The sequence below is a fragment of the Pecten maximus genome, chromosome 10 (assembly GCF_902652985.1).
Source record: "Pecten maximus chromosome 10, xPecMax1.1, whole genome shotgun sequence".
In the NCBI taxonomy this organism is placed as follows: domain Eukaryota; kingdom Metazoa; phylum Mollusca; class Bivalvia; order Pectinida; family Pectinidae; genus Pecten; species Pecten maximus.
The window spans coordinates 15,042,453-15,114,541 of NC_047024.1; the positions used below are offsets into that span (position 1 = coordinate 15,042,453).

Consider the following 72,089-nt stretch of genomic DNA (forward strand, 5'->3'; position numbering starts at 1 on the left):
CGAGAGAGTGCTTGGAACGAAACAAGGGCTGAAAAGACACCTGGCGTCTCATTCGGACAAATCAGAGTTTGAATGCCCAAAATGTGGGAAAGTGTTTAAGCACAAGTATTTGTTGAATCGCCATGAGAAAGTACATGGAACACTCGCAAACGTAATGTTATTAATCAAATTGATTAAATTAATTTTCTGCTGTGACATGACATCCGATTTCCAAAAATAGATACTAGAAAACAAGCTTAATACAGGAAAATTCTGGCTTCTCATAGGTGTACAATTCCTGTCATCATTTATACATTGTCAATTGGACATTTTCACTTGTACATACAACATGTCAGTAATTCGTTACATACATGATTAAATCAAAGTTTCACAGAATATCTGACAGTAAATTGTTTTGAAATGTATAATACGACGTTTAAGCGTCCGGGAGAGGCAGTAGCTCCTGGGAGTAGAACAGCGCAACAATGCATCTAACGTATGGAGTAATTGACGAGCACAATTGCAAATTCAAATGATTTCACTTAGCTTACGGAGGAGGTTAGAAACATTTTCTGTTAGATTCGCATGCTCCGTGGAGCTTTATTAATCAAATTGTTGTATACAGTTTTTCAGTTTATTAGCAGTTTCGTCAATTCTGAGCAATATCCTAAGTGAAATTGAGCTTCATAGGATCAAAAGCAACTGGACCAATTCAGTTTTCAGTTAGACTTTTTTGGAAACTGAGCCCTGAACACGCGTGTGGCGCAATACACACACTGTATGATGCTTGACATACTTGTACATGTGTGTGTAAAAGGAGCGGCTTTTCATCTCAAAACGACACCTTTAAAATATTTATACCCAGGTTCGTTGATATTTGGTCCGTCAGGGTCTTACATTCTTGGTCATAATTTGTACGTGAAGTCTGGCAAATAAACACAAACTCAAGATATATTAAGTTCAGGTAGTTTTATTAAGACAACAATATGTAAAGGACAAATTATACAACTCTGCCACACACTCCAACACACATGCTATATGACCTGACAGTAGCGTTTAGTGAAATATCGGCCACATGGCCCTAGTCCTCCGAAATACTAACGGCTACACAGCCAAACACCTATATAATAGACGACGGTATAAAAACTTACAACTAATTCATAGTCTAAATATACTGACTTCTACATGACTGACATGAAACCTACACCTATGACTGTGACTGGTAAACTATTCTATCCTCTATAGCCTAACAGTATCATTTCTAGCAGTACCCTACATAATCTACCTACAGCTATTCCTATCAAGTCCTATAAAGACTTTCTATCTGCCGCACGTGCAATATTTGCGCCAAATTATGTGTACTCGGAACACTTCCACTGTCAAATGACTAAGGAGTTCCGAAAAGTATAAACAGCCGGTATATCGAACAATACAGTGGTAACTTGTAAGTAAACAGTCACCATATAATCTACTCAATAAAGTGTATAATTTCCTCAACTTTTACATATGTATCACAGTCGCGACTTTGTGTATTGATTTTCCCCGTCGGACTCAAGAATTGGAGAGAGATTTTCCCCGTCGGAATTTTTCGTGCCATTTATAATTAGCCAATTAATGTACTTTATAGCTGTAATCCAAACGAATTGTTGATTACTAATAGTTTATTGTAGTCAATGTTTATTACCAAAACTATGTCCATCGTGTTTTGATCGCGATTATTAGGTATTTTTGACAAAAAACATAGTAAATTCGTCGTTTGACAGTAGGGCAGCCGGATATTATTGAGCATCAATCAAACACGGCAAGTTTATGAGATTAACGGATTACTGATGTGTATAAATGAAATAGCGTAGAATTCCGTGGGTATCATCATATTTCCGATAGTAACTTATAATGTCATGTATCACTATAAAACATACCCCAGCCATGTCTTCACGCCCTTCGGGTAGATACTCCCCGTCGGATTTGTATATACTCCCCGTCGGATTCGTAACTTCCGGTATCACCCGGTGTTTGATAAGCTCACCACCCACACCCACTTGTCCCCCCCCCCCCCCCCCCCCCCCCCCCCCCTATAGAAGTATAAACAGTAGACAAATCAAACTTACGGATTTTAAAATCTAATCAAATCTTCTTTCACATTTTGTTTTATTGCTGATCTTGCCCATCTCGATATTTTAAATTTTAATTGAAGGGGAGTGGTTTATCATAGCTTTACAGCTAGTTTCTAAATCCTGTTCAGTCTTGAAGCGATATTTGCTGTATCTTAATTGTCTTGTCTGTATGAAACGAAATACAGTTTTGACAGAAAGTGTGTAGTTTACCAACCAGCTAATTTGTTAACTTAAGAATTGATTAATAAAAATCCATTTATATTTTACTCTTTCTTTTTTTATAAACGAAATGAAGTTTATACTATTCACTTTCTTGAAAAAAAGTTTCACATCGCCGGGTTTTTTTCTTTTTTTGATTTGTTTGTTTTTGTTTCGATTTGTTTGTTTTTGTTTCGATTTGTTTGTTTTCGTTTGTTTATTTGTTTTTGTTTGTTTGTTTTTGTCAGAATGTTGTTCCGTGTATTCAGTGACTCGCTATTCTGTACGTCTTTTTCTTAAACGAAACATGGTAATTAATTTAACTGCCAAGCAGGCAACATCCATTTCAGGGCGTAGTTCCAGGTCTACGATGTCAAATACTGTACGGAAGCCAGTTAAGACATAATATATTTTTTTCGCTGTGACCCTAACTGGCTTCCGTAATACTGCACAACGCTGACTAAACATGGTTTGTATACACCCCATCATTCAATGACATTAATTTTATGTACGTTTCCAAGGACGTTCCACACGACGACATGAAGTTTATTTGAAATACCATATATCACTTGTTAACGCCGTTATTGTGACCAATTGTGTGGTCAGATGTCACAGTGGTAACTGAACACACCTGCTTTTCACCTACCCAGATAGCATGACTGTGTTGGGCCAACGTTGGCAGTCTCGCGGCGTTGTCCAAATGTAATTTTGCTCATCGGCCCTGCGTTGGCCCAACATGTTGGTTCAATCTAGTTAAAATTAGACTTGTAATTTCCACACCTCTACGATACTCTACGATACACTTCAATACAAGATCCCTGTATTGAAGTGTATCGTAAAGTATTGTAGAGGAGCAAACATTACAAGGCTAATTTTAATTAGATTGCATGTTGGTCCAACGTTGTACGTCACATAGCCAATGTTGGCCCTTCGTTGGTTTCAAGTGCGTATTTTCAACTGTTGGTTTTGCCATGGTCGGCCCAACATTGGCCCAACGTTACTTAACTAAATGCGATCTTATTATCGTAGGGCCAATGATGGCCCAACATCCCATAATGTACACCAGACCTGCAACGTGCTCTTTCTGCTGTTCCATCGTGAAATATTGTTATAGTGAGGTTTCCGCCGATTATTTATATGTAGGTAGGATAATCATATTCACTTGTAATCCTGCAAAATGCTTTTGTAAGAAAGGAATCCGTAATGGCAGCAAATATGAACATTATGATCCTTATATATGTGCAAGGTGGCATATTGGAAAGTGCTTTAAAATTTATCTAATATAATGATTATACATTGCATAAATGTATGTTGCTTTCTTTCTAAATGAACAGCTTTTAATATAAGAGAGATATATCATGAATCATTATGAACTTATGTCAAAACTGATATATGACAACCAAATTTTCATTTTCAATCAGCTATACTGAATCCCAAGTCAGTCCTGTTCAGAATTATCAATTATAACACTGCATTGTCAATTGCGGTAGCTGCTTTCTCTGTCCACCTCTCTCCTTCCCTGTCACAATCACGACTGCAAGCAAAGCGAAACTAATATCTGAGAACCAAATTTTTATTTTCAATCAGCTATATTTAATCCTAAGGCAGTCCTGTTCAGAATTATCACTTAACACTGAATTAAATTGTTCACTTCGGCGGCTGCCTTCTCTGTCCTTAGCCGCCCCTCTTTACACACACACACACACACACCCACACACACACACATATATATATAATTAAAATGTAAACACTTTGTTTATTTGTAAGAGACATCATACAATGTAGAGTATGCGATGGTTTGATGTAAAAGAATGAATGATCACCTGCAATCAAAATTATATCAGCCATTTGTAAACTCTGTGATCCACTAGCAAATATACTTGAATTACTTCAGGAAGTGAATAATATTATTACAAATCAAATGATACAGCCTAGTACATTGTCTTTTGATCAAAGCAGTGCTTTCCGTTTCTTCTTTGTAATCCAAAATAACAACCTCCGTGAAGTTGATTACGTATTCCTTATTCCATTATTCCATTATTCGATTCCTCATTACATGTTCGTTACTTATTCCTTATTCCATTGCTTATTCGATTCCTGCATTACTTATTCGTTTTCTCTTTACTAATTAACACTTTAAATGGTTCAAAACTAATTATTAAACATTTCCATCATCCAGTCCACCATTCCATTCATTATCCATACCTTATTACTGATTCAATATTCGATTCAATCATTACATATTCGTTACTCATTCGATTCTCTCATTACTTATTCGATTAAATCATTACATAATTATTCGTTTCCCCTTTACTAATTAGTGTACAAATGTACTACAATAATCCACCGAACAGCTCCAACATGGTCCAGCTTCAACATGGTCCCTGATAAGAATGTAACTAAATGCAGTTTGACCATCTCTAGGTATTAAATGTCACGGTTACCAAGGAAACTGGCCCCTCTCTTGCTGTGAGTAGCACTGGCCCAGTTTTGTGGGCAGTAAACATGCTCTTATCTTAGATACTGGCATCCTTTACACTAAAATATTTACCGATACATTTACAAATGTATACTGTACTTTGTTCCTGTTTTACTACAATTTAAAAGAATTTAATTTATGATAAAAAAGTTCTCACACAAAGGAATAAATTTTATTATATTGTCACCTTGAATAAAAGAAGAAAAAAAACTAAAATAAAAGTTTATTTTTAATAAATCTTATGAATTATTTTCAAAAAAGATTGATTACATATATATAAAAGTTTTGACAACATGTGATATATCACTTTTTTTTGGCATTTGTTGTAAACCTCGTTGGGCTTACAATATCGGGCCAACCATAGACGTGGAATTCAGCTTGCAAAGTACTAGACTGGCCCCCTGTCACTAGAATATTAAAATCATAAATAAAATTAAGCTTTATGATTTTGGTCCCTAGGATATGTCTGATCCTAAGTTTCAAACCAGGGGCAGATAATCTAGTATTAGAATTTAGCTCGGCAATTCTGAAAAAAACCACTTAGGGTCTGGTGGCCAGTCTAGCAAAGTACCAACGAGGGGCCGATGTTGGTAGTGTTCCCAACTTATCTGAAATGGCTGTCGAGTAAAACATGTTGTTGTTGGGCCAACGTTGTATGCCCAACGCCAAACAATTTGCCATCGTTGGCCCAACATAGTCATGCTATCTGGGCGGCCAGGGTTCGATTCCCCGATCGGACATGAAAAAAGGTATGTGGTCATCTGAGCTGCCTGACCATGCACGTGGGTTTACTCCGGTTCCTTCGGTTTCCTCCCACAGTTAGAACCCTTGCGCGCTTCAATCCGGGTTGATATATATGTTTTATATAGCCTGATTCGCAATCGTTGTAAAATAAATAAAGTTTACAATAAACGTTAATTATGGATAAAATGTCGTTTTTACGAGATTAAAAGTCGTAATTGCAAAAGATTTAAAGTCGTTAACAACCAGAAAAAGTCGTTATTATAAGATTAAAAGTACAGTATACCAGTGAAAATATCGATAGTCTGTCATACCCGTGAAATATATGTTGTATTAAACGGGAAACCATTCAATGCCCTCTATATATATTTCATTGGCTAAAATTGTAATAAATAATACTTTCCACTGCAAAATCTTATATTTTCACTACAAAATCTTATATTTTCACTGTTCATCGCTGCAGTGTAAATATAAGTTTTATTAGTTTGATCAGAGACCTATATACTAGTATATAGGTCTCTGGTTTGATAAATTTCTATATTCCACTGGCAAAAATGAAATAAATGTAAATATTTCTGCCATTTCGTTGTTTCGTTCTGGCGCCCCGACAGAACGATAATCTTCGTCTTTTCGCCCCCGATAATTATAGCGTAATGGCGTCCGATAAACAAGGGCGCCAGAACGAAACAACGAAATGGCAGAAATCAGCCACCATAGGAAACCATTCAATATCCCCTACGTAGCCTATAGCTAGTACGCCAACCTCAGGTGAAGTTTGTTTACATCACGTGACGCAGACCGGATATATAGACAACTAGGCCTATGTATAATTAAAGTCGATCGGGTAGGCGGCGATGTCCTACCTGTATCTGTGTATTACGACATATGCGTGCCGCGTTCCAAACTGATAATTTGGACTGATAATATGAGGTTTGTGTATTTTGCAATACACGTTTAGCGACACGTCTGACACATACAACTCAACTAGGCAAACATTGCAACCCACGGCACCATTCCACGGAATTTGAGGAGATTTGAGAATTCATATTTAAAAACAACTGTACTGTAGAGGTTTTCTATAACTGACCTAGGTCAGTGGACTATGGCCATGGCTTCAGCGCCTCGTAGGTAAGCCATATTTGAACTTGATGTTGTCTAAACAGGGTAACATTTCCTTTATGTATATTGTCAGTACCCAAAACAAAATCATACTATTTTAAACATATGACGTAGTCTAGTGTTGGCCTATCTGAATGATAATTTGAGAACATAAATATAATTGGCATGCGCGCTAAGAGTGATGTTTTGATTTTAAACACGTTTACACTTGAGACGATTGAAAAATTTGTTTAATTTAAAGCCTACAATGTTTAAATTGAAAATGTTGTTTATCAAGATTGACTACAATAAAAATCAAAGTACTGAAAGTACTGAAGCACTGAGGCGTTCCAAAAGTTAGGAAGCAATTATTAAGATTTGACAAGTTCTAATGATGATGAACTTGGGTCTCAAGACAACAATGGTCCAGTCTACATCTACACAGACAGCATAATCGATATAGACAAAGACAAATTTCTCATTCTCTCTCCTAACCACAAATACTGTGTGTACTTATCCCTCATTCATCCCCTGACTGCAATCTTTCTTTCCATTTACCATCTGTCTCTGGAACCGTCTATCCCCAGACATCACACCCAGCCCTGATGGAACATCAATCAGATACAAATTGTTGATGTAACTGTAAAGGTTCAAGGAGTTAGTAGTGTGCAGCCAGGCGGGATCAAACCCGCGACCCTCAGCTTACTGGTCCGCTGCTTTACCGACTGAGCTAAAGGGTAATTCCCCCTACCCCGAAGCTAGAAGGCGACCATACAACTATGTACAGTATTTACCATTAAAATCCCGGCCTGCTACACTACTCCCTCCTTCAAACGTGTTCGCCCCCGAACACACCAACCCAGGTTCTATCTCCAAGTAAGCCTATTGCTTTCACTTTGAGTGGTCTGCGGCACCAGTGTAAAAGTTCAAGGAGTAGTAGTGTACAGCCAGCTGGGATCGAACCTGCGACCCTCGGCTTACTGGTCCGCTGCTCTACCGACTGAGCTAAAGGGAAATTCCCCCTAGCCTGAAGCTAGAAGGTGACCATACAACTATGTACAGTATCTAGAATTAAAACCCGGCCTGCTACATAATATTGCCTCTTAGTTTTTAGGTTGTGATCATTTTTGTCAGCTGTTTACTACCTGTGATCTTTTCCACATTTTTAACATCTCTTTCAAAACCTCTGAACCGACTTTGATGAAATTTTGCAGGAAACTTAAAATCTGTGTCATCAGATGAAACAAAAGTGTGACTATATATAAGGTTCATAGGCCCTGACTGAGGGAAGTGCTAAAAAGTGCATGGCCAAATGACTCAGAATGGGGAGGTCTTCAGTAATCTGAAGTTTTCTGATGATTCATAGGCCTTTTAAAATTAAAAATCTGATCTGGGCCAATAAAACATCCGAAACCTTCAGATTAAGTCTTCTTCAGATGCTTTATCAAAATTGGGCATCATGCCATCCTCCCCCTTAATCTGGAAGTATTTATTCAAACTTGGATGATATCATTATGATATTATCATGATTTTATGCAAAATACACCAGTGTGTGTACTGTTGACTTAAACTTTCTGCTGGGAACCTAATTCAGACTACATGTAATTTCATGTCAGTTTTGAAATATGCACAACTATTTCACATATGCATGTATGGTTTGGCTGATAAAATGCAAAGCTGCTATGATGCAAACAAAGAGAAACAAGTAGTGTTGGGAATCGGTTGGGAAATCATAATCGATAATCGGTTGAAGACAACTTACTAATTATCGATTATGTAATCAGTTGGGACGGTTGCTAAATAGTCCAACATAAGTTACAACTTACATGAATGAAAGTTACAACAGTGAACAGTCCTTCTTTCTGTCAACATTCGCTAAAAAATGCATAGCAGAAAAACAACTGAGCTATGTTTCAGACTCAATTCAGAGAACCTGGAGCAAAAGTGAAATTGACTTCAATTTCGCGGAACACCGATTGTAAAACGAAACTAGTTTCGTGCACTTAGTCTAACCTTTGTTGGCATATGACCGCCTGCACAGTTTGCATATCGCCTTCGTCATATCCAGATTTTCTTTGGTTGGCCCCCCCTTCTCTTATTTTATAGAACCCGAAATGGGTCCAAACCTGCGACCGGGCTTTGCCGCCTGGATAGGGATAGATTGGGGCAACCGCGTCCATTTTATTTTACAGCGGAAGTACTTTCGGAAGGTTACACGTTCGGAACATTTTTGTTACTTTCGTTTTCAATGTACCAAATCTACCGCCGATGGACCAAAACCAACTACGTTACAACCGTTTCATAATAAGGAAATCACAATCGTTTTCAACTAAGAAAAACAGTTCTAAAACTGTTAATAACGTATTTCTTTTTGGGATATGATGTGTTATATTCACTTGATAATAATAGTACATGTAGTTATGTATGAGTTACCTCCCGTCCTATATAATCGATTGTTAGCCTTCATAATCGATAGTCGCTACCAGGACAAGAAACAATCAATTATCGATTATAATCGATAATCGTCCCAACACTAGAAACAAGCATTCTTAAATCGTGTGTTTGTTGATGTGGAAGAGGCAGAAAATTTCCATTAGAGCTAAGTACCAGGTAGATGTTTTCGTGCAATTTTTAGAAAACATATCATTTGAACTCCTCCAAACTTCGCATATTCATGCATTCACATGATATACCAAAAGAGCCAGAAAAACACAACTTTATATTAATTTCAAATAGTGTCAGATGGTCAGATTTCGCTACCAACCTACGTTGCATTAACAGTTTAATATTCATCACAACCCTTATATTACCAGGAAACCGTATTCTAAGAATGGTGAAAGGGATTTGTTGTAAATTAAAAATTTTCCATGAATGCATAATACAGCAGGAAATGTTTATTGTTTGATAACCTGACCAATTCTATTGTTTTATAAACTCACCAATTTTATTGTTTGATAACCTGACCAATTTTATTGTTTGATAAACTCACCAATTTTATTGTTTGATAAACTCACCAATTTTATTGTGTGATAAACTCACCAATTTTATTGTTTGATAAACTCACCAATTTTATTGTTTGATAAACTCACCAATTTTATTGTTTGATAATTAACTCACCAATTTTATTGTTTGATAATTGACTCACCAATTTTATTGTTTGATAATTAACTCACCAATTTTATTGTTTTATAACCTCGCCAATTTTATTGTTTGATAATTAACTCACCAATTTCATTATTTGATAATTAGCTCACCAATTTCATTGTTTGATAATAAACTCACCAATTTTATTACGTAAATTAAGACAGGTGAAGAGACAACAATCCAAAGAAGTTTGGAACACGGAACTCCAGCAATTCTTCAGTTGTGTTCGTCGTGGCAAGGTTTCCGAAGTAGAGTAAGTTGTTATAGAGGATGGTGAAGGTGGGGGCCATAAAGGGTGAGAGGGTGCGATGAGTTGTTGGAGATTGGGGAAGGAAGGTGTGTGTGAAGGGTTGGCGGACAGAGGTAGTGGGATGTGGGGATTGGGGAGGGGATGTAGGAGAGGGTGGAGGGGAGGGGATGTCGGAGAGGGTGGAGGGGAGAGGGTGGGGGGGAGGGGATGTCGGAGAGGGTGGGGGGAGGGGATGTGGGAGAGGTTGGAGGGGATGGGGTGGAGGGGAGGGGATATGGGAGAGGGTGGAGGGGAGGGGATGTGGGAGAGGGTGGGGGGGAGGGGATGTGGGAGAGGGTGGAGGGGAGGGGATGTGGGAGAGGGTGGAGGGGAGCTGTGGGAGAGGTTGGAGGGGAGGGGATGTGGGAGAGGTTGGAGGGGAGGGGATGTGGGAGAGGGTGGAAGGGAGGGTGGAGGGGATTCGGGAAATGGTGGATGGGATGTGGGAGAGGGTGGAGGGGAGGGGATGTGGGAGAGGGTGGAGGGGATGTGGGAGAGGGTGGAGGGGAGAGGGTGGAGGGGAGGGGATGTTGGAGAGGGTGGAGGGGAGGGGATATGGGAGAGGGTGGAGGGGAGGGGATGTGGGAGAGGGTGGAAGGGAGGGTGGATGGGATTTGGGAAATGGTGGATGGGATGTGGGAGAGGGTGGAGGGGGGGGATGTGGGAGAGGGTGGAGGGGAGGGGATGTGGGAGAGGGTGGAGGGGGGGGAGGGGATTGGGAAATGGTGGATGGGATGTGGAGAGGGTGGAGGGGGGGGGATGTGGGAGAGGGGGGAGGGGAGGGGATGTGGGAGAGGGTGGAGGGGATGTGGGAGAGGGTGGAGGGGATGTGGGAGAGGGTGGAGGGGATGTGGGAGAGGGTGGAGGGGGGGAATGTGGAGAGGGTGGGGGGGGGGGGAGGGGGGATGTGGGAGAGGGTGGAGGGTAGGGGATGTGGGAGAGGGTGGATGGTAGGGGATGTGGGAGAGGTGGAGGGGAGGGTGTAGGGGAGGGGATGTAGGAGAGGGTGGAGGGGAGGGGATGTGGGAAAGGGTGGAGGGAGGGGATGTGGAAGAGGGTGGAGGGGATGTGGAGGGTGGAGGGGAGGGGATGTGGGAAAGGGTGGAGGGGAGGGGATGTGGGAGAGGGTGGAGGGGAGGGGATATGGGAGAGGGTGGAGGGGAGGGGATGTGGGAAAGGGTGGAGGGGAGGATGGAGGGGATTTGGGAAATGGTGGATGGGATGTGGGGAGAGGGTGGAGGGGAGGGGATGTGGGAGAGGGTGGAGGGGAGGGTGGAGGGGATGTGGGAGAGGGTGATGGGGAGGGTGGAGGGGATGTGGGGGAGAGTGGAGGGGATGTGGGAGAGGGTGGAGGGGATGTGGGAGAGGGTGGAGGGGAGGGGATGTTGGAGCGGGTGGAGGGGAGGGGATGTTGGAGAGGGTTGTTGGGTATGGGGGAGGGGAAGGGAGTGTGGGAAATAGTGTAGGGATGACGGATGTGGTCACGGCTGGTTGGGATTGTGGGATGGGTTGATGGGGGGAGGGTAGGTAGGAGGTTGGTTGTAGATGTGGAAGGGGTTGGTGGGAGGTGAGGGGGAGAGGGAGAAGAGGAATTAGGGAAGGCCCAAGGGCTGGTGGGGAGAAGCAATGGGGAAAGGGGATGTTGAAGGTTTGGTGATGGTGTGGAAAGGCGGATACATGGGAGGGGTTTGGGGAGAAAAGAGAGGTACTGTGAAATATGGTCAATTGAAGGTGAGGAAAATGCCAGGGGGGTAGTAGTATAGGGGCACAGGGAAGTGAACAAATCAATTTTTAACTTACCTGCTTCAAAGGAAGCTATGCCACAGTACGTTAGCATGCAATGTCTGTCGCCCATCAAATGTCTCTAAATTGCTACCAGTTGGGAAAGGCTCGATCTCCTGATGTTCATTTGAAGCATTGTTGGGGAATAGGGACTCATTAGTATTGATTAAATGGGATGTCTTATAAGATTGTTTGGCCCTGATGTCTGAGTTATACTGTGCCTCTGGGCTTCTTAGAAGTTTGTTCACTGATTATTTTCTTTCTGCTGTTCCAGTCATTTTGTGAAGAAAGTCAAAATAGATGTGAACACTACCGATCCCTGGGACAACTGTCCGCTGTAAGTCCTAATTAGCGATTTTATTGAATTTGATGTCAAATTACATGTTTATATAATTATAGGTACAGAAGAGGATCTATTACCCATTTATTTCATTTATGAAACAAAATAAATCACATATCTTTATTGATTTTCACAATTTTATTCTAACATACACAGCAGGTGTATTTTCACAGCAATATGTTTTTCACAAAATGAAATTAACATTATTCACAATGATTGATAATATATGTATTGCTCAGACACACAAACATTAGGAAAATAAACCGCTCACAAATATTTACTGGTTTACAGTATATGATGATATTTGTACAGTAAATGTTTTCTTCAACAGGTACCTGGCTAGTCTCTGTGGACATATTAAAATGGTGAAATATCTACTGAAAGCAGGTAACTATTATACAACTCTTAAAAAAGATTTCAGATTGACAAGTCTTTGGGGTCAAAGGTTAAATGCAGGTAAAATGTCAAAGTTCTGAGTCAGTTTTTGTCTGTGCTTTATAATTACCATCTTCACTCCTTGAGGGACTTGACAGACACGTTCAAGTTTCAGGGTTGTTGGATCAAGGTCAAGGTCACCAATGCTATTTTTCGAAAAATCGTTGGCTGGTCTCTAGCAGCTTCATAACTTGAGGGATTTTGATCAAACTTTACACAAAATTACGAAGGACCATACTATCGTGTTTGTGTTTTAGTGTTGTGGGGTCAAGGTCACCAGTACTATTTTAGGATAGATCCTTCACACCACTCCAGTGGCTTCATTCCTTGAGGAATTTTGATCAAATTTCATACAATTACAAAGGGTATGATATCTCCGACAAGTTTCAGTCTCAGGGCTGTTGGGTCAAGGTTTGTTGTCCGTGCTGTAGAGGCTTCATTCCTTGTTGGATTTTGATGAACATTTCACATTTGACCTGTGACCTTTCAGTGTCTTGTTGCCCCATTTTCACGTTTGACCTTTGTACAGGTGCCCGATATGATGCTCAGAGTATTGAAGGACAGAGATGTTTCCTGTCGGCTCTCACCACAGACATCAGACACATCCTTAAGGAATACCAATCCGGATCTGCTTGTGTTGTCTCGGAGAGGCCCACAGAAAGTCCGAGTATCTCCAACCTCACATCTTTCCTACAAACGTGAGTCATTTTTCATCTTTATTAATTTAAGATGATCTCAAAAATGATGTCTTGACATCTATATTCAGTTCAAATAAAGGAACTTCTGACTTATTTAAACAATGGAATGATTCACATCCTTTAAGGTGTCAAATGAAGGGACCATGACCCGAGGGGAAAGATTCTTAATATAACTGCATAGAGCTTGCTGCATATTTGGTACCATAAGAACCTTACGCTGAGGGTTGCACAAAATGCCTTTATCTTAAGTCCCCTTGGGGGCGAGACAGGGAAATCTCAACCCGAGGGGGCAGATTCTTAAGTTGCCAAACACGAGGCTTGTCAAGGGGGCGAATGATTATTTTTCTCTTACCCTGTTTACCTTCTTATGTATCTAATGTAGACGTTACATAAATTTTAACGCGACGTGATTGAATTGTCAATGTGACGTTATTGTTTTGTCGCTGTGACGAAATGCAATTGTTGCAGCTTGTCTCAAGAAATCTCACACCGGTCAAATTGTGGATTTCCCTGTGCAGGGTAATAGAAATTCTATCGCTCTTCCACCAGAAAAAATCTAGATATACCTGTTAAAATTACAGGAAAAATTTGAATACACCTGTCAAAGATGAGATGTTATAGCAGATACCTTTCTCACTTTTAATAAAGAAGATCTAGAATCCGTACATCTTCGGATTCCTGACTTTGATATATGTAGCATGAGTTAATAATTTAGTTTTCCCCCGCAGGATGTATGAAAGGACTCCAGACTTTGACGTGGAACTTATTGTCGCTGGTCAAACATTTTTAGGACACAAGTGCATCCTTTGTGTCCGGTGTGCTTACTTCCACAAAAGACTAACCGCTCCAGATTCACTACAACTCAAGACCCTGGAGCTTACTGACCCGGTGGTAAGGTTCAAAGGTTAAAAGTCAAAATGCCTCAATCTACATGCAGTTACATGTATGTACTTGTTGTTCTATTTTGGAAGGTCATTATCATACTTGACCTTTTGTCACTCAATAGAAGGTTCAGAGGTTAAAAGGTAAATTATCTCTGAATCTTCCTGTAACCGCTTTTTAGCTCACCTTGTCAAAAGGCCAAATGAGTTTATGCCATGATGCGGCATCTGTCATCCTAAGTCACCTCAAAATTATCCAAAAATACATTTTGTACATTGTCTTAAATACCTGGAACCTGCTCAACAGGTGATTGATTCAGGTCCATTGGACCTCTTACTATTCTAATTTTTTTGTTATCATACTTGACCTTTTGTCAGGTAGTACAAGATCATAAATATTCTTGACCTTTTGCTTTTTTGTCGGACAATTTAAGTTTAACATCTAAACATACTCCACTGTACAATTGTACCACCAAATTTCAAATTTCTCTAATCTATCAACTTCTTTAATTGTAAAAAATGTGTAATTTTAGCCACATAATATTAATAAAATATATAGTACCTATATATAGATAAGATTTAAACTGAAATTAGATGTTCTTAAAGATCCCGTGTAATATACATGTATACTTTTTGATCTTACAGTTTACTCCAGAAAGTATGCGTGGAATTCTTCAGTTCCTCTACACAGGTAGGGATATACCTGAACATTTTATGCATATTGGAAAGTTTGAGGATTGTGTTAACAACCAATGAAAATGTATACGTGACGTTTCGATGACTTGTACATTCTTCAAATTTACCCATAGAAAGGGGCTTATTTGAGGATAAATATAGTTAACTTTTACACTAGGGGAGAGGGCTTATTTGAGGATAAATTCAGTAAACTTTTACACTAGGGGAGGGAGCTTATTTGAGGATAAATTAAGTAAACTTTTATACTAGGCGAGGGGCTTATTTGAGGATAAATTCAGTAAACTTTTATACTATGGGGCAGGGTTTGTTTGAGGATAGATACTGTAATAAGATATTTTCTTGATTTGAAGTGTTTAATTTGTTTCCTCATCAGGGGGACTTGATCTGCCGGTAGAAGATGTAGAGGACACCCAGAGATTAGCCGCCTATCTTGGCTTTACAACTCTGGCAAACTGCATCGAGGCTGAAATGAAAGAATCCAAAACGCGTAAGAATGTGACGGGTACGTATTGTTTAATGTTCTGTCAACAGATATGGTCCTTCTCCTCCCCAAAAAGAGTAAAAACTACCAATTTTATAGACTCTGGTATGTCTCAGCCAGAGGACGGACTGAATCCAAAGCCTTCCTCACAGAGCTGAATACTTAACTAAAGGCCAAAAGGGTGTCACGAAGAAAAAGATAAGATCATAAATTTAGCGGTCTAAAATACAAATCATGGACCATAAACATTGTTGCTTATATGTCCTAAATTTAGTTGGCCTGTAAAATATGTACATACCATAACTTATGTATTCAGGGATTTTCCTACAATAGAAACCGGGTCCATTAAAAGGACCCATTCCTAAAAAAAATTATGAAAATTCCCAATTTACCACTGACTGAAAAATTTCTAATTTTGATGTCACTTTTCAATAATTAAGTATGTTTTATATATATTAAGACAATTTTAAAAAATAAGGAAAGAGCTATAGATAGCAAAATAAAGTAAAAGATAATATAAAGGCAATACTTATCAAAGAAAAACAGAAATTTGAATGAATTTCACTATTTTTTGCGTAGAAATTCCCAAATCAATGGACCCTGGACACGGTTGAAAAATTGTAGGAAAATCTCTGGTATTATACAGTGGACTCTGTCTAAACCAGACTCTGTCAAATCTGGATCAATACCTGATTAAATATGAATATAGTGCCTAATCCTGTTTATTCTGTAAAACTGCCATATATCTGGGTCCTTCAACCCAATTGTCAATCTGCTGTGTGTAAACTGTTTGATTAAAACAACCTGATGACTTGTCAGAATTTTTTCTCCTTAAAGTCAAAGTTTGAATGCCATTCCGGTTTCTTTTTTTTGGGGGGGGGGGGAGATAAATAAAAAAAAATAGGGTAAACCTGATGACTTGTCAGAATTTTTTCTCCTTAAAGTCAAAGTTTGATATTCATTATTTGAGCAGTGAAAGAAGATCTGGCTGAAGCAGTCATCAGTGTACAGTATCAGATGCTGAGGACGGATCTGCTGTATGACCTGAGACAGCTTGTAATGTCAGCTGTACCCCAGCTACTACACCAACTGGTGAGGACATCTATATACAGTGGAATATAAATACTTATTTGAACTTTAGAATGTTGTTTAAACTTTTAATTTAAAAATCTGATTTTGTAGTACTGGAAAAAGGAAAAATCATCTTTAATGAAAAGAAACACATTATGAAAATGATATTTTATGATGGTCAATCAAGAGTTGATGTTTTTATTTTAAACATTATAATATAATATTGATCATAAATTAATCATCAGATTTGGTAGGCTATTTCAACTGCCTTTCATCCATGGTTTGTCGTTCATCAGTCCTCTTGAGGTACTCGATTGATTTAATTCAACACGGGGCCCAATTTCATCAACATTCCTTAATTTGAAATTTAAGGCAGGTTCTTCCCCTTAAATTCTGTAATGCTTTCCTCTGGAAAAGTTGAAGTAACAGAACGTTGTGTAGATGAAACCCAGTCCAGAAAGAGCAGCTTATACATGTATATCAATATGTTGATTGTCAAAGAGGTGGCAGAATTTTTTTTCTGAAGCTGGACATTTTTAGCCCACCATCATCAGATGGTGGGCTATTCAAATCGCCCTGCGTCCGTGGTCCGTCGTCCGTCCGTCCGTCCCTCCGTCCGTCCCTCCGTCCGTAAACAATTCTTGTTATCGCTATTTCTCAGAAAGTACTGAAGGGATCTTTCTCAAATTTCATATGAAGGTTCCCCTTGGTGCCTAGTTATGCATATTGCGTTTTGAGACCAATCGGAAAACAACATGGCCGACAGGCAGCCATCTTGGATTTTGACAATTGAAGTTTGTTATCGCTATTTCTCAGAAAGTACTGAAGGGATCTTTCTCAAATTTCATATGTAGGTTCCCCTTGGTGCCTAGTTATGCATATTGCGTTTTGAGACCAATCGGAAAACAACATCGCCGACAGGCAGCCATCTTGGATTTTGACAATTGAAGTTTGTTATCGCTATTTCTCAGAAAGTACTGAAGGGATCTTTCTCAAATTTCATATGAAGGTTCCCCTTGGTGCCTAGTTATGCATATTGCATTTTGAGACCAATTGGATAACAACATGGCCGACAGGCAGCCATCTTGGATTTTGACAATTGAAGTTTGTTATCGCTATTTCTGAGAAAGTACTGAAGGGATCTTTCTCAAATTTCATATGAAGGTTCCCCTTGGTGCCTAGTTATGCATATTGCATTTTGAGACCAATCTGAAAATAACATGGCCGACAGGCAGCCATCTTGGATTTTGACAATTGAAGTTTGTTATCGCTATTTCTGAGAAAGTACTGAAGGAATCTTTCTCAAATTTCATATGAAGGGGCCCCTTGGTGCCTAGTTATGCATATTGCGTTTTGAGACCAATCAGGGAAAAAAATGGCCGACAGGCAGCCATCTTGGATTTTGACAATTGAAGTTTGTTATCGCTATTTCTCAGAAAGTACTGAAGGGATCTTTCTCAAATTTCATATGTAGGTTCCCCTCGGTGCCTGGTTATGCATATTGCATTTTGAGACCAATCTGAAAATAACATGGCCGACAGGCAGCCATCTTGGATTTTGACAATTGAAGTTTGTTATCGCTATTTCTCAGAAAGTACTGAAGGGATCTTTCTCAAATTTCATATGTAGGTTCCCCTTGGTGCCTCTTTATGCATATTGCGTTTTGAGACCAATCGGAAAACAACATGGCCGACAGGCAGCCATCTTGGATTTGACAATTGAAGTTTGTTATCACTATTTCTGAGAAAGTATTTAAGGGATCTTTCTCAAATTTCATATGTAAGTTTCCCTTGGTGCCTAGTTATGCATATTGCGTTTTGAGACCAATCTGAAAACAACATGGCCGACAGGCAGCCATCTTGGATTTTGACAACTGAAGTTTGTTATCGCTATTTCTGAGAAAGTACTGAAGGGATCTTTCTCAAATTTCATATGGAGGTTCCCCTTGGTGCCTCATTATGCTTATTGCATTTTGAGATCAATTGGAAAACAATATGGCAGACAGACCGCCATCTTGGATTTTGACAATTGAAGTTTGTTATCTCTATTTCTCAAAGTACTGAAGGGATCTTTCTCAAATTTCATATGTAGGTTCCCCTTGGTCCCTTGTATTGCATTTTTGGACCAGTCTGTCCTGAAAACAACCTGGCAAACAAACAGCCATTATCGTTAAATCTCAAATTTCTTATATAGCTAGGATTCCCTTGTTTGAAAAGTACTGGAGGGATATCTCAATTTGCACAGATTAGTAAAAGGAAGGGAAAAATAGAGAGAAGATCAATCTGACATAGAACCTATAAAGATCATTCAATGGTGGGCGCCAAGATCCCTCTGGGATCTCTTGTTCATACATGTTTCAAATTCACAGGAATTTCAAGAAGTATGTAGTATAAGGAGGATTTACTGTTTTTGTTGTTTTTCAGATAGGAGGTACCGCTGATCACACGACAGAGGCAAGCAAGAAGGACATGGCTGACACGAACACAAACAGCCCGATCTTCCCCGATATATGTTTCTGTGTGGGAAATCAGCAGTTTGAGTGTCACAAGGTTTGGTTTGGTTTATTCTGTTTAACGTCCTATTAACAGCTAAGGTCATTTAAGGACGGCCTCCCGTGCGTGCGACATGCATGCGTGTGGTGAGTGCGTATGTGTGTTTTGGGAGGCTGCGGTATGTTCGTGTTAAGTCTCCTTGTGATAGGCCGGAACTTTTGCCGATTTATAGTACACACTGATTACGGTAAAAATTATAACTTAATCTCCAAACAACGTATAAAAGCAAGAATCTGACTTATCTGTAGATTTTATTTATTTTTTCCAAATGTAGACAAAGTTGTATTTAGATGGTAATATATTTTATTGAAGCAGATGTAGACTTGACCTTTATGATTGTATATACACATAGACTTTTAGCGTTGCTGTGACATTTAAGGATGTTGAAAATTTTATTAATTCGTTATCAGATTATTGCTAAAATGGATACGAAGACCTGGAGCGTACAGTGACCTAATTCAAACATGATTTTTTGTTCATAGATGTTTTTTTACGGGAGAAGTGAGTTTTTCCGGATCATGTTAATTGAGAAACAAGATGACCAGCCACCGGCCCTAGAGGGATACAGACCAATGGTCAACCTGGATGACATCACAGAGGAGGATTTCGTACACGTTGTTTCCTATCTATACCAGGATCAATGCTTGGTCAGTAACATATTACAAAATCGTGCGGCTGTACCCCTCCTAACAAAATTTGGGGAGTGTGTACTGGGTTCAGTTCAATTGTCTGTCAGTCAATGTGTGAACTTGTCCAGAGAACTCCTACAGTTTTCTGAAGCTTCATCGATAACTGCACCTATTCAGTAACACCAATCAGGTGACTTATTGTAATCATTATAACTAAAGTCCTGAATTTCCAATTTCCCCTAAGGTTGGTGTTACTAATGACCAGGTGACTTATTTTAGTCATTATAACTAAAGTCCTGAATTTCCAATTTCCCCTAAGGTTGGTGTTACTGATGACAAGGTGACTTATTTTAGTCATTATTATTTAACTCTTCCAGTACCGTTGTCGACTATAGTCGACATAAAAATGTGCTCCCTCTAATTCCCCGTTGTCGACTGTAGTCGACAGGCTTAGTTGATGTTATTAAAGTGTTGATTTGTTGAAACCATCACCCGACATATACAATCATCTTTTGAAACAAACATTTTTGTTGACAAAAAAATTCATTTTTTATTTCATTTGGGTTTTAATACATGTTTTTCCGTTAGAGTAATTGGTGATATTTTGTCAAGATGTTGTTAATGTAAACAATATGGCGGCTTGCTACATTTGCATTTTAGATATCATTGTATAGGATGTTTCAGAGTGTTCAATCTGACATCTAGATCTTATTTAGTTAAATATTTCTTAAATATGCACAAAGATAACACTAACCTTTGTGTTTCTATTTGAACACACAACACATCAATGACGCACATGTAGTCTGCCATTTTGTTTAAACTTCTGGGGGCGAGCCTAATAACTACTTCCGGTACGGAATCCGGAAAGTACACAAAGTACGGAAAGAGTCTCGAATTTCCTATTTTCCCCCCAGGTTGGTGTTGCTGACCAGAACAGACTGTTAGAGATTTGCGACAGATGGACGCTACCACAACTAAAGTTACTGCTGACAGACGAGGGACAAGATGTCACTGTCGACAATGTGATGCAGATATATGCAGCAACCAGTCAAGGAAATGAAAACCTTCTGACAAAATGCTATCAGTGCATTTCTGAAAACTTCATGGAGGTATGTAATTGAAATACCGTGAAAGCTAGTGTTGACTACAGCATAATGCTGAATGTAAATCTAGTAATAAATTTAGTAAATCGAAAATTTGCCATCCTCAACATTTTAGGGGGAGACCTGAATATCGATGAGAACTTTATAAGTCCTATCATACTACTACAGAGGCAAGCTATCGATCACACTTCCTCAGGTCACCTGTGTGCTGCTGAGCAAGCATATTAAGTTGTCAGTCTGCATTTTAATTTATCAGCCTTGTTCTTAATTTTTCAGTCAGTTTCTTTATTTTGTCATCATGTTTCTTAATTTGTCAGGCTGTATATCTTAATTTATCAGCCTGTATCTTAAATTGTCAGTCTGTATCTTAATTTATCAGCCTGTATCTTAAATTGTCAGTCTGTATCTTAATTTATCAGCCTGTATCTTAATTTGTCTGCTTTGATCTTAATTTTTCAGTCAGTTTCCTTATTTTGTCATTCTACATCTTAAATTGTCAGGCTGTATCTTAATTTATCAGCCTTGATATTAATTTTTCACTCAGTTTCCTTATTTTGTCATCATGTTTCTTAATTTGGTAGACTGTATCTTAATTTGCCATTCTGTATCTTATTTTGTCAGCCTGTATCTTAATTTGTCTTGATCTGAATTTTTCAGTCAGTTTCCTTATTTTGTCATTCTGTTTCTTATTTTATCAGGCTGTATCTTATTTTGTCATTGTGTATCTTAATTTGTCAGATTTGATCTTAATTTGTCAGATTTGATCTTAATTTGTCAGCCTGTATCTTAATTTGTCAGTCTGTATCTTAATTTTTCAGCCTGTATCTTAATTTTTCAGCCTGTATCTTACTTTCTCTGCAGCATATTGCCTAATTTGCATGCAAGTACTTCTTGGAAGGGTATTGTTTTGTACTATAATAGATTTTGGATCTAAGTGTATTTTGTACCCTTCTATATATCAAATTATATGACCCTTTGTATGATATATGTAAAAATTGGCCAACAAATATCTTATACAGTAAAACCTGTCATGTTGTGACCTTCCAAGGGAGGCAAAAAAAAAGGTCACATATGACAGGTGGTCTCTTAATCCAGGCTCAGATAACTAGTACATTTATAGTGAATAGCATTGGGAAGGAAAAGTAAGATCACATACAGGTTGTCAACTAGGTTTGACTTTATATTCTTTCAAATAAAACTGCCTAAATTATGTATGCTATATAAATGCTATATGTATGCTATATAAATGCTATATGTATGCTATATGTATGCTATATAAATGCTAAATGTATGCTATATAAATGCTAAATGTATGCTATATAAATGCTATATGTTTCACAAGTATGAGCCCTCCACCTCTGGGTCGCAAGTTCGAAACCTACCTGGGGCAGTTGCCAGGTACTGACTGTAGGTTCCTCCACCTCCAAAACCTGGCACGTCCTTAAATGACCCTGGCTGTTAATAGGACGTTAAACACAAACAAACAAACTAACAAATCACAAGTATGAATGTAAGAAAATTGTTGTTTTTAGAAAGTTTGGAATTATAGGATTTCAAAACAGAAATCAGTTGGTTAAGGTTTTTCATTGCTGTTGATTTAAAAAGTGTTATATGTAGTAAGGTAGATCTTGACAGATTATCTGTGACAAGTTTACAGACACATTTGGTGAGATATATATGTCATATGTATGCTTATGCCACTTTCGGGCTTCCTTAAATGGCCTTATTGTGTTAAAAGGTTTCTTTCAGTGAATTATTGCGATGAGCCTCTTGTATTTATTAATGTGATAGACACCAACTACTACAAGGAGACCCCATCTCAGAATGGCCCTGAATAATGAAACCAGTAAACAAACATACAAAAATTGTATATACAGAGTTGTGGCCCTTGTTTACATAAATATCAAAGTTTAGGACTTTAATTTATTTTTAGTTAGCTTCACAGTACGAGTTCCACCAGTTCCTGAAGAGAGAGTTACCTGCTCCTGGTGAAGATGAACCTCTAGTGAAGACTTCTATAATTGCGAAACTTCTTTACCATATCCGTATCACAGCACGTACATGGCAGGATAAGAAATTTGCCAACGAGAAGATCAAGAAGCTAAACTACATTGTTTCTAACAGACTGGGATACGAGGCCAACTTCACTCTGTTTGATATTCCACCTGTACCACCAGAGTGTCTGAGTGCTACACCTGTACCCCCAAAACCTCTGAGTACTACACCTGTACCCCCAAAACCTCTGAGTACTACGCCTGTACCGCCAGAATATCAACCTACTAATGTAACCGTTCATTGGCACGAGGGACAGGATGTTACTGTCGACAACGTGATGCAAGCTTATGCAGCAACCAGTCAAGGAAATGAAAACCTCAGGACAAATTGTTATCAATGCATGGCTGAAAACTTCCTCGAGGTATGTACATGTACATGTAATTGACATATCGTGAAAACCAATTTGATTTGCACAAAAATGTAAGGGCTAAATAGAAAGCTATTAATAATTTTTAGCTCACCTGCCCGAAGGGCAAGTGAGCTTATGCCATGGTGCGGCGTCCGTCGTCCGTCCGTCCGGCCGTCCGGCCGTCCGGCGTCAACTTTTTCATTTAAACAACTTCTTCTCAATAACCAAGAGGCCCAGGGACTTAATATTGGGCCTGTAGCATGCTGGGATGAAGGGCTACAAAGTTTGTTCAAATAAATGACCTTGACCTTCATTCAAGGTCACATGGATCAAATAGGCTATAATCTTCAAACAACTTCTTCTCAATAACCAAGAGGCCCAGGGACTTGATATTGGGCCTGTAGCATGCTGGGGTGAAGGGCTACAAAGTTTGTTCAAATAAATGACCTTGACCTTCATTCAAGGTCACATGGGTCAAATAGGCTATAATCTTCAAACGACTTCTTCTCAATAACCAAGAGGCTCAGGGACTTGATATTGAGCATGTAGCATGCTGGAGTGAAGGGCTGCAAAGTTTGTTCAAATAAATGACCTTGACCTTCATTCAAGGTCACATGGATCAAATAGGCTATAATCTTCAAACAACTTCTTCTCAATAACCATGAGGCCCAGGGACTTGATATTGGGCCTGTTGTTTGCTGTTGTGAAGGGCTACAAAGTTTGTTCAAATAAATGACCTTCACCTTCATTGAAGGTCACATGGGTCAAATAGGCTATAATCTTCAAACGACTTCTTCTCAATAACCATGAGGCCCAGGGACTTGATATTGGGCCTGTAGCTTGCTGGGGTGAAGGGCTACAAAGTTTGTTCAAATAAATGACCTTCACCTTCATTCAAGGTCACATGGATCAAATAGGCTATAATCTTCAAACGACTTCTTCTCAATAACCAAGAGGACCAGGGACTTGATATTAGGGGTGAAGCATGCTGGGGTGAAGGGCTACAAAGTTTGTTCAAATAAATGACCTTGACCTTCATTCAAGGTCACATGGGTCAAATAGGCTATAATCTTCAAACAACTTCTTCTCAATAACCACGAGGCCCAGGGACTTGATATTGGGCCTGTAGCATGCTGGGGTGAAGGGCTACCAAGTTTGTTCAAATAAATGACCTTGACCTGCATTCAAGGTCACATGGGTCAAATAGGCTATAATCTTCAAACGACTTCTTCTCAATAACCAAGAGGCCCAGGGACTTGATATTGGGCCTGTAGCATGCTGGGGTGAAGGGCTACCAATTTTGTTCAAATAAATGACCTTGACCTACATTCAAGGTCACGGGTGAAATTTGCGATAGCCAAGAGCCTCCAAGACCTGATATTAGGCCAATAGAATGCTGGAATGAAGGACTAGAAAATGTTTAATATGAATAAAACTAGCTTACAATGCTATTTGAATAAAGAGGTAATCAACATAGTATCTTTAGAAATGACCTCATCAACTTCAAAGTTGCTGTAGAGCCAGGTGAGCGATACAGGCCCATTGGGCCTCTTGTTTTCAAATAAAGAAATTGCCATTGTCAACAAAAATTTCGGGGAGACCTGAATATTGATCCCATCATACTACAGAGACAATTTGTCAGCCTCTATCTAAATTTATATGTTGGCATCATAATTTGTCAGCCAACATCTTATTTTGTCAGTCTGCAGCTTAATTTGTCAGCCAACATCTTAATCTGTCAGCCTGCATTTTAATTTGTCAGTCTGCATTTTAATTTGTCAGCCAACATCTTGATTTGTCAGTCTGCATTTTAATTTGTCAGCAAACATCTTAATTTGTCAGCCAACATCTTAATTTGCCAGTCTGCATTTTTACAAAGACAAAGTCTCAGGTGACCTATTCTAATCCCCTTTTGTCCGTCGTCGTGCGCGTGCGTCGTGCGTCGTGCGTCCGTAAACAATTTACATTTTCTCCAAAACCCCTAAACCAAATTCAATGAAATTTTGCAGGAAGTTTTTATGGCTAAAGGTCAACCAAAATTGTAAATTGTATGGTCCCCACCCTCCAGGGGCCTGAGGGGCGGGGCTAAAAAGGGTCAATTTGACCAAAATTTCAAAAATCTTCTCTATTCTCAGATATGGTGGAGTCAAACACTCTTCATAGATGGAAGGGTCTTGAGGTGCTTTACCAAAATTGTAAGTTTCATGACCCAGGGGTCTCATGTTTACCCCTGGGGAGGGGGTAAACTTTACTATAGTTTGTATTGGGAAATCACATTTTTGACTTTTATTCATTTCTATTGGAATTCATTCTAATTTGGTAAACATTATCAGCATTGGATGACAGTTTGATGGCATGCTCATGTTGGCCCAGACTTACCCCCAGGGGCTGATGGGCGGGGCTTAAAAGGGTCAAATTGACTGAAATTTCAAAAATCTTCCTGTTTACTCTCAGATATGATGGAATCAAATACTCTTCATAGATGGAAGGGTCTGAAAGTGCTTTACCGAAATTGTGAATTTCATGACCCTGAGGTCTCAAGTTTGCCCCTGGGGAGGGGGTAAATTTTACTGTGGTTTATATAGGGAAATCACATTTTTGACTATAATTTGTTTGATTTCTATTGGAATTCATTCTAATTTGGTAAACATTATCAGGTTGTGAAGGCAATTTGATGGTATACACATGTTCGCCCTGACTGACCCCAGGGGCTGATGGGCGGGGCTAAAAAGGGTCAAATTGACTGAAATTTCAAAAATCTTCTTCTCAAGACCGAAATAAGGTGGAATCAAATTATCTTTATATATGGAAGGGTCTTAAGGTGCTTTACTAAAATTTTGAATTTCATGACCCTGGGGTCTCAATTTCCCCCCCTGGGGAGGGGGTAAACTTTACTATAGTTTTTATAGGGAAATCACATTTTTGGAATATATTCTAATTTGGTTAACAACTTGGGATGGCAATTTGATGGTATGCACATGTTGGCCCTGACTGACCCCCAGGGGCTGATGGGCGGGGCTAAAAAGGGTCATATTGATTGAAATTTACAAAATCTTCTTCTCAAGACCAAAATAAGGTAGAATCAAATACTCTTTATAGATGGAAGGGTCTTAAGGTGCTTTACTAAAATTATGAATTTCATGACCCTGGGGCTCTACATTTGCCCCTGGGGAGGGGGTAAATTTTACTATAGTTTGTATTGGGAAATCACATTTTTGACTTTTATTCATTTCTATTGGAATTCATTCTAATTTGGTAAACATTATCAGCATTGGATGACAGTTTGATGGCATGCTCATGTTGGCCCAGACTTACCCCCAGGGGCTGATGGGCGGGGCTTAAAAGGGTCAAATTGACTGAAATTTCAAAAATCTTCCTGTTTACTCTCAGATATGATGGAATCAAATACTCTTCATAGATGGAAGGGTCTGAAAGTGCTTTACCGAAATTGTGAATTTCATGACCCTGAGGTCTCAAGTTTGCCCCTGGGGAGGGGGTAAATTTTACTGTGGTTTATATAGGGAAATCACATTTTTGACTATAATTTGTTTGATTTCTATTGGAATTCATTCTAATTTGGTAAACATTATCAGGTTGTGAAGGCAATTTGATGGTATACACATGTTCGCCCTGACTGACCCCAGGGGCTGATGGGCGGGGCTAAAAAGGGTCAAATTGACTGAAATTTCAAAAATCTTCTTCTCAAGACCAAAATAAGGTAGAATCAAATACTCTTTATAGATGGAAGGGTCTTAAGGTGCTTTACTAAAATTATGAATTTCATGACCCTGGGGTTCTACATTTGCCCCTGGGGAGGGGGTAAATTTTACTATAGTTTGTATTGGGAAATCACATTTTTGACTTTGATTTGTTTGATTTCTTTTGGAATTCATTCCAACTTGGTTAACATTTTCAGCAAGGGATGAAAGTTTGATAATATGCATATGTTGGCCCTGACTGACCCCTAGGGGCTGATGGGCGGGGCCAAAAAGGGTCAATTAAATTAACTGAAATATTTCAAATCTCAGGTGACCGTTAAGGCCCATGGGCCTCTTGTAATTTGTCAGCAAACATCATTATTTGTCAGCCAACATCTTAATTTGTCAGTCTGCATTTTAATTTGTCAGCCAACATCTTAATTTGTCAGTCTGCATCTTAATTTGTCAGTCTGCATCTTAATTTGTCAATCTGCATCTTAATTTGTCAGCAAACATCTTAATTTGTCCGCCAACATATCAATTTGTCAGTCTGCATCTTAATTTGTCAGTCTGCATCTTAATTTGTCAACCTGCATCTTAATTTGTCAGTCAACATCTTAATTTGTCAGCCTGCATCTTAATTTGTTGTATCTTAATTTGTCGGTCTGCAAATTTGTCAGTCTGCATCTTAATTTGTCATCCGACATCTTAATTTGTCAGTCTGCATCTTAATTTGTCAGCCTGCATTTTAATTTGTCAGTCTGCATTTTAATTTGTCAGCAAACATCTTAATTTGTCTGCCTGCATCTTACTTCAGCATATTTTTATATTTGCATGAAAGTTCTTCCTGGACTTTTTGCACTCTAGTTTAAACAATATTTATTTATATTCAATACAAGTGTACATATACATTGCAAATTGTACATTGGTGAGGGATTTAGAAACAAGCTTAAAGCTTATATTAATCCATTTCCCTCTAAGGTTCGGCATATTGTTGATTAGTATGGTGGTCGAGATACAAATACTGTTTCATAATGATAAACAGAAAATAATTATTTTGACAAAAAGGTAAATTATGGTGAAAAGTGATGAACAGTGGTGGAATACAAATAAATCCATGTTATAGCAATCTAATTGGAGAATAGAATACTTGTTAATGTTAATTAATGATGTCGATGGGGATGTGGATAAATTACGATGAAGCTAAGTACAATGTAGTTCATAAATATTTAGTCGAACCTTTTGGAGTGTAATATAAAATTCTGTACAGCTTCAATTATTATTTCATTTTCTTCATTGGACAAGTCTGGGTTTCCTGATAATAGAATATCAGTATTCAGATCAAAATTTAAACTCAATATAAACTGATTACGTTGATTAATAAATTTTTCACACATGAATAAAAAGTGAAAATTATCTTCAATATATCCACATGAACAGAATGGGCTATCCGTTAGATTTCTGTCAAATAAATGTTCTTTCAAGTTACTGCAATTTAAACGAAGTCTAGTATGTAGTATTTGTATTTAGTATTTTGTACTCTATCAAAGATGATGTACCCAACTGTAGGTTTTATATCTTACTACTAGTATACATTTGTATATCAAATACTATGACCCTTTGAATGATGTGTGTTAATACAAGACAACAAATATCTTATATATTTTTTCAAATAAAACTGCCTTAATTATGTATGTTACATATATGTTTGTTATATTTAACATTTATGGCCCAGGATGAAGGTTAACATGAAGGTTTGTTTACTCGAAGGTATCATATTTCCTGAGGGCTTGTCCGAGGGAAATACGAGAGCTTCATGAGCGTAAACAAACCTTCATATTACCCTGCATACAGGGCTCTAAATTGTTAATATACCGAAAAATAATCAGTAATAAAGATATGAAATACCATTTTTATTAGCTCACCTGGACCGAAGGTCCGGTGAGCTTATGCCATGGTGCAGCGTCCGTCGTCCGTCGTCCGGCGTCCGGCGTCCGTCCGTCAACATTTGCTTCAAATCGCTACTAGTCAAAAAGTTCTTATTGGATTTTGACCAAATTTGGTCAGAAACATCCTTGGCAGAAGGGGATCAGATTTTGCATAAATGGTGGCTCTGACCCCCAAAGGGCCTGAGGGGCAGGGCCCAATAGGGGAAATTGAGGCAATTCCTTTAAATCGCTACTTGTCATAAAGTTATGAATGGATTTGAACCCAATTTGGTCAGAAACATCCTTTGGGGAAGGGGAACAGATTTTGCATAAATGGTGACTCTGACCCCCAAGGGGCTAAAGGGGCGGGGCCTAATGGGGAAATAGAGGTAATTCCTTCAAATCGCTACTAGTCATAAAGTTATTAATGGATTTGAACCCAATTTGGTCAGAAACATCCTTTGGGGAAGGGGAACATATTTTGCATAAATGGTGACTCTGACTCCCAAGGGGCCAAAGGGGCGGGGCCTAATGGGGAAATAGAGGTGATTCCTTCAAATCGCTACTAGTCATAAAGTTATTAATGGATTTGAACCCAATTTGGTCAGAAACATCCTTTGGGGAAGGGGAACAGATTTTGCATAAATGGTTACTCTGACCCCCAAGGGGCCAAAGGGGCGGGGCCCATTAGGGGAAATAGAGGTAATTCCTTCAAATCGCTACTAGTCATAAAGTTATGAATGGATTTGAACCCAATTTGGTCAGAAACATCCTTTAGGAAAGGGGAACATATTTTGCATAAACGGTGACTCTGACCCCCAAGGGGCCAAAGGGGCAGGGCCTAATGGGGAAATAGAGGTAATTCCTTCAAATCGCTACTAGTCATAAAGTTATGAATGGATTTATACCCAAATTGGTCAGAAACATTCTTATGTGAAGGGGAACAGATTTTGCATAAATGGTGACTCTGACCCCCGAGGGGCCAAAGAGGCGGGGCCCCATATGGGAAATAGAGGTAATTCCTTTAAATCGCTACTAGTCATAAAGTTATGAATGGATTTGAACCCAATTTAATAAGAAACATCTTTTGGGGAAGGGGAGCAGATTTTGCATAAATGGTGACTCTGACTCCCAAGGGGCCAAAGGGGCGGGGCCCCATATGGGAAATAGAGGTAATTCCTTTAAATCGCTACTTGTCATAAATTTATGAATGGATTTGAACCCAATTTGGTCAGAAGCATTCTTTGGGGAAGGGGAACAGATTTTGCATAAATGGTGACTCTGACCCCCGAGGGGCAAAAGGGGCGGGGCCCCATATAGGAAATAGAGGTAATTCCTTTAAATCACTACAAGCCATAAAGTTATAAATGCATGTTGTAAACTCAGAGAGTCTGGACTTCATTATTTCTTTAAAGCAGTTGGGATCCCCACGCTATAACCATAAATAGCATTGTTTGAGGTTAACAAACAAAAGGAATTGAACATGAACATTATTTTGACATTTGGTCAAATCCAACCAGGTGAGCGATACAGGCCCCATGGGCCTCTTGTTACAAACCCCTGTGACATCATTCGCTGAATTGATACGATTCCATGTCCAGGTGTTATTGTCAGTTTCTTTTAGAAACGCTTGGCGTGTACATTTGTTGATATTTTCGCGTGTACATTTGTTGATATTTTCGCGCTCTGAGCATTATTGTTTTGCAGAATTTTATTAATTTCTGCTTCTTCAACTGCATGAAAACATTTGCGTTTCTGTCGTCTGCCATTTGTAAATAACTGGAAGGGAGACAACTCAGTGCATCAGAATATGCGGGTCGCCATGTTGGCATGCGGTCCAGGGAGATATGTTGTTTTATTTCCCTGGCTCACACGCCTCGGGGAAATATGATGTTTTATTTCCCATGTAGCCAGGTGATGCATTTCAGCTAATCACAGGCACTGTTATAAACATAAGGTATAATAATATGATATGTATATGCTATATACATGTATGATATATGTATGTTATATATATGCTATATACATGTATGATATATGTATGTTATATGCATGTTATATTTATGCTTGTGTCACCTTGGGGCATCTTTAAATGGCCTTATATTGTAACATATAATCCTATGCATAACAGAAGTAGATTGTTTTCTACAATTTTTTATGTGATGATACAGCAGTAAAAAGAATCATAACTGATTCTTACATGAATGAGATAATGTTTGGTAATAAATAATGAAATTCATTATTTACAATACAAGTTGAAAAATCTAAATCTATGTAGCTTCTGCTCCCCTGAATTTAAGCCGAGAGCAATGAAAACCAGCAAACAAATATATATACAGAATTGTGGCCCTTGTTTACCATTGATATCAAAGTTTGGGACTTATACTTTTTCCATTATTGTATTTTCAGTTAGCTTCGCAGTACGAATTCCACCAGTTCCTGAAGAGAGAGTTACCTGCTCCTTGTAAAAATGAACAGCTGGTGAAGAATTCTATAACTGCGAAGCTTCTTTGCCATATCCGTATCCCAGCACGTACGTGGCAGGAAAAGAAATATGCCAACGAGAAGATCAAGAAGCTAAACTACATTGTCTCTAACAGACTGGGATACGAGGCCAACTTCACTCTGTTTGATATTCCTCCTGTACCGCCAGAATCTCAGAATACTACAGAAACTGTTAATTCACATGAGCACACAAAGCGGTCATCATCAAAAAATTCTTGTGTAATATTGTGACCTGTTTTGTATCTGATGTGTCATATAAAAAGCTTATACTTGGTGAGTTCCAGTAGATACTCTATAAAGTTAAACTCACTCGTGTTAAACTCATTCGTGTTAAACTCATTCGTGTTAAACTCACTGGTGTTAAACTCACTGGTGTTAAACTCACTGGTGTTAAACTCATTGGTGTTAAACTCACTTGTGTTAAACTCACTGGTGTTAAACTCACTTGTGTTAAACTCACTGGTGTTAAACTCACTGGTGTTAAACTCACTTGTGTTAAACTCACTGGTGTTAAACTCACTGGTGTTAAACTCACTTGTGTTAAACTCACTGGTGTTAAACTCACTGGTGTTAAACTCACTGGTGTTAAACTCACTGGTGTTAAACTCACTTGTGTTAAACTCACTGGTGTTAAACTCACTGGTGTTAAACTCACTGGTGTTAAACTCACTCACTCGTGTTAAACTCACTGGTGTTAAACTCACTTGTGTTAAACTCATTCGTGTTAAACTCACTGGTGTTAAACTCACTGGTGTTAAACTCACTGGTGTTAAACTCATTCGTGTTAAACTCATTCGTGTTAAACTCACTTGTGTTAAACTCACTGGTGTTAAACTCACTGGTGTTAAACTCACTCACTCGTGTTAAACTCATTCGTGTTAAACTCACTGGTGTTAAACTCATTCGTGTTAAACTCATTCGTGTTAAACTCATTCGTGTTAAACTCACTGGTGTTAAACTCACTGGTGTTAAACTCATTCGTGTTAAACTCATTCGTGTTAAACTCATTCGTGTTAAACTCATTCGTGTTAAACTCACTGGTGTTAAACTCATTCGTGTTAAACTCACTGGTGTTAAACTCACTCGTGTTAAACTCATTCATGTTAAACTCATTCGTGTTAAACTCACTGGTGTTAAACTCACTCGTGTTAAACTCATTCATGTTAAACTACCTTGTGTTAAACTCACTTGTGTTAAACTCACTGGTGTTAAACTCACTGGTGTTAAACTCACTGGTGTTAAACTCACTTGTGTTAAACTCACTGGTGTTAAACTCACTGGTGTTAAACTCACTGGTGTTAAACTCACTCACTCGTGTTAAACTCACTGGTGTTAAACTCACTTGTGTTAAACTCATTCGTGTTAAACTCACTGGTGTTAAACTCACTGGTGTTAAACTCACTGGTGTTAAACTCACTTGTGTTAAACTCATTCGTGTTAAACTCACTTGTGTTAAACTCATTCGTGTTAAACTCACTTGTGTTAAACTCACTGGTGTTAAACTCACTGGTGTTAAACTCACTCACTCGTGTTAAACTCATTCGTGTTAAACTCACTGGTGTTAAACTCATTCGTGTTAAACTCATTCGTGTTAAACTCATTCGTGTTAAACTCACTGGTGTTAAACTCACTCGTGTTAAACTCATTCGTGTTAAACTCATTCGTGTTAAACTCATTCGTGTTAAACTCACTGGTGTTAAACTCATTCGTGTTAAACTCACTGGTGTTAAACTCACTCGTGTTAAACTCATTCATGTTAAACTCATTCGTGTTAAACTCACTGGTGTTAAACTCACTCGTGTTAAACTCATTCATGTTAAACTACCTTGTGTTAAACTCACTTGTGTTAAACTCACTGGTGTTAAACTCACTGGTGTTAAACTCACTGGTGTTAAACTCACTCGTGTTAAACTCACTTGTGTTAAACTCATTCGTGTTAAACTCATTCGTGTTAAACTCACTCGTATTAAACTCACTGGTGTTAAACTCACTGGTGTTAAACTCACTCGTGTTAAACTCACTTGTGTTAAACTCATTCGTGTTAAACTCACTGGTGTTAAACTCACTGGTGTTAAACTCACTCACTGGTGTTAAACTCACTGGTGTTAAACTCACTCGTGTTAAACTCACTTGTGTTAAACTCATTCGTGTTCAACTCATTCGTGTTAAACTCACTGGTGTTAAACTCACTGGTGTTAAACTCACTGGTGTTAAACTCACTGGTGTTAAACTACCTTGTGTTAAACTCACTTGTGTTAAACTCATTCATGTTAAACTCATTCGTGTTCAACTCATTCGTGTTAAACTCACTCGTGTTAAACTCACTGGTGTTAAACTCACTGGTGTTAAACTCATTCGTGTTCAACTCATTCGTGTTAAACTCACTGGTGTTAAACTCACTCGTGTTAAACTACCTTGTGTTAAACTCACTGGTGTTAAACTCACTGGTGTTAAACTCATTCGTGTTCAACTCATTCGTGTTAAACTCACTCGTGTTAAACTCACTCGTGTTAAACTACCTTGTGTTAAACTCACTGGTGTTAAAACTCACTGGTGTTAAACTCACTGGTGTTAAACTCACTCACTGGTGTTAAACTCATTCATGTTAAACTCACTCGTGTTAAACTCACTCACTCGTGTTAAACTCACTGGTGTTAAACTCATTCGTGTTCAACTCATTCGTGTTAAACTCACTCGTGTTAAACTCACTGCTGTTAAACTCACTTGTGTTAAACTCACTTGTGTTAAACTCACTTATGTTAAACTCATTCGTGTTCAACTCATTCGTGTTAAACTCACTGGTGTTAAACTCACTTGTGTTAAACTCACTGGTGTTAAACTCACTGGTGTTAAACTCATTCGTGTTCAACTCATTCGTGTTAAACTCACTGGTGTTAAACTCACTTGTGTTAAACTCACTTGTGTTAAACTCACTTGTGTTAAACTCATTCGTGTTAAACTCACTGGTGTTAAACTCACTGGTGTTAAACTCACTGGTGTTAAACTCACTTGTGTTAAACTCACTTGTGTTAAACTCACTTGTGTTAAACTCACTGGTGTTAAACTCACTGGTGTTAAACTCACTGGTGTTAAACTCACTGGTGTTAAACTCACTGGTGTTAAACTCACTTGTGTTAAACTCACTGGTGTTTAACTTGTGTTAAACTCACTGGTGTTAAACTCACTCGTATTAAACTCACTCGTGTTAAACTAACTTGTGTTGAACTCACTGGTGTTAAACTCACTGGTGTTAAACTCACTCGTATTAAACTCACTGGTGTTAAACTCACTCATGTTAAACTCACTGGTGTTAAACTCACTCGTATTAAACTCACTGGTGTTAAACTCACTGGTGTTAAACTCACTTGTGTTAAACTCACTCGTGTTAAACTCATTCGTGTTAAACTACCTTGTGTTAAACTCACTCACTGGTGTTAAACTCATTCGTGTTAAACTACCTTGTGTTAAACTCACTGGTGTTAAACTCACTGGTGTTAAACTCACTGGTGTTAAACTCACTCATGTTAAACTCACTGGTGTTAAACTTACTCGTGTTAAACTCACTGGTGTTAAACTCACTCGTGTTAAACTCACTGGTGTTAAACTCACTGGTGTTAAACTCACTGGTGTTAAACTCACTGGTGTTAAACTCACTCGTGTTAAACTCACTGGTGTTAAACTCACTGGTGTTAAACTCATTCGTGTTAAACTCACTCGTATTAAACTCATTTGTGTTAAACTCACTGGTGTTGAACTCACTCGTATTAAACTCACTGGTGTTAAACTCACTCATGTTAAACTCACTGGTGTTAAACTCACTCGTGTTAAACTCACTCGTATTAAACTCACTGGTGTTAAACTCACTCGTGTTAAACTCACTGGTGTTAAACTCACTGGTGTTAAACTCACTGGTGTTAAACTCACTCGTATTAAACTCACTGGTGTTAAACTCACTCATGTTAAACTCACTGGTGTTAAACTCACTGGTGTTAAACTCACTGGTGTTAAACTCACTGGTGTTGAACTCACTCGTATTAAACTCACTGGTGTTAAACTCACTCATGTTAAACTCACTGGTGTTAAACTCACTGGTGTTAAACTCACTCGTATTAAACTCACTGGTGTTAAACTCACTCGTGTTAAACTCACTGGTGTTAAACTCACTGGTGTTAAACTCACTCACTCGTGTTAAACTCATTCGTGTTAAACTCACTGGTGTTAAACTCACTGGTGTTAAACTCATTCGTGTTAAACTCACTTGTGTTAAACTCACTGGTGTTAAACTCATTCATGTTAAACTCACTCGTGTTAAACTCACTGGTGTTAAACTCATTCGTGTTAAACTCATTCGTGTTAAACTCACTTGTGTTAAACTCACTGGTGTTGAACTCACTGGTGTTAAACTCATTCGTGTTAAACTCACTCGTGTTAAACTCATTCGTGTTAAACTCATTCGTGTTAAACTCACTGGTGTTAAACTCACTGGTGTTAAACTCATTCGTGTTAAACTCATTCGTGTTAAACTCACTGGTGTTAAACTCATTCGTGTTAAACTCATTCGTGTTAAACTCACTTGTGTTAAACTCACTGGTGTTAAACTCATTCGTGTTAAACTCATTCATGTTAAACTCACTGGTGTTAAACTCACTGGTGTTAAACTCACTGGTGTTAAACTCACTCGTGTTAAACTCACTTGTGTTAAACTCACTGGTGTTAAACTCACTGGTGTTAAACTCATTCGTGTTAAACTCACTGGTGTTAAACTCACTGGTGTTAAACTCACTTGTGTTAAACTCACTCGTGTTAAACTCACTTGTGTTAAACTCATTGGTGTTAAACTCACTGGTGTTAAACTCACTGGTGTTAAACTCATTCGTGTTAAACTCATTCATGTTAAACTCACTTGTGTTAAACTCACTTGTGTTAAACTCACTGGTGTTAAACTCATTCATGTTAAACTCATTCATGTTAAACTCACTCATGTTAAACTCATTCGTGTTAAACTCACTGGTGTTAAACTCACTGGTGTTAAACTCATTCGTGTTAAACTCACTCGTGTTAAACTCACTGGTGTTAAACTCAATGGTGTTAAACTCACTCGTATTAAACTCACTCGTATTAAACTCACTCGTGTTAAACTAACTTGTGTTGAACTCACTTGTGTTAAACTCACTTATGTTGAACACGCTTGAATCAATTATATATACTTGGTGTAAAAAAAAGTAAATTTTATTTTATTACATTTTTACCAGTGAAATATTAAATATTATTCATTCTGTTAAAGTAATATTTTTTCACTAATGAACAAAATATAACTTTTTCTGATATTTTTTGATAATGTTTTACTGACACTTTATGGGACTGAGTCATTGTGGCGGGTACAGTGAAACCTGTCTTCACCGACAACGTATGGGACTGAGTCATTGTGTCGGGTTATGTGAAACCTGTCTTTACCGACAATCAATGTGGCGGGTACAGTGAGACCTGACTTTACTGACACTGTCAATGGTTGGTTGAGTCGGTGAAGTCAGTGGTCGGTGAAGTCAGTGGTCGGTGAAGTCAGTGGTCCATGAAGTCAGTGGTCCGCAAAGTCAGCGGTCGGTAAAGTCAGTGGTCGGTAAAGTCAGTGGTCCGTGAAGTCAGTGGTCGGTGAAGTCAGTGGTCCATGAAGTCAGCGGTCGGTAAAGTCAGTGGTTGGTAAAGTCAGTGGTCCGTGAAGTCAGTGGTCCTTAGAGTCAGTGGTCCATGAAGTCAGTGGTTGGTAAAGTCAGTGGTTGGTAAAGTCTGGTTTTACTATATTATTTAGTACAAAATTGGTCACCAAATATCTTATATATTCTTTCAAATAAAACTGCCTTAATTATGTATGTTATATGTATGCTATATATATATGCTTTATGTATGCTATATATATGCTTTATGTATGCTTTATGTATGCTATATATATGCTTTATGTATGCTTTATGTATGCTAGTGTCACCTTGGGTCGTCCTTTATTGTACCCTTTCAATCCTGATGATGCATTAATGCATCACGAAAGATTTTTTTCTGCATATTTTAAGTTGATGATACAGTGGTAGAAATAATCATAACTGATTCTGAATGTTTGGTAATAAATGATAAAATTTAATATTTACAATACAAGTTAAAATATCTAAATCTATATGCTTGTTTTAAACTTCTGCTCTCCGAATTTAAGTCGGACAGGAATGAATACACGACTGATTCCTGTAAAATTATTACTAAACCAACATTTTATTCTGTGTTATAAAGCTGAGATCGTTCATGACAGTTTGCCGTATTTATTTATAATTGACTATTTGTTCACTTGGTAAACATCTTTATGAATTCAAAACACAGAAATACTATTTACAGATAGCAGCCTGTATCCTCAATTTAGCAATGCATTTCTGTCAAAAGCATACCTTTAGAAATGAAGTCAATTAATTCAGACCAGGAAAAACCACATGCAGATTTTCTCAGGGCATGAATACCCATCATGCCATTAAAATCAGTAAGGAAAGTGTTAATTTAGGATTTTTAAACGGCCTCCCGTATGTTGCATGTTCAGTGAGGTAGTTACCAACTACTACAAGGAAACCCCACCTCAAAATGACTGGCTGTTCACAGGGCAATGAAACCAGCAAACAAACAAATATACAGAGTTGTGGCCCTTGTTTACCATTGATATCAAAGTTTGGGACTTATACTTTTTCCATTATTGTATTTTCAGTTAGCTTCGCAGTACGAATTCCACCAGTTCCTGAAGAGAGAGTTACCTGCTCCTGGTAAAAACGAACAGCTTGTGAAGACTTCTATAATTGCGAAACTTCTTTACCATATCCGTATCACAGCACGTACATGGCAGGAAAAGAAATTTGCCAACGAGAAGATCAAGAAGCTAAACTACGTTGTCTCTAACAGACTGGGATACGAGGCCAACTTCACTCTGTTTGATATTCCTCCTGTACCCCCAGAATATCAACCTACTACAGTAACCGTTAATTCATATGACCAGGCAAAGCGGTCCTCATCAAAAGATACCTGTGTAATATCCTGACCTGTGTCGGACGTATTATATAGAAAGCTTATACTTGGTGAGTTTGAAACTGTATACAGTTAAAACCCGCTTGTGTTAAACAAGCTCGAATCAAATACCAGGTACATGAATGTCCAAAAAAAAAAAAAAAAAAAAAATTATTGAATTACAACAGTTGTGAAATGATACCAATTGATATTAATCACACTTGTTGACCTGGAGGGAGGCGTACTGTTGGAGGTAACAGGAGTACCCAGCAATAGGTACTTGATATCTGCAGGGGATAAAGTTTTGCTTTACTTGCTTTCATTAAATATATAGTGAACGAACTAAATTGGGTATATCACACACGAATGTCTAAGCATATATTAAACCTGTTTATTGTAACAGTAAGTGAAACGTCAATTATTAAAAATGTAAAAATCATAAAATTTAAACTACTTTTAGTTAGGATTCAAAATTACCATCTAGAGAGAAAAAAATACCTAAATTGTAAATTATCAAATAATTTGGCAATTAAATTTCTCTTAATTTTGGTTGTTTATGACTTAAGGAAAAAAGAAATATAATATTAGGCCAAAATAACAATAAAGTTGGTTTGGCATAACCCGACTGACCCAGAAAAAATGTGCCAACTCAAAAAATGTTATTGTGAAAAATAAAACATTGTTTTTTAAAGATTTTACCATTTCGGATATTTATGTCCGGAAGTTGATGTGCAGGTTTGAAACTACGTCTCTCAAACCCAAATAAGGTCGGTGTGTGTTTCTTTTGTTAAAGAACACAAAATAAATAATGATTCCCATATTCTGATTTGTTTTCATATAAAAGGTTGAAAATCTGTTTTAGAACTGAATTAAAAAAAAAAAATCAGCCCTACCTACCTACCCATATGTAAGACCCCCTTGTCAGGTTACAGCAAACCAAGATATTTTTAAGGGTGGCCTTACTCGTGTATTTCAAAATGACTATTATTTTAACAAATAAGCACATACCTGGTAATAAGCCCATCCATGTCCATTACACTAGTTCCTTAGAAACTTTAGCACAATAAGTCTCTAAGCCCATTGACTGACGGGAATAAAGACAGTTTACCGGTGTTCAAACCTCAATTTGTTGGTGGATGGGGTTAAAATGATCTGCTACTTTTGAAGTACTCAATTTTCTAGAGCTAATTATTGGATTGAAACTTTCCTAGTGCTGATGTCTTGCATAAATCACACAGATTTTCCTGCGGGCATTCATGTTGTTTGTTTTTAAGAAAGTAGATCGTGAATCTGTGATAATCTTAGATATTTTTAACATACCTGTAATCTGTTCTATAATGGTAGTTTACCTACGATGTATTGACAATACTTTTATTGAAGATATACGTGTACTTGAGATTTATATTTGTTTTATGAATCCTTGACTGTGAGTACGTAATGGTATATTGTGTGTGCTTTTTAAAAGACGTAGTATGCTTTCATTTCAACATCAGCATGCTGGTATTTTGAAGTTGGAATCCCAGATTTAGAATTCTTAATTGTTTTACATTAAGATATTATTTGAAAGTTTTGTGTGCTTCAAATTTACGTGCTTTATGTAACAGAAATATCCCAGTGCTCTCTGAATTTTTTACCCTTGATTATGGCTTTAATTTTACACATTATAATATGTCAACATCTTGCTTTTTTTGGCAAATTTAAAGCCACATGCATGTATGTATGTTATGAAACCTTTTTTTCAGATTTTTGTTTATTCTGTAATTATACCTGATGTGAGTAGACTTAAATAAATCATTACCAGTATAGGAATTAAGCATGGTATTTAGGTGAATACTCCCTAGCTGTCACCTTCGTTGGAAAACTGACGAATAATCTATTGGCCCAATTGTCCAGGTTTAGATACCAAAATCTATTCACATATTAAAGCCACAAGATTTACTGCAAGAGAAATTAATCTTCAACAGCCTTAATTCTTATTCTATTGTTTTATATTGTATCATTATAATTATATATACATGCATTATCAACATTTTATTCCATCTACATTTTATGAAATATATCATCAAGGCTTAATTGATATTTTTTTTTGCCTAAGATTAGATAAGCCTTTGCTTGGTAATAAGCCTGAATCTTGTAATAAGCCAAGTCTGGTATAAAGCTCAAGTTTTTTTTGATAAGCAAGAGTCTTGTAATAATTCCTTGCTGGTAATAAGTCCATGTCTGGTAATAACTCCATGTAATGTAATAAGTCCATGTCTGGTAATAAGTCCATGTCTGGTAATAAGTCCATGTATGGTAATAAGTCCATGTATGGTAATAAGCCATCGTCTTGTAATAAGCCCAATAATTGAAATATATTAGTTACAAATGATATTTCATTGTCGGGCAATAACCCTGCTCCCTTACTTTGAATATATATATATGTTCGTCCAATGGACTTATTACAGGGTAAGTACGGTATTTTGATGTAGTAGTTGATATAGACATCTGCCAGACAGTCCTGCTGGTAAAAAATGAAAACAAACAATATTTTATGTAGAAATAAAATTTATTTCATTTTAAAGATTATAGCTGATTATCTTTAAAAGCTATTACCAGACATATTTGTTAAAGAATACTGCATGAAAATACTGACATTTAAGATCATGTGATAATATATATATCAGTACACATAATAAATACCTCTAAATATTTTGTTTGTGCCATATTTATTTAAGATCTATCTAAATAAATCTGATATATATCTTATGATGTTCTGTAGTCATTTTTTATTTTCACGCTGTGTAAAAATATGTGTACCCAGTTTATAAATCGACTGGCATTCCGTGCAGTCATATCTTGCATGAATTGAAAACCACATAAAATTTTGAAAGTGCCCCATTCCCAGGATGACATTTCTAAATGGTCAAAATAAAATCTTTTTTGTTCTTTATTTACAAACGATGAAACAGTAACATATTGCCATCTCTGACTTCATCAGAACTTTGTAAACAGCAGAACTTATCTGATCGAAAATGGGAAATTTAAGAATGTACAGTATGCAATTTAACTACATTTTAGTATTCAGAAGTTAGCTTACTGTTCGGCTGTTGAGAATGTGCTGTCATGGCCGCGTCCTTTACCTAAATTGTACTGGATAGCATGCATCATACATTTTTTATGTTAATTGTTCAGTGAGGTAGTCACCAGCTACTACATGGAGACCCTGCCTCAAAATGACCCTGACAAACAAACCTTAATAATTTGGATAAATTTGAAATGATTGCCAAATATCTCAAAATGATATTGAATGTATTGAATAGGAATTAATACATATGCTTCGACCAGATAAGGAAGGGGGGGGGGGGGGGGGGGGGGGGGGGGGGGGGGGGTCACTTGTAATACTTATCTCTGCCTCTGCTCAGCTTCTGACACATTAAAGATTTGTACATGTACATAAATATATATTCGACTCTTACTTAAAGGGACTATATGGTTAGAAAACACTATGAGAAATGGATATAAAACGTTATATTTTCTATGAGTATGTTACAAAACTAACACTTTCTCTTAATTACAAAAATTAAAAGTCGCTGCAACCATTTACGATATATATCTAAAAAATAAAAAAGGTAAACATTTCGGTCTCGAACTAATTCATAAATTACCGCTCGTAGCCTGAAAATGCGCATGCGCATAAACCGAGAAAAAAGCAAAATGGCGGACGCAAACCAGAAAAAACGACGAGGTCCTAAAAGTTACTTGACGGAAAGTGCAAGAAAACGAAGGAAAAAAGAATCAGAACAGAGAAGAGGAGAGGCGAGAATCTACATAAGCAAAGAGATAGATAGATGGCGAAAGGTAAAGGAAGATCTCGCACTGGAGACTGATTCTAAATTAGCGAAGCTGCTTCTTGACAGGTAAGCTTAACGCTACGGTATCATGTTAGATATATAACTACTGTATATATAATAGATAAACGTATCCAATATTGCCATTGATAGTCCGGTATCCACCGTTTAAGCATGATTATGTTATTGAACTTCTCTACTGAAAGTGTCATCTGGTAATGGTTAAATAGTAATTGTATATATAAATTTACAATAGTGACACAACGTGTTTGTTGTTGAACGCAAAGTGGGGCCCAATTGGGGGTATTCGTTCTTAGGAAAATTGATGTGGTGAATAAATACAAGGGCTATTCGATATTATATGGCGGTACTGGTGATATGAAAATAAACGACAGTGATTATAAACATCACATTTATAATAAACAGTGCAACATATGTTTATAAAAAATATAAAATGCATATGAAATTCATTAGACGGCAGATCTAGATTTTCATACATGTATATATGTATTGTAGTACATATACATTAATGATTATCATATATATGGCAGCAAAAGTCCTTATTATTACCATTTCATATACAGCACAGTAGAGTACAATTAAATGTCATTTTTAAAAAAAAAACATCAGTATTTTTTTATATTCAAATAATGAATGTTATTGAAAATGTCAATTTCAGTTATGAATTTAAGAAAATATCAGATAAATCCACCACTTCAACCGGCCACATCCATATGCATTCCACACCTGCAAGAAGATATATACCTCCACGAGAGTATTCAGAAAGTGAAGTCACTATAAGGTATGTTTATATGATTAAGTTTGAGGCAGTTGGAAATGTGGTGTAGCATGGTATGTATAATGACCGTTATAATTACCGATCACACATACAGATACATAACTTCTATTCTAAATTTAGGACTGGCATTATCAATCATTTACTGTCAATGAAGCACATTAAGAATAAAATGTATAGTGTTGGTGGGCAAACAATTGCAAGATAAACAACATCAACGATTTATACAGTTTGTGTTGATTTGATTTCTTTTGTTTTGTTACTGTTGGTAATTCTATGACTAAAAAGTTTGTTCTGTATGTTTATGTGTGTTATTTATGTTTTTTTAAATGAATATTTTAGGTGGATGACTATCTGTTTGGTCTTTGAAGCTGTATATATATGCACACATGTATTTATATAATGATTCCAGCATGTTTCTTTTATATATATGTTGCTAGATAATGGATATGTTATCATGTAATTAAGTGAAGATTTATATACATGATGTGTATATAGGTTCTCTTTTTATTTAGTGGTCGAGAAATGTCAGGAGTGTTTGTGCAAGAATGTTGGAAAGACATGTCATTGCCTGGACCATCCGCAAGTGATTTTCAGTAAGTACAGTATGTACATGTACCAGTATGTATTTGCATTGCTGGTTTGTAATTCGGAGTACGAGGACATTCTATAATATTGATCTATAAGTCAAAATGATCTCAATGCATATGTTCAGCTCAACAAACCTCCATCTTTGCATTCAAGAAAAATGAGCTGCGTCTTTTCCGAGAATATTTTAGTGTTTCACAAGAGAATTATCTTTTAGATAGTCAAACCTCTGTCGTCTGTGAATAATGAATCTGCTACATGTATGTATGTGTGTGTATGTTTGAGTAATGAATCTACTATGTATGTGTGTGTATGTGTGAATAATGAATCTGCTACATGTATGTATGTGTGTGTATGTGTGAGTAATGAATCTGCTATGTATGTGTGTGTATGTGTGAGTAATGAATCTGCTATGTATGTGTGTGTATGTGTGAGTAATGAATCTGATATGTATGTGTGTGTATGTGTGAGTACTGAATCTGATATGTATGTGTGAGTAATGAATCTGCTATGTACATATGTATTTTCTTCTGTGTTATGTATTACATAGATAAACAAATTACATTGGAAAAATGCTTTGAAAAATAATCAAACTGAATATAAATATAAATACTACAGTTGTATTTCTTCTTCAGACATTTCAAACATGATTGAAATAAATGATTTTTCTGAACTGCAGTGTCCAGAATCGTAGGAAGAAGTAATATTTTTAGAAAGAACGATCAATACTACAATAAACAATTAATGTCATTTATTATATCTATTTTGAAGGAATCAACATATTCAGAAGGCCGATATCACTACCAAAGAGGCGAGCAGCTTCATGAATCCTTTTGAGTAAGTTTCATTGATGTATATTACTGTGGGGTTAAGGGCTGTGGTGGCTGAGTGGTTAAGGTGTCCTGACACTTTATTACTAGCCCTCCATCTCTGGGTTGCGAGTACGAAACCTACGTGGGGCAGCTGCCAGGTACTGACCGTGGGCTAGTGGTTTTTATCCGAGTACTCAGGCTTTTCTACACCTCAAAACGTGGCACGGCCTTAAATGACCCTGGCTGTTCATAGGACATTAAACAAAACAATCCAATCCTGTGGAGTTAGACCATCACATCCCAGAGTTGAACTAAACATTTTTTTGCTTTCTTGTTTTTCTACATTTTTTTTCATTTTTTGAATGTATCGTAGGTTTTCAGCTACTTATGAATGAAGACTGAGTATCACAAATTAGTTAAGTCAAGTATGCAATATTAGTTTTATTTTTCCAATATTCAAAATTATACCAATTTATGTATTTTAATTATTTATAGACAAACATTTTTGAGACAAGCTATGCTGTTCTACAATAGCTCCTGTTATGATTTGTTATCTGTTTTTTATATTTTTGTTTTCTCCTTTTATCAGCTTAACAATAGATGTCACTGAAAATGTCGACGAGGATGACCAAACCACTGATGATGAGGATTATGAACCAAGTTTCGACATCACTCTCAGGTACAGAACAATTCAAAATTCAAAATGGTCTGTATCCGAGATATGGATGACCTAGGTCAAAAATTTTATTCCTGGCTGTAATTTGGTGTTTTTTGACTGATTTACCTTAACTTGGCAAAGATGTCCAGTTCACAGAAATCAACACTCCAGTATAAAGTCTAGGTCAAGGTCACAGAGTCCAAAGTTGATGTCAAACTTTGATCCTTTTAACTGATGAACATTTATTAATGACACTTTGAAGCAGTGTTTGTCAAAATTAAGCAATGATTCTACTGACTAAAGGTCAAGGTCACTGGAATTTGGTATGTTTGTAAATGTCAATCATAAAACCTATATGGTCAATTTGGAGGATATATTACCACAAGACATTCCGGATTCTTGATGAAGTGTCACAGTTCCGGTTATATTTTTAAATGTCAGATATTTATTTCTCCCTCAATTGTTTTTATTAGCTCACCTGCCCGAAGGGCAAGTGAGCTTATGCTGTGTGTCATGCTGGGGTGAAGGGCTACAAAGTTTGTTCAAATGAATTACCTTGGCCTTCATTCAAGGTCACATGGGTCAAATAGGCTATAATCTTCAAATGACTTCTTCTCAATAACCAAGAGGCCCAGGGACTTGATATTGGGCCTGTAGCATGCTGGGGTGAAGGGCTTCCAATTTTGTTCAAATAAATATTTATCTTTTATTTGTTTAATGCTGTGTAGGAATGTTAGACAAAGGATTGCAGACCATTGAAGCAATGGATTCATGGTGTTGTGAACCACTTCTGGCATGTCTGTCAGAATGCCAGTACATATTCGGAGTTCGTGGTTAGTATTTTTTGTATCTGTAATAAAATTATATTTGGCACAAGAATTCAAGATTGTATTACTTCAAAATCATTTCAATAATACAAAAAAAATGAATATTTGTAAACAATAACTTGCAATGAGTACTTTATATATTTATTTGTACATGGCATAATGGCTGAAGACACTGATATTTTGAATATCGTACTTGTTATTTTGGTCTGTTACTTCCTTTATACTCAATGTTTACATGGTTTATATATTTGTTTCTGTGTGTTCGGATGAACTGATTGCATGACTTTTAGGATCTTCTTTTGTTTAAAGGTACCACAGAACTTACAACAAGAAAAGTGGAAGGTGGTCCGCTGTGCCCTACAAAGTGAAAAAGAAATACAGCTACATCAGTGACCTGATTTCTGCTGTAGTTGAAAAGAGGCTACTTGATAGAGAAGGAATGCATAAAAGCAAGACGTTATCGCCCCCAGATCCCAGACACATTTCCAGCGTTTTAGCCCCCCTGCCTCCACCTCCTACTGCCACATTAGTAGAAGAAAAAAGGTCAAGACTTAAGTGATTCTAGTGTCACAAATAGGACTCAACAATCTGCTGGCTACTCCTCCTTAACCACTTAGGAGATTTCAACAAAACTTGCTACAAGGCTACTGTCATTATTCTATGAATAACCTCATTGGGGAAGTGGGGATGTTGTTAGATGTAGGCCCACAACAGCTACATTTGTAGCTATTATTTGTAGTATATGCCATATAAGATTTGGGTTTCACATGTGTTTTATGTTTCAAAATTCATGTGCAAAACTAATCTACTACTTGTCGGATGGAAAATGTATGTCTATGAAAAGTATTGTGTATGTACCAATTATTGTGTCACAAGTTTGGCTTGTTCACACATTTTGTATGTATGGTGTGATATTCACAGGTATGATGTATATGTGACAAGTTTGTTAAGTATAATGTATGCGTCACAAATTTGCTAAGTAAAGTGTATGTGTCGCAAATTTGCTAAGTAAAGTGTATGTGTCACAACTTTGCTAAGTATGGTGTATGTGACACAACTTTGCTAAGTATAATGTATGTGTCACAGGCTGGCTAAATATGATGTATGTGTCACAACTTTGCTAAGTATGGTGTATGTGACACAACTTTGCTAAGTATAATGTATGTGTCACAGGCTGGCTAAATATGATGTATGTGTCACAACTTTGCTAAGTATGGTGTATGTGTCACAACTTTGCTAAGTATGGTGTATGTGTCACAGGCTGGCTAAATATGATGTATGTGTCACAAGTTTGGAATGTGTCTTTAGTATGGTCTGTGTATGTGAACATTACAGTGTTCGGGGATGATCATCTGTATTCATAGCCTTTTTTGTAGTGAATTCGTCTACAGATTTTATTTGGTGCTAACAATAAAAATATGACAAGTTCTTGGATGCTCGTTGTTTTATTTGGCACTGACACAAATTTTCAGTAACCATCCACATTATTTAAATTACAAGATTTCTTACAATCTTCCCATGCATTATAATTCAACATTCCTTATCTACACATACATATGTAAAGTATTTTAAAATCATCATCATCATAACAGTTTTAAAATCATCATCATCATAACAGATACATTAGTGAATATCACCACTTCAAAACATGATTATACAAACTTATCTATGACAAATCATCATCATTATACAAACTTATCTATGACACATCATCATCATCATTAAACATCCATGGACATTGGTACATAAGTGAACATATTTCAACAATTCATCATTTACATCATACTTATCATTGGACAAATACCTTATATAACACATATATGATATCAATTAAGCAATCCTGAATGCCTGAAACCAGTGTACTGTCCAAATTCATCAGGGAACCCGTCTCTAATTTTCCAAACCGCACAGCTTGGGATGACCCGTCTGTCACCAGTACCAAGACGACCAACTTGCCACAATATATATTGTCTGTAGGCAGCATGCCTGTTGGCTTTTTTCCAGTCCTCCTCATTTGGCAAAGCAAACATGTCTTGCCTGTAAAGGCGTGCTAGGGCCAAGACAGCTTCGTCCAAAATAAGAACTTTGAAATCCTGATGGGGAAAAGATGGAAAATGTGTGTAAATTTCTAAAACAAACTTATTAAAAAACTTTACATTTCTGTAATTAAGCTGCAATAATTCAACAACAATGATAACATAAAAAACAGAAGTGTATTTTTATGAGATAATTCTAGCTACACATGTATTGCTTATTATGTTAAACAATTTAAGACAATCTTACCAGAAGCAAAGTTATACAATTTGGTAGATCTTTCTTGCAGCAGAGCTTCTCTGGTTGTGTAGGCATTTCTCTGCAGTTACCACAAACACCAATCTGGACTGTACATGTTTTCATCTGGTCTGGGATGGTAACCTCCACTGTTTCCACTACTGTCTTTGACCAAGTCAAAAATCAAAGAAGGAAACTGCTGTGCTGTCTGATGCAAAATATACTTAGTCTCTTCATGTGACATTTCATCAATTCTTGTCTGGAATAGATACATAAATAATCTTTTTAAATGACACTTCTGTAAGAGATTTGGGTTATATAGTTACATTTGGATACTAAATAATTGGATAATGTAATTGGATATTTTTACAGTACAGTGTACAGGATCCAGAAAATTAAAAAAAAAAAATATTGAAATTATTACTGAATAATGATATGATCACACAGGACAGATAAAATAAATGAAAAGGTGTTATATATGTATTCAATACCCAGAAATGTAAAATCGCTGTAAAAGCAAAGTTTAGAACAGCTAAATGTTGTTTCTAATAATAATGGTTTGATATGGTTGGTGAATTAAACGATTAGTAAACATCAATTACTTTCAATATTTATCTTCTGGCTTGCAAGCTGGTTGCTGCATTTTCTGCCCTGTCACTTTCCTGGCCCTGACGTCTTCCACGGGCTCCTCTTCCACCAACTCTTCTCCCTCGTGCTGTGCCAGTTCTAGATCTATCAGTGCTACGACCTATGCCTCGTCCCCTAGCACGTGAACGGCCTCGCCCTCTTCCCCTAGCTCTGACAGGACTGTCTAAACTTGAACTTGTTCCTTGCGAAGCTGGTGATGGAGTCTATGACACAACAGAATATATAATTAGCCAGCATATATATATATATATATAGTGTTGATGTCCCAAGCGATTGAAATTTTCTATAACTATCAAAGGAAGAAGGAACATAAAAGTAGAAACATAGCGGACCTACTCATTACTTCTGGCATTTATTCTGCACAATTAAACTTTTCACAAGGACATACATGTAGCCTAACACTGGTGTGTCGTATGTCACACGTACATGTGTAGTACTCTTTATTACTTGCATGTATTCATACCAAAATGATTAACGCAGACTTTATTGTAAACATTAAATATGATTGTATACAAAGAAAGTATCAATACCTGTGCATTTCTGAAAAGAAAACAGTCACAAACAAGCTAAAATCTTATTGAATTACTGAATACATCTAGTTTCTGTTCCGATTGTAATTAACCTTTTTTGGGCCCCACTAGTTGAACGGCAGTGATAGATATATATATTTATCGCACGACAAAGCCCAAATAACACAAATTACCCAGCTCAATTTTTGAAACTTATATATTATAACACTATAGAATCATTATTTGCGAACATATATTAGCAGAAAGGCGCAAAGTATGTGTTATACCGAAGACATGTGCGTTTGTTTACACTTACCTCGTAATCCATTTTTTCTTTGCGACGGATGTAAATAACTGCGTCACGTGACAAGCCATGTGACCTTTTCGGCTTTCTCCGTAAGCAACCGAGCGTGATATTGTTTACAATGTAAACAATGTTCCGACCCCGAAAATAAGTACAAAAACACCCAACTTGACGGTGTAGCCGCTTGTATCGCTTAATTATGGGTATATCTTATTATTCAAAGGCCGAATTCTTCAATTCCTGAGGTTGATATCTAAGGTAATAGTCCCTTAGCCTTTGTTTTTTACATGAACAACAATATTGAAATACAAAATGGCATTTAATATTATAATAGAATACTGATACAAAATGAAAGGAAGGAATAAAAATATCCTTGTTCAGCAGTAACACACAAAACATGTACATATATGGGATTTAATACTTCAATGATGTCTTAAAACGTCAAACATCAGAGTTACTTCCCCTTGGTGACATTGTTGGGTCAAGAAAAAAAAACTATGTAAAATACATAACACAAAAAATATCACAGTAAATTCACCATTAACTGGTGTAGTATATAACAAGCATGAATGGATGACAAGGGTTTTCCCAGAATTAATCCTCCAGGGCCCAGTTGTTCAAAAGGTGATTAGCTTAATCACTTGATTAGTGAAAGTTTCATTTCTCATTTGTTGCAAAACCTGTGAGTATATCATCTTTAAATTATGCCAATTGGAAGAGAATTAAGAATTACAGAATTTCATAAAGTTTTGACAAGCTAGTCCTACCAGAAAGTATTATATCAGGATTTGAAAAATGTTGTTCAAATTTGATTAGCTTTAATCATCTTTTGAACAACTGGGCCCAGGAGGGTTGTAAGGCATATTTTCAGAAGTCAACGAACTACCTCGGCAAATAAATACAATGATCGGATAAACAGGAAATTGTACATCTGGACTAAACCCGCCACTCGATTAATATTGATGCCTCTCCCACTTGTACAATAAATTATATAGGAATAATACATATAAAATATTTATATAATTAGATTACTGTAATAAAAATCATTATAGATAATATTATCTCGTCGCCTTTGCTGGTGGTCAAACTTAGAACCTCTGACTTTCTAGAATAACGCTCAACTGAATGCTTCCTAACCGAGTCGGTAGGAAACAGTCGGTATTTGTGAGTTTTAAAACTTTTTATCACAGACTTTAAATTAATCAGCAGTAGTGTATTCCATATATTTTTTCAAAATCTAGTGCAAATATTTCTTCCATTCCATACAAATCCACACCAGCCTGACACAGGCTACCAAGCAGAGTTTACATTTGGCTTCACAAAATATTTTAACCATTCAAGGTTTTTTGGTCGTAAAATGTTTTCTGAGCTAGTACTAGTCTTTGAGAGCCAGAAATTTATAAAACATTTGTACACCTCTATACCATAAACAGCATCAGTTATATCAGAGATGTGAGGTTGGCACTGTCGTCAACGGAATCGAGCACTAACATGTCATTTCTTCCATGTTAAAAACAACTGCATTTAAAAATCATAAAATTTAATCAAAATGTAAGATGGGGTGTATGTAATAAGGACATTTTCACTTTCAATAACATGAGTACTATACATTCAATGTATATCAGTTTTAATCTTAAGATATCACAGATAAAATTCATAATCAGTTATAGATATTTAACTAGTCTTTGGTTCAAAATGTTCTCTTTGATTGCACAAAAGCGCAACTTTTCTTATTAATTCCTTTTTTTCTCTCAAAAAATAAATAAATAAATATGCTAACATGTACATAATTTAATATGTCATAACTATCTACTGCTCAATATTAGAATAAAAATGTCTGTATTTCTTCTTGACTTAAATCTTACCGACTGAAAAAATTGTTTGAATCATGATTTTGTAAATAGGTGAAAGTTCAGATTTGTAAAAATTATTTACTGTGAAATAATTCAAACATAAAACATTCTTGGAACCAAAAAAATAACAGTGTAGAAAAAAAATAAAATAAATACAAACCAAATGATTATCACAACTATTGTAATATGGGACCAATCCGAAAATCATATACCGCTAATACTGTTGATATGTTTGTAGAATTTGTATTAAATTTAAGAATTTAGAATTCAAAAATAAGCAATATATATTAATTTATTTGATACTGTCCATTCAGCAGTGGACGGAGGAATGAATTTAATATTTCCCTTCTCAGATGGACCTGATGAAAGATTTTAACAAATATAATTTAATTAAGACCACAATTGATATAATATTCACATATCCAACTTATCATCTGAACACATGAGTTATCAGCTCCGGGGAATCAAATGGTTTGTTGGACTGTCGTCGTTCTTCTATACGTGGAACTTTGGCCCAGTCAAACGTGGTATAGACGATCAGGGATTTCTTCATGCGCCGAGCAGTGATAGCTTCTTCTTCTGTCTCAAAGGGAGGACTGGAAAAAAATAGGACAAAATGTGTTAATTGTCACAAAGAGAGGACTGGAAAAAAACAGGACAAAATGTGTTAAGCAATCTATTCATTTTAAACATCAGCTACAGCAAAATTTGTCTGAATTTTCTGAAAAAAACTGATAACAAACTGCCACTGACAAAATCCAAGATGGCCACCTGTCTACCATCTTGTTTTTCCAATCAGTCTCAAAATCAAAAATTACACAGCAAGGGACCGAAGGGAAACTTTGTACAGTGTAGGAAACAGTACTTCTAAGGAATTTTAATGACAAACTTTTTTTTTAAATTGTCGAAATCCAAGATGGCTGCCAATTTAATTATGCCAATTAATTTTCTTATCGTCAACAAGCACAACTGAAAACAAATGGGGAATGTTACCATGGTAACCTACACACAGAATTTTATAAAAATCCAGCTTCCAGTACTTTTCCTGAAATGGATGATGGAACTGATGAAAGATGATTTCAACAGCTCAACATTTGATGATTGTGGACTAAGGTGGCCTGGGCTTAAAAGATTGGCAGGAAAGTTTTTATTACTGATTCTTAGTATTTTGTATCATTACTGAAAATCAATTCTGTGACAATCAAGACATCATTCAATGATGATTTTTGTTGTTAACAGACCCTGTGGTTTAGAATTGTTCACAGCCAGTTTATTATATAAATCACAATAGCTTATCTATTGATATCTTATAAATAAAAGTTGCATTGTTTAAAATTATAAAATACTTACTTATCTCTCATGAAACTGTTCCCAATCAGCTTAGAGTCTGAAAAGACAATTCAAAATTCATATTTATGCCCCATTTAAATTAGTCATCAAGATTAAGAGTTTAAACAAACATAATATATATTACCATGCTTTTATTACACAACTCTTTGAAGTTTAATACTTGAATTTAACATCCTTCAGAATAATTGTTTGAAAAATTATTGGGGAAAAAAACATATTTCCTGCAGGGACTTGGCATATTAAATCCCTAAACCCCTGTCCATGAATACAGTTTTACAATATAAAGACCAATTGTTTGAGTCCTGTGATTTTCCCCCAATAATAGCACTCTGGGAATTTGGTACATGCATTTAAAGTGATTGCAAAACTGTATATAAAATAGCAAATAAACAAAATGAAAATTATGCATGGATTTAACACAATCATTTATTGGTTAATGCCACAGGGGCTTGGCACGATTTTCCAAATGATAGTCTATATATATATGTATATAGTAAATACATATATATATAGACTATCATTTGGAAAATCGTGCCAAGCCCCTGTGGTTAATGCTGTATTTATTCTTCATACATGTTGAATGATTGAATTAATATTACCAAGATTAAAACAGTTGATCATCATTTCTAAAAACTAATCTTTAAAGGGAAATAACTACTTCACCACAAATTATTCCTTTAAAAATGAAAAGGGGAAGTAACTCATGTAAAAACATTATCTCCCTTTAATTTGTTAATACTGGGTCCTGCGGGGCACGTGAAAAAACCACCAGTGCTGGTTCCTCCATTATTAAATCTGAAGCCGTAGTGATTCCTGATCAAGGATTTGTCAAAAAAAAAAAAAAAATGAAAATGAAAATTGGAAACTACAGCTATTGAAACAAAATGAACATTTACAGTTTCCAGTTGTTGGAACATAATGAACATTTACTACAGGACAAACACATTTCTGAATCTGGTGATAAAAATATTCTTCGTGACAATTCCTTGAGATTGAACAAGTTTGACTTTACCTGTAGAACTCCTGCTCCGCTGATTATTTTCCGCGGGATAATATATAGATGGTGGTCCTTCTGACCGCCTCCCAAAGGCAACTGTGTCTCGGATTTTCTCTTTATCCTGGTCATATATTCTATTGGACAGCTCCCGTTCAGATTTACCAACCTCTGATAAAAACAAATATTAATGTTCAGCCATTGCATATAGATAAAATATTTCCTTGCTTATTTTCAGCTGAAATTGATACTTTATCTGAAACTTCAAATGCATGCTGAACGACAACACAGAGAGATTTCTAGGGTTTGTGACATAAAAATTTTCCAAAGAATTATTGAATTTCATTTCAAAAGCCTAATGGAGGCAGAGAAAGAAGGGAGATAATTTTGAGAGATAAAGTGTTAGAGTGACCTACCTTGTCTGTCGAGAAGGGTAACAGAGGGCACTGACTGGATGACAAAAAGGCGATAGTCCTGTTCCTGAGCGATGGGATTGTTGAACAAATCTGTAAATCATACAGGAACTAACTTTATTATATATACAGTGTTTATATATATATGTGTGGTTGACAATTTCTGTAATGTCTTCATGTAATGTCTTCAAGTAATGTCACAAGTAATTCTTTATACAACTGAGCTGTTTCAGAGTTTGGTTGTGAAGTCATCCCTATTTGAAGCAAACCATTAACAACGAAAAAAAAAAAAAAAAAAAAAAATTGAAAAGTCATAATACATCCTTTTGGACCTGAGTACGGCAACTTGCTCAAGTTAGATTGCATGTGGCTCACGATCGACAACATAAATCCATGTAGCCTAATTGCTGATAGATATACAATTTCAAGGAATTATACATCTAATTAACTATTTATTTCTTTGATTATTTGTTCGATATTTACTTACTACATGCTTTATATATATATATATAAGTATTAAATGATAGTCCTACTGTTGAGTGAAACAATTACAAATCTCGCTTCACATTCATGACATCCATGCATCTGACCGACAAAGGCTTGTACCTGCGTATAGTGCGCAGTGGATTTTTTCACTTGTCAAATTTTGAAAAAACAATGTGCACTATAAGCGAATATTTACGGTAACCCCTTTTTGTTTAGGAAGACTCAACTCCTTATATTAACACTGTTTTTAAAGTAACTGAGAAGTTTGCCCTGTAGAAATCTCTTAAAATGAGTATATAATAGTCTACCATATTAACACTGATAATTTGACATGATAGGATATCTATTAGACCCTACTCAGTGTGTGGAGAGACTGCATCCTCGTGAACTCCCGGACAACTCGTTCAAGCTTCGTGAGCTGATTGTTCTGCAGCATGAGGACTTTGAGACAGGTGAGGTGTCGTAAGGCGCCGCTGATCTCGATTAGTTCGTTGTTCTGTAAATGAAGCTCCTCGATCATATAGTTCTGTTGAAGGCAGCTGAGTCTCCGTAACTAAAGCAACACAAATAAAAAGCTGATCATATGCAATATTCTCACTATGGTTTCGAACAAGTTATGGTTGTATTATTAAGTATTTATATTTTCAACAGCGAAAAAAAGCTGGTTAACAAATGAAGAGTACTGCAGTTAGCAGGTTTTTGTCAGCAACCAGCTTTTGATGAGAGAGCACTGATATTTATTTCATATACAAGATTTACAAGCTTTCCATTCCTTATCACTAAGGGGTCTGTTAGAGCGCCAGCCACATCTCATATAAAAATCTAAGGTAAGTGGCTTGATGCTTCCTTTTCATGTCTTTTAGAATTTCTCTGGAAGGTTGGGGAAACAAGTTGGTCTGTGTTAACTGTCCTGGTTGTGTCCATGGGCAAAACACTTCACCCTAATTTTTCTGGGTGGCATGCAACAGGCCTCCTGTATGTTGTTTAGTGAGGTAGTCACCAACTACTACATACAAGGGGGCCCCACCTCAAAATGACCCAGGCTGTTCACAAAGCGATAAATCCAAAAAAAAAAAAAAAAATAAAAAATAGTCCTAGCTTTTAGAAATCACAAAGATGTATCACTCTGTCAGGAAAGACTTGAAACTGTATTTATCGTTTACAAAACCTGGTAATCAAACTCACAGACAGTGAGACATAAATTACCTAACCATACATCATCCAAATCAATTATCAATACACTTATCAGAAGAAATTTCTGAAAAGTTGATTTAATTCATTCAATTTTTTGCCGTGTGTTAATCATTTTGAGGCAGAGTTATCTTGTAGTAGCTTGTGGCTACCTCAGGATATCTACCATAATGTGTTAGATTGCATAATCATACTTACTTTGTTTCCGTTCAGCCATAGTATCCGAAGGTATGCAAAGCGTGACAGGTCAGTAACATGTGTGAGGCTCCTAAGGGGAGATAATCATACGTCATGACAATAACAATTTTATTTCAATATTTAATATATTAACCATTTCTATATTCTGATACAGATTTTTTTTATATATTTTGATAAAGTGGGGTTTTGTTATATAAAACTTTGAAATCATGTTTTTAAAAATAAAACATTCACTTACCGAAGTACCCAAGTTTCATTTCTTATTTTGAGTCATTGAAAGTGCTGTTTCTGACAATAACTTACATTAAATTAAGTGTTATTTTTTTTCAAATATAAGAAAATCCATTTGATCCTTGTTTTGAAGTACCTCCATCAAATGGATAAGAAAATACGAAACACAATGTGGAGAGCTTCTATTAAAACTAATCTTTGAGGAAAAAAATTCTCTCGTAGCCACCTACTTGTCTGCAAGGTATAGTTGATCAACATCCTTGTTTTTCTTAATTCCTCTTTGTTTCAGCAGCTGGGATATCGTCTGTAGAATTTGAATTATAACATGGAAATTAAAACCATACATTCATTGATTCTATTGGAGATATACATACTGTAGATCAGCAGTATCCTACTATATATTTTACATAGTTTTGTCTTGTCTTCTATATACCAGTTATCCCCCCCACCTCCCTTCATAAACATTGTCCCTGCATTCTGATTTCACTTTTCCAACAACCTGTGTTATCCGACTAAATGATTTTTCCCTTTTGGTGTCAGTAAAGACAGGTTTTTAGCGACAGGTATAACTACTATTTATACCTAAACTCAGATTCTACTTTAAATAACGTAACACAATTTATTTACAAGCCATACATAAATGATATAGACACTAGGAAATAATGAAAACTCTGCCGTGTAGTGTTTTTGTGAGCTAAGACTTACCTGTAACAAAAATAACACCTGTAATATACCCGGTACCTGGGGTATCACTATTGTGTCTATACCACATGTATAGAATATTTTGTTCTTTGAACCTATTTTTATCACAAACAATTAGTTCTAACAAAACACCAAATGTCTTTAAAATGGCCAGAAATTGAAAACTTTAATTCCTGTTGGTGTGATCCATCGATCCTTACTGTAAATCATTGTAATTTATTATCAAACTTTTTGAACTAGGTTAAAGAAAATAAAAAAAAATTCTTTCTGTTGAGGCTGGCAGGCGACCACATTTGGAAAATGATTTATAAACACGCATTTGATATTATTCTCCATGAATTTTTCACTTTTGACATTACTGAACCATAGGAATTGTTTAATTTTGAACAAGCACAGCTTAATTTTACCCATTTTTGATAAAAGGTTTTTCTTAATTTTACATCAAACATTGTAGAAATATTACGCTTTTTTTTTATAATTTCAACACAACTAAACCAAACTTAGGTTAATTATGATCACACCTTTTAAAAGATTAAAACAAAACAAAAGTGAACACATTCAAAATCTTCCCACATTTAACTCAAAATTAATTAAGCCAGTAAAAATCAGTTGTTATAATCAGCCATGTTTTAGGTAATGCTTCTGTTTCTAATTTTATAATGATATAAACTCACAACAGCAATACACACTGATCATGTCCAACTTTTAAACAGTGGGTCTTATTTTGAGTAACCCTCACACTTGTCCATCATTTATTATTTTAAGATTTTTTCTTCTTCTTTTAATTGTCATGGAAACGTTACAATTATATATCTAGACATATCATTTCACCAAAATCCAGCATTAACACTCTATCTATATATATACATGTACATACAAATCACATTTGATTTGCCTTACACAAGCTGTACAACCACCACCAACATATATAAAACCATGTAACATCTTACATATTGGATTATTTTCTGGCTGTATGCATAACTTATTAACTGAAGGAATAAGAAAATGTGAAATGGTTAATACATAAAATCTTGTTTACTATAAAAATACAAAGAACTTATAACAAAGTATTGAAGAAGTCTTCTCTCAGCATTGAATATTCTGGTGCTTCCGGGAATCCCACACAGAAAATTCAAGACTTTGTATCAGACCCTGCTACCAGTAAGATTGTTTGACTATGAGCTTGAAATGTCACAGACATGATTATGTTTTGAAGAACTTTTACTTCAGATAACACAACTTAAATTTGTTGTAGTTTTATTCATTTGACAACTTAAGTGATTGAATTTGAACAACTAGCCTAATCTTGACGAAGAAGCGCGTACATATATAATAAAATCGTTACATCTTAACTCCAAATAACAAAACAGCTTGCATGCACACATACTGTACTGAAAATATGGCTGAATTTAATGTGTACATGTAGATCTAGATCCATATATATAACGGCCAACTCAAATCGATAAATCAATAGCATGCAATGTTAAAATCAAATATTTGATAACAATGACAGATTTCACGTCCATGCATATTGCTAGAATGTTTATACAAGAAATGCTTAAACGTAAACAATTTTAAAGTTTACCTCGTCCGATGACGGTCCGTCGTCGGGGTCGGCCATCTTGCTCGTTGCTAAAATAACAAAAGTAAAGCTAGCATAATACGAAAATAATCAGATGCCCAAAATGTTGATGCTGTATTTTCGGTATGTGTTATTTCATTTTGTCTATAAAATGAACTCCGATATTTTAAAGCTCATAAAGGTTACAGAAAAAACGATATTTCTACTTTAAAATTAATATTAGATTACTGATCGCGGAGCGTCGTTTTTATAAAGCTCTGTTAGCTTGATACGAATATGTAAATAATACGAGATCGTAGCCTTGTACAAAATGTACCATCTTGAAGAGACCTTCAAAGTTACTCACACACACACACAAATTACAAGTTGAAGATCTGATCGTATTGGATATTTTAGACATTATTTAAATATTTGCTCCACATACTTTTTATCGAACTCTCACCAAAATGGTAAAATTATGTCATTGTAGAGTAAAAAAAAAGAATAAATTTGAATTTTATGCAATTATGGTGTTATTATAGAATGCACTTGGACCGTCTCTGTCGAGGAAGTTTACTATGGGCGTTCCCCTTCAGTTCCTAACCAGTAATTACAACTGACTTGGTATTAAAATTACAGAATTATTGTTTTTAATTCCGAAAACATTAATTTTGACAAAATTGCAACATCCCCGTATTAAAAAGAAAAGAAAAATTCGAATATTTGATTTCAAAAAATAATTCTTGATATAAAAAAAATAGAAATAAATAGTAAAACGGCATCTATAATTGATATCAGGAAATATTCATTTATATCCAGCAGAATGGTTTATTGAAAATAGGCGTGAACTTTGTATCAAAAATTTGATTTATTTTTTAATCAAGAATTCGAATTCCTGGTATCACAAAATCGAATTACTGAAATAGTGAAATACTGAACAAATAATGAAGTGGCACCTAATAAATTGATGATATCGAAAAATAATAAAAAGGCCTATGAAATATTTTTTTTATAAAAAAGAATAGAATTCCTTATATGATTTTTTTTTTATAAAAGATTGTGAATACATAGTTAAACGGCGCCTCATAATGACCCAGAATGAACATATTAACCATGGCCCAACCCCATAGAACACTAAGTCTTGTTATAGACAAAAAAAGTGATCTACCAATTAAATATCAATTTAATTGATTTCCAAATGCAACACAGCATACAGAATAGCAAAATATTCATATATATATGGATTGCAAATTGAATGACAAGATGGCGGAGGACAAAACACAAGCAATATAATTACGGCACAAAATCAATAATGACTTTTGAAAACTTGTAACTGATGCATAACAAATTCAGCATTTACGTAATGCATGCCTATATATAGACATATGACGTCATGACAGTATGTCGTCATAATTTACACATACACTATTCAATAAGTAACTAATTTCTGAATATTGTGATCTTATTTCCCAAAACATCTTTAATTTAATTACTTACGAGAAGAATTTTTCTTTCTGCAGTTTCATATGGCAAAATTTACCCAATCTATTCAAAGTTTTAACACTTTTACTTGAAAACAATTCTATCAATTTATATGCATTTGGACGACAATAATAATACTTTTTGATGTATGTTTTACTTAATTCAAAATATGCAGGACAAAGAAGCACATCATGTACTTAAAGATCACGGGAAGAGATCGGGCCTGGATTGGCACCCCCCTCCCCCCCCCCCCCCCCCCCCCCCCCCCCAACAAAAAAAACCAAAAAAAACCCAACAACAACAAACAAACAAAACAAAACAAAACCCCTGTTATATCCAACTACAATCTACATGTCTGCCGTACGACGACAGTATAGACACAGTACAAACTGAACATTGCAATTTCTTTATTCAAATTAACTAGAGGCATATAATAAATTATATAACGTGTATAAAAATAATAATCTGTCGTCACCCTGGGAATTCCTGTGGTTATGAGACTCGATCTGAATTCGTGTTTGGATGAATCAAAAGATCACAGTTTTCATGCGAAGGGAATTTAAATAATGACATTTAAGGCTGGTTTAAAATTGATCATGAAGTTCGGAGTCTTCTTGAATTCTCATAAAATAGGAGCAATTTTACCTTCAGACACATTTCCAAAAGGAAGCTTTTCGTTTTTCTCCGTAAAAAAAAACAAAAAAAAAAACAAAAACAAAAAAACATTGATTTAGTTTTCTTTCATTTCAATTCATTGCGAGAAATATTTAACGAATTTTCATTAAACTAGAAAACCCGTAAATTGCTGCACTGTGTTTAAATTAGAGACAAATTCTGCAAACGCAGACTTTCATATAGATTATTATTTATATTTCTGTTTCTCCTCATTGGAAAGATCAGGCTGTGCGACTTTTAACCCCACCAGAACAACTCAGAAATACGCAAAAAAAAAGAGAAAAAAAAAAGAGCAAAAAACAAACAAAAAACCAGAAAATTGAAAAGAAAAGTTGAACACAGAACACGACAGAGAATGCCAGCATCCTGATCTCATAGGGTATTGGTAATAGAAGATTCCCCGAGGAGTTCCGGATGAGGATATTGATAATTATGTTGGTTTCCTCCCATATAAACAACATAGTGTGTGCTTCCGTCCCGGAAAACACGAGTAATCGTCATGAATCATTTGTAATTGTTGTAAAGATGTTTAAAAAGAAAGATTTAGACGGCTATCAGGACCAGTAGGAGTTATCGCCCTTCTCACGCGTGCTGGAAAATTAAATCTCTGCGTTACAATCGTTCCTTCCGTGTCTGTGTGACTTTAATTGCATATTTAAGGAAACCTTAGAATTTAAAATTGATCTCGAACAGCTATATGACAGAGACCCGATTACACTATGTAAATTTAGAACAACTAACCAGAAACAGGAAGGTGGAATAATGTTGCACAAGAAGATAGAATTTGCACATATTTTTATAATGGAAAGGTTGGAGACGAGTTTTATTTTTTGCTAGATTGCATTAGAGTTACCAGTAAAAGAAAGTCTAATTAGGATAATGTTTCTGTTCGAGAAAAATGTAATCGAATTCCAATCCGTAATGAATAATTATGATACTGACTAACTGAAAAAATGTGTATATTTATCTGATTAATATTTTCCACATAAATAAGTTTAACATTTATTTATTGAATAAAACCGTTAAACGAGTACTGTTATAACAGTTAAAATTGTCTACGTTACATTTTTGGGCGCGCACGTTTGGGTGCTTGAGACTCCGACCAGTACGATCAATCAAAATTTTAGAAAATTTTCAATTGTGTCTTTTTTGTGTGTACGGAGTATAGTTTTGGGCCACGTATTTTTCTTATACCTAAACAACATTCCAAGGTTTCCAGAGTTTTTGTAAAAAGACCGGGTGTCATTATTTAATGCATATGCATTGTATATACTTATATAAAAGAAACTGATGTGTGTGGCTATTGTAACATGATGAAATGTGAAATATGAAACAGGCTACATGATATAGGATCCGTTTTATTACTAAGGCGTACATGTAATTAACTTTGGTTTTTAATAATTGTTTAGTTTAGATAATTGAATGCCATACGGCTTTCTAGATATGTGATGGAGGTTGATGAATATGGTTTTATAATCTTGTTTCTGATCTCATTAAGAAATATTCTATTGTGCGGCATGATGTCTGATCTAGATAATATACCTGATGGTTTCATTACCACAACTCTCACTTAGGGAACATTGTTTTGATCTAGATTTAACCCTCCGCATCCCAGGTCTATATGTTGTTCATAATTTCCGCTCGTTTTATCGATTTTGAGTTGGAATTGTGATTTCACTTATATATCAGTATTTGAATCACAGAAACAATAAAACCAAAGTGTATTTTCGTCCGTTTGAACTTGAATTCCGAAGAATGACGGAAAAGCCCGAGTGGTCTGACCAGTATTCATGGCGTGCGAGTTTATATTCATTGCATTGGATTGCAATACCGGTATCTGGGCCGAGTGGCTACACATTTAAACTCCTGGCTAATTTTGTAGTATTATACTGGAATATTACATTGTTCAGTTTTATCGTTTTAACATCCTATTTATATATAATCTACTTATATATTTCGGCCTTCTTTAGGCGAAGGTGTCATGTCCTCCCTCGACAACAATATGAGACCATAGTGTCCTCAAAAGATCGCAGTGCTGTTTTAGTACATCCCACTTTCATTTACTATGCTTATAACAATATTCAACTGAATAATTCACCTCAGCACCGGTCAGCGTAAGCCTTTTTCGTCATCTGCGTCCAGATCAGTATCGGTGACGTCACAATGTATTCATGTTACATCTCGCCTCATAGTTCCCTTACGAGTAGCCAATGGGATGTCGGCATTCTGTCATGTGATGCACTAACAACACAATGAGGGCATTTAAGGGTGGCTCTAGCTTATGCCACCATTTCACGAAGAGGTCATGCTGCAGACACATTGGCATGATATCTCTCGTAATACGGAACACTAAGCAGGGATGACTGTGATATGTCAGGGCCTGGGGTCAGAACAGAGTCTTCCCACAAGGAGGAACGCTCAGCTAAACGGCAAATGTGTTTTGATATCAGCAATATACCGAGATTAAAATGTTTAAAAAAGGAAGAGAAAAGATAAGATCCCGCGTTTAGTCGCCTCTTACGATCATGCAGATACAATTACGTCCATTTCATGATTATTTAGCATTACATTGTGCATGTAAGTCATAGATAGATAAAACAAGAAAGGACAATAACACAACACAGACAAAAAATGCATTCCTTTAAATGTTAACTTTATTTGTCTATGATTTTTAATCAGAATGACATTTCCGTCACATTACATACCGTACATATAGAGAAAAAACAACTTTCCTTAATCAAAATGACATTTCCATCATTATAAATAAACATAAAGATAAAAAACAACTTTCGCTGAACTTATATGTATGCCAATGACACATTCCACAATTTACTTAGCATTAGTTGACAAAAAACATTTAATTAGCTTTGTATAGAGATTTCGTACTATGCAGAAGATGAAATGTTCGCCTTAATTGGAAAACATCGGCTGATCAATGCACTTATGCTCGTAGTTGTACTTTTAGAAAGATAATTACATACACACCGATAAATTAAGTTATAAAACTAATGCCTGCCGTCTGGAAGAAACGAATTAACCACCTTTCTGCAAATCTACACAAGGCCGCCTCCATTAATAGATCTGGCTGTGTGCAATGGTGCAAACACTAAATGCCTAGATGTCGTTTGAGTTCGGTGTCAACGCTAATGGAGAGACGGATTTAGGTAGAAACGTGGCCAGCTGGCGGTCAAAGGGACAATTTGGCGCCAGAGAAGTGATCAACGTCAGAAAATTCCACATGGATGTGACAGCGCTACTGGAGTGACGGAGAGACCGATAGTTTCGTCTATATGCAGAACAAAAGTACAGTTGAACTTCCATTCTCTGGAATATTGTTTTATGATTTAATTTACGAAGTTACCTTTTCTCATCTTTTTTTTTTCTTCTGGTGGAATGCAGGTCTAAAATTTTCGTATTTTCCTGGTGCAACGTATCAGAAACAATGCAGGAAGCAATCCATTTTGCGTCTATTAATCCCGCATGAAGGCAATTCGGAACAAACTGAAATCATTTTACATAATAAACATTTGAAAATAGACAGTTCTATATATATATAGCAATAAAACAAAAACGCTCTAACAGACAATCATTCAATTTGAGATTCAGTACATCATTTGGTTATAGACCGGATTTGACAATCCGAAGAGACTTATAACATAGGCTCAAACCACTCTAGACATATAAGGGTACAGACATTACATAAGACGCCATCTGCTGCTTGTCCTTGCACGTGTTACGGCTGGTGTCCTCCACGTGAATGACGTCATACGGAACCGTGCCACCTTTTCCCATGTGGATTATGATTTGACCTCGTCCTTTCCTGTCTAGAGTCACGTGTTTTGACCTGGATCCCACAGGTACATGCCGTTATGATGGACAAGGAGTCCGACTTCCGCCAAATATTCAATTTTGTCAGAAGGCTTGTGCAGCACAATTGAAATGTCAGAATACCTCAGACTTTCTCTACAATACGTCGCGGTCTTGACAATACGCAGATGATGATATTCCTGTTTTGAGTCAGTTACCGTTTTAATTATCGAGGCTTCACGGATTATGAGTGAAGGGAAAACATCCCTTCCTGGAAAAAGTAGGATATTAGTCTGTCATCCCGAGAAAGATGTTTAGGACCAGGGACGTTTATATCCCGACTATCCGTCTTAATTCGGGTTGAATAAATAAAAAATAATACAGTAATACTCCGGGTATTTTCCATCAAAATCTATCCAATCTAACTTGTATTGAACATTTTCTATAAGGATGATGAAGAAAAAAATGCTTGTAAGTTAAATTTTGGCAGATATCTTGAGGATTTTATATCAATATGTCTGAAGAAAAGATATCCATTCTCTGGTCCTTACGGTTTGCAAAATCCAGCACGACCACCTATACCGTGGTCAGCACGTTGTCAGCACGTTGTCAACACGTTATCATCACGTTGTCATCACGTTGTCAACACGTTAACGTCAACACGTTGTCAGCACGTTATCATCACGTTGTCAACACGTTAACGTCAACACGTTGTCAACACGTTATCATCACGTTGTCAACACGTTATCATCACGTTGTCAGCACGTTGTCAACACCTTCATTACGATGTCAACACGTTATCATCACGTTGTCAACACGTTATCATCACGTTGTCAACACGTTGTCAGCACGTTGTCAGCACGTTATCATCACGTTGTCAACACCTTCATTACGATGTCGACATACCCATTGAGTTATGATTTGAATATGGATTACTGCTGAAGATAAAAGCTATTGCATTCTCGAGGTGAGATTCATCACGAAGAATTATAATAGATCAAAGTCAAAGTTTACCGCGGAACTGTTTCGCAGGACAATGGTTTTCAAGACTCTCCATAAAAATCGTTTTTGTTTTTTGTTCATGCACTGTTTAACGTCCTAATAACGACCTAAACTGTGAGCGAGATGCATGCGTGTTGTGTGGCTTGGGAGGCTGCGGGATACATGCTGTATCAATGCTTGTCTCCTCGTGATAGTACGGAAATGATGCCGACTTTATACCGCTACTTCACAGAAGCATTGCCCTCGTTAACGATTTTGAATCATGGTTTCTTTTCAATGTCGGTTCTCTCTGTTGTTTTTGACAATGCATTTTGTGAAATGGACAGAGTACCACTTTTAAAATCGTCACAATTTCATTGCTTCTTGCAGATCGTGACCCATTAAGATGACTAATCATTGACGTTTGAGTTTCTGGCGGCCCCGGAAACAAGATTGGTGACAGCCTGTCAGAACCTATCGGATATATACAAAGGGGAGGGCTAATGAGGTCACAGACTCCCATTTCCTGTGTCTCAAACATTTCAAGGTGTCCGGGCCCTCAATCCACGACGAAGGGCATTCTTACCGACATCCGGTTGGAGAACTTGAAGAAAGAGAAATATTTATCAATTGTCTGAAAGCCCCATTCAATGTAGTGAGGCTTATTTACGAAGTGTAGGTCACCGATTGTTCCCCATGTAACACTGGAGGGTTATTACACCTAACGTGTCGCTATATTTTCTCGCATGTTACTAGATCATATTGTCCTGTCACTTCTGATTGTTATTTGTTTCTGTTTTTCCCTTTTTGGAAGGGATAATATGACATAGGGTTGGTGTTTTATGATATCTATTTATTTCGACAACTTAAAAACTACGTGTATATAAATAAATGAAATAAACAAATAAATAAATCACGGATGTAACGGACACATTTCGTTTCGTCTTTTGATGAAGTCATAATTTTTTAATTAATGGGGATATAGAAAAATAAATAGTAAATAAATAAAAAGAGCAACAAATAACTAGAAAATAAATGAATTGAAATAAAAGCACCTAAAGACACCTTACTCCCGCTATTCAGCCACGTGTAACCTGTATTGAGTGAACGTCCCGGCATTTTGAACTCCTCAGAGACGTAATCCTGTATCTGCCAGAGAGAAGAATGATTTTTAGCCATTTACCTTTCTAAAGTAAGAATTACTTTCTATCAACAAGGTGTGAGAATATAGGCGCTAAGTTAACTATGTATGTGTGTGTATGACCACAGGTGTCTGCATTTGGTGAGCTCTTGTTATTCTACACCAATATACTATACATAGAGGTTCCCTAACAAGTGATCGATGTTCACTCGAGTTAATGAATTTTCAAAAGATAAGCCACGGGCTTTAGCGAGTCTATTTTCTTAATTTGTTAATCAACTAACTAAAAATGATAAACAACCGTCACTCGTTGTGGAATATGTTTATTAACTTTTACCTACAAAATTACCAGGTTCAAATTCTCCCAACGTAGCAACAACATTTTGTGAACCGAATCACTACGGGACAAATTGAGTTCGCAATGAAGGTAATTGTGTTATGTCTTTTAGATGAACGACAAGCATAATGTTGGATGTAATATGTTGTTAATGTTAAAATGACTCCGCGCAAATACTTCAAAAAATGAAACCGGTACCGCGAAGTCGAAGGTCCCAGATGACTGTTAGACTTACCACTGTCGGTGTCAATCATGAGTCCTTTCCTGGAATTGGTAAGGGTAGCTGACCGCAGAAAGACTGCCTGGCCATGGGTGATTGTTTCGTGAAGTATTATGATATGCTTAAAAATGAAAATATAAATGTATGCTATATTTGGTATATTCATTAGGAAGTAGTTCATACAGGCTTTACATATGTTAAAACTTAGATAAATAAATCGGATTTTAAATATACGGTTTAAACCGGTAATTTAGTTTTGCCTACAGCAGCAAATGGTGCATCGTCGTGAAGGTAAGATTGCGGGAAACTTAATGTACAATATTTGTCAAAACAAGATTAATTCTGTCTTTTGTGTCATCTCTGGTCAAATATCATGACATTTTGCATTTTTTAAAAAGGTTTTTGAAGTCGTTACCATGGTTTTCACAGGTCTGTAAAAAAAGAAAAAATAGGTTGACCTATCCTTCAGAGCTGTATTAAAATTGCCAAACATCTTAGATTTTATTTTGAGCAATATCTCTAAAGGGCGTTCTGGCACCAAGTGACATCTTAATAAGATCAACAAAAATGGCCTGAAACGGAATCAGTCTTAGAAAGATAGGAATGTCTTTCGACAGAAAATGACATTACAGAAACATTATCTAAGCCTCTTATTGTCAGCCGTTTTCGTGTTTTCATGCTTATTTCCAGAATTAGATTTTCCGTAGGATCGTCAAGTATAGATTTACTAAAGCTACTTTACAGCAGTTCGTTTTTATCAGAAGTGCTATTTTTTGCAAAATCTGGTAATTTGTCGCCAAGAAAAAACTATTTTTATTCTCTCCTAAAACAATGTAAACTATAATTATGTAGATAAGTTAAGAAGGGAACTTGCGGATATTTTATCAGTCGATGTCACAAAGGTAATCGTACCATAATGATAACCGATGATGGCAAAGCATTCAATGTGGCAGAAACCTTAGACGGCCACCATGTCAAGGAGACTGTACTGAATTTCAGGACAGCTGACAAAATGGCGAGATTATTTCTGAACGCTCCATCCCAAATGATCGTCTAGAATATTTATCTTAGATGAATGCTAAAAGAGAAGAACCCAATAGAGATTACCTAAACCAAATGTTACTTTGATTTAAAGTGATTCAGACGCAATGAGGGGACGATGAATATTTTCAAATAATCGATCATGGCAGCGCCTCATTCATCTTGTTAAACAAAGCAAGTTCATCAATCAAGTGTTTAGAATCCATCATTAGGAGTATACAAAACCCTTTCATCTATGTTTAAGGCACCTGGGGAGCATTAGATTGAATTACATGTAAGTTGCTGGAGAAGAAGAGAATTAGATCCCAATTGTAGTCGACACTTACAATGATACGATGGGTACATCGGGTACAATTCTTACGCCCTGGGGGCCGCGGTGGCCGAGTGGTTAGGCTGTCCCGACACTTTAACACTAGCCCTCCACCACTGGGTTGCGTGGGGCAGTTGCCAGGTACTGACCGTAGGTCGGTGGTTTTTCTCCGGGTACTCCGGCTTTCCTCCACCTCCAAAACCTGGCACGTCCTTAAATGACCCTGGCTGTTAATAGGACGTTAAACAAAAACAAACCAAATCTTACGCCCTACCAGCAAGGAGTGTTGTTAATGTTGACAATGACTGATAATCTAGACTAGCCTTCAGGATTCCTACTGACGTTGTATATCTCCTGGTACCTGTTGTTGTGTTTGATGATGTTTGTTGCTGTTGTTGTTGACCATGACTGTGATATCTAGGTAGCCTTCAGGATTCCTCTGACGTTGCATGTCTCCTGATTCCTGTTGTTGTTTGATGTTGTTTGTTGCTATTGACATGGGCGTATCATCAAGACTAGCCGTTAGAATTCCCAATAATGGATTTATCCTCGATGTTGGACGTTGAAAGGTCCCTCGGCCAGGTTTCAGGTTTAGGATGACGTTCAATGTTTACCAAGAGAAGAACTCGGCCGAGAATTCCAATTAGTTTGACCTTGAACACGTTGTCGGGGACGAATTTCTCATCAAACAAATATCCAAGGGCTAACCTACGCTAGTTGATGACTCAGTCAGTAGACTCAGTGATGGCTCCGTCAGTAGACTCAATGATGACTCAGTGTAGACTCAATGATGACTCAGTCAGTAGACTCAGTGATGACTCCATCAGTAGACTTAGTAACTTAGCGATGACTCCATCAGTAGACTCAATGATGACTCCATCAGTAGACTCAGTGATGACTCCATCAGTAGACTCAATGATGACTCCGTCAGTAGAATCAGTGATGACTCCGCCAGTAGACTCAATGATGACTCCATCAGTAGACTCAGTGATGACTCCGCCAGTAGACTCAGTGATGACTCCGTCAGTATACTCAGTGATGACTCTATCAGTAGACTAAGTGATGACTCCATCAGTAGACTCAGTGATGACTCCGTCAGTAGACTCAGTGATGACTCCATCAGTAGACTCAGTGATGACTCCGTCAGTAGACTCAGTGATGACTCCATCAGTAGACTCAGTGATGACTCCATCAGTAGACTCAGTGATGATTCCGTCAGTAGACTCAGTGATAACTCAGTCAGTAGACTCAGTGATGACTCCATCAGTAGACTCAGTGATGACTCCATCAGTAGACTCAGCGATGACTCAGTCAGTAGACTCAGTGATGACTCCATCAGTAGACTCAGTGATGACTCCATCAGTAGACTCAGTGATGACTCCATCAGTAGACTCAGTGACGACTCCGTCAGTAGACTCAGCGATGACTCCATCAGTGAGACTCAGTGATGATTCCGTCAGTAGACTCAGTGATGACTCCATCAGTAGACTCAATGATGGCTCCGTCAGTAGAGTCAATGATGGCTCCGTCAGTAGACTCTGTGATGACTTCGGTAATATATTCAATGATGATCCAACAGTAGACTCCACGATGACTCCATCAGAATACGGAGTTATCTACACGACGTCATGCAGAGTAACCTGATTTTACCAGTTATAAGAATGACTGGTTAAAATCTAGAACAATAATTCACTGTTGTAGGTTTAAATATTGAGACCAGTCTGTATTACCGAGATAAGATACGAGGCGGAGGGAGAATGGTGATATATCAGGCGGAGATGGAGAGATAGAAGAAAGGGAGGATCGTGGAGGGGAATGGTAGAATTGTTGTGAAGCTAGGGAAAGCAGGATATTTTAGGGGGGGGGGGGGGGGGGGGGGGGGGGGGGGGGGGGGGGGTCAAGGACAGAACAGTGGTAAGGGATCGGATCGGTTAGTAAAGGCGTGTTGGGTAAATTGGATAAAGACGAAAATTGATTGCGGGGAGAACTTAGGGACGTGGGATCGAGTAGACTTCCCCTGTATCTAGAATATTAACATTAGAAATAAAATTGAGCTTTATGATTTTCTCTGTAAATGGGGCCTTCAGGAATCTGTTTCAGTTGACGAAAAAAGATTCTTCTGAAAGTTCATATAATTTTTGTTTACTCTTCAACCGGCAGTTTAGGCTTCAGAAAACTGTTTCAGCCGACGAAAACAGATTCTTCTGAAAGTTCATATAATTTTTGTTTACCGGGATTCAACCAGGAGTTTAATTTTTGACATCAACAGATTTTCTTTATAAATTTACTTACAATCTACGATATAATGGTCTGTATCTGGATCAACAAAGATCATGGTTATTAATTTAGGAATTCAAAATGTTTTCAAACTTGAAATATAAAATACTTGAAAGGGTAACTTAAAACTAAACACCAATAACAACCGAAGTGGAATTTTTTATGCTTTAAAACAACCAGAAATTATATCTTCTGCCAACATGGCAACACTTGGGACCTTAAATCTTTCTTTGTTTTTCACTGTTCTGATTTTGCTGTTATTTGTTTTCTTTCTCCAAGTGTCTCAGTCTTCATATCACCGTTGCTATTACGAGGACGTTTAAAAAAAAATGTTAATTGTAAATTTGGCAGCAGTAAATCAAAATTCCATTAAATAAATAATTAACAAAATACATTTACTTCATTTACTCACTTTATCAAATTATCTTGCCATGCCAAAATCACCAATTCAAAACGAGGAGTTGTACTTACATCTGATAGACACACTTAAAGCATGAATTCTTGGGGATTTAAAATTCTTCAAATCTGACAGGTTGATGCTTAACGCATTGAAATAAAACTGCGTACAGCAGCACATGATATAGAAACATCATATACATCAAACGTGAATTACTGGTATTTAAGTCTCTGAGAGTGCTGTTGTGTTTACATTGCTCATGAAAGACATGCGTACATTTTTATCCAGAGTTGTCGTTCCTTATGCTGATTTTAATTCGTGTTAGCTAGTTATTAGTTCGTAAGGTCACACGATCAAAACATGATGAGTAAAAATGGACAGAAAACGAAACAACATCAAACAAACGAAATATGTAAAAAAAAAAATATAAATATATATTGGTATACTCTCGCTTACGTTAAAATGAAAAATATTGGCTATGGTTACTCATGGATACAAACCAACAGCTTACATATAATTTAGAATTGTATACATGCTAAAATGTGTTTGAATACGAATTTTTAGACATTTCATGCCGTTTCTTATAGATTGTAGATCAATGCAATTCAGTAAAAAGTGTGAAATGAAAGAAAGGCAGCTCTCGATAGAGGCTGACACCATATTGACACAAGGTTTGATTTATATTGTTTAACGCCCTATCAATAGCTAGGGTCATTTCAGGACGGCCTCTCCTACGTGCTGGATGCATGTGTGTGGTGAGTGTGTTGGGTAATTTCAGGACGGCCTCTCCTGCGTGCTGGATGCATGCGTGTGATGATTGTGTTGGGTAATTTCAGGACGGCCTCTCCTACGTGCTGGATGCATGCGTGTGATGAGTGTGTTGGGTCATTTCAGGACGGCCTCTCCTGCGTGCGGGATGCATGCGTGT

At 36.7% G+C, this 72,089-nt stretch overlaps 4 protein-coding genes across 7 annotated transcripts; 2 read left to right on the forward strand and 2 right to left on the reverse strand.

Annotated features, from left to right (window-relative positions):
- Window positions 1-6,341: 6,341 nt before the first annotated feature.
- LOC117336824 (ankyrin repeat and BTB/POZ domain-containing protein 1-like) lies at window positions 6,342-41,019 on the forward strand. Of its 4 annotated transcripts, XM_033897480.1 has the most exons (15): window positions 6,342-6,639; window positions 9,914-10,006; window positions 12,099-12,161; window positions 12,496-12,551; window positions 13,129-13,297; window positions 14,026-14,188; window positions 14,824-14,869; window positions 15,248-15,376; window positions 16,329-16,447; window positions 18,850-18,975; window positions 19,461-19,625; window positions 20,522-20,716; window positions 22,644-23,126; window positions 31,150-31,518; window positions 37,979-41,019. In XM_033897480.1, exons 1-14 carry the CDS (start codon window positions 6,614-6,616, stop codon window positions 31,474-31,476), a joined length of 2,160 nt encoding a protein of 719 aa, XP_033753371.1. In that variant the 5' UTR covers window positions 6,342-6,613; the 3' UTR covers window positions 31,477-31,518; window positions 37,979-41,019. The 4 variants fall into 4 exon arrangements, with proteins under 4 accessions (XP_033753371.1, XP_033753373.1, XP_033753372.1 ...); XM_033897482.1 differs by lacking the exon at window positions 22,644-23,126; XM_033897481.1 differs by lacking the exon at window positions 9,914-10,006.
- An 808-nt stretch (window positions 41,020-41,827) lies between these two features.
- LOC117336827 lies at window positions 41,828-46,206 on the forward strand. The gene is made up of 7 exons (XM_033897485.1): window positions 41,828-42,170; window positions 42,781-42,903; window positions 43,413-43,493; window positions 44,257-44,322; window positions 44,887-44,976; window positions 45,684-45,788; window positions 46,092-46,206. Exons 1-6 carry the CDS (start codon window positions 41,935-41,937, stop codon window positions 45,712-45,714), a joined length of 627 nt encoding a protein of 208 aa, XP_033753376.1. The 5' UTR covers window positions 41,828-41,934; the 3' UTR covers window positions 45,715-45,788; window positions 46,092-46,206.
- A 1,402-nt stretch (window positions 46,207-47,608) lies between these two features.
- LOC117336541 (P2X purinoceptor 7-like) lies at window positions 47,609-48,327 on the reverse strand. Its single transcript, XM_033897153.1, is given in 3 exon segments — window positions 47,609-47,875; window positions 48,066-48,150; window positions 48,152-48,327. Coding segments are annotated over 3 exon segments (528 nt in total).
- A 1,557-nt stretch (window positions 48,328-49,884) lies between these two features.
- LOC117336826 (leucine-rich repeat-containing protein 72-like) lies at window positions 49,885-58,572 on the reverse strand. Its single transcript, XM_033897484.1, has 8 exons — window positions 58,518-58,572; window positions 56,461-56,534; window positions 56,000-56,069; window positions 54,968-55,163; window positions 54,128-54,217; window positions 53,730-53,882; window positions 52,718-52,754; window positions 49,885-51,963 (listed from the first exon to the last, which is right to left on the reverse strand). Exons 1-8 carry the CDS (start codon window positions 58,551-58,553, stop codon window positions 51,798-51,800), a joined length of 822 nt encoding a protein of 273 aa, XP_033753375.1. The 5' UTR covers window positions 58,554-58,572; the 3' UTR covers window positions 49,885-51,797.
- Between the last annotated feature and the right edge of the window lie 13,517 nt (window positions 58,573-72,089).

Bases quoted from the DNA above. Each gene is read 5' to 3' on its own strand.
- LOC117336824 (XM_033897480.1), top strand. From the start codon at position 6,614: ATGGCCATGGCTTCAGCGCCTCGTAG. The intron at 13,298-14,025 runs GTGAGTCATTTT...TTTCCCCCGCAG, and splicing joins CTCACATCTTTCCTACAAAC to GATGTATGAAAGGACTCCAG. The intron at 20,717-22,643 runs GTATGTAATTGA...ATTTATTTTTAG, and splicing joins TTTCTGAAAACTTCATGGAG to TTAGCTTCACAGTACGAGTT.
- LOC117336826 (XM_033897484.1), bottom strand. From the start codon at position 58,553: ATGGCCGACCCCGACGACGGACCGTCATCGGACGAG. The intron at 54,218-54,967 runs GTAGGGTCTAAT...TATGATTTACAG, and splicing joins GCAGTCTCTCCACACACTGA to ATTTGTTCAACAATCCCATC. The intron at 51,964-52,717 runs GTAAGTATTTTA...ATTTTTTTCCAG, and splicing joins AACAGTTTCATGAGAGATAA to TCCTCCCTTTGAGACAGAAG.
- LOC117336827 (XM_033897485.1), top strand. From the start codon at position 41,935: ATGCGCATGCGCATAAACCGAGAAAAAAGCAAAATGGCGGACGCAAAC. The intron at 42,171-42,780 runs GTAAGCTTAACG...TGTCAATTTCAG, and splicing joins GCGAAGCTGCTTCTTGACAG to TTATGAATTTAAGAAAATAT. The intron at 42,904-43,412 runs GTATGTTTATAT...CTTTTTATTTAG, and splicing joins GAAAGTGAAGTCACTATAAG to TGGTCGAGAAATGTCAGGAG.